The 69,556-nt window shown below is 42.4% G+C and overlaps 2 long non-coding RNA genes across 3 annotated transcripts; one reads left to right on the top strand and one right to left on the bottom strand.

The window, feature by feature from the left end:
* The first annotated feature begins 21,348 nt into the window (after nt 1-21,348).
* LOC149858837 (uncharacterized) lies at nt 21,349-60,619 on the top strand. The gene is made up of 3 exons (XR_016443988.1): nt 21,349-22,360; nt 59,806-59,969; nt 60,508-60,619. It is a non-coding gene; the product is annotated as an uncharacterized LOC149858837 (long non-coding RNA).
* LOC149858838 (uncharacterized) lies at nt 26,798-33,857 on the bottom strand. Of its 2 annotated transcripts, XR_016443803.1 has the most exons (4): nt 33,377-33,857; nt 31,047-31,358; nt 30,519-30,568; nt 26,798-27,022 (listed from the first exon to the last, which is right to left on the bottom strand). It is a non-coding gene; the product is annotated as an uncharacterized LOC149858838 (long non-coding RNA). The 2 variants fall into 2 exon arrangements; XR_016443802.1 differs by having other exon boundaries at nt 26,798-30,568.
* Nucleotides 60,620-69,556: the final 8,937 nt, after the last annotated feature.

Genomic DNA, 69,556 nt, shown 5'->3' on the forward strand with positions numbered 1-69,556 from the left:
GGGAACCCCTTCTAATCTTGTAAGATTCCCAGAGAGAACTTCAGTCAGTACAAAGAATCACATCAGTCAGTGTAACTGCCAGGACTTAGTGTTTAGGATTATGGTTTTGCCAATTTAAGAGTTTGGGAAGAAAGGAGACCTGTTACAACAGATATGTTTAGGGCTTCTGGCTTTCCCAGGTCTCTAACAATTGCCTAGTTATAAATTAGAGCTCCAGAGTTGTTTCCTGTAATGACATGGCATAATCTAGTATCATTTCCAGCCAATATTTTTCCTCTTATGAAACATGTCTAATGTCCAAGACTGCATGTGAGATAACTGCCAGGCAGACGGTGCTGGGCATGGTTCTCCTAAGCTTTGGACATAGTGAAGTAATTTATACCTATCTCAGGTAATTACAAATTCCAAGAAATCAGACCTCAATTCACTTACCACTGTAACCATTTTATGCTCCCTCTGGATTTACTTGTGCATATAGATAACTAGGCAAGGTGCATGGGCAGAGAGCAAAAAATTATTATGCCTCTGGTGCTAAGTGATCTGTTTGTAAATCACTTCAGCTGTGTAGGGTCTGAATGGCAGTACCTGAAACTGAATCCCATGACACACTAAGCTGATCAAAATGCCCAATTTCATTCACAGAGGTAGAATCACCTAAGGATGACACAACCATAAGCAAACATTATGTGTGTGCATTTATTCTTTGCTTCCCATCCATGTCTATAAAAATTAATAATTGTTTTCAATGGAGAGAAAAAAATGAAGAAAAAGTTTATTTAACTTTTTTGTTACAAATGGATGAATTATGCTTTGCCTTCTAATACCCATGCATTTTCACTTTAGACTCTTTTGGGAATTTTTATCCATGTTATTCTTTTTTTTTTTTTTTTGCCCTGGGAAAATAGATAAGTCAAAATCATGTTTATTTGAAAGGAAAGTGAATTAAAAGCCTGAAAAATTCGATGCCTTCTGACCAACGTGACTACAACCAATATCTCTGAAACATGGAAGATATCGTAATTAGCTGTTTCGAAATGAAAACGTCACAACTGAACAAGAAAGAAGCAAAATTCAACATGTAGCAGGCTCACCTTTCAGAGCTCGGGTTGAGATCTTGCTGTTTTCTTTGGTGGAGCCCATCCACCAATCAGGAGGCAGCAGGAGAAATAAAGTCACGCCCCTTTCCTGAGGGGCGGGGGAGACGAGCTCCTCCGGACCTGATTGAAGACTATAAGCTGTCAGGTCTGGAAGACTTCAGGGGCGGCGGCCTGGAGCGGATAGACGGAGCTGCGTGCCCAGCACAAGGGCAGATGCAGCGAGGGACTCAAGAAGAGCAGAGCCACGAAAAGCTGGGGAGCTCTGCCTCAGCGGGCAATAGGCCAAGGCTCCCGAAGCTGCCACTGGAGGAGCAGCCTTGAGAGTGGTGCGAGACCACTTGGGCTGTTGATGGTCCACAGAGACCCGGCCCTGGGAGCAGTGTGAGACTGCTCGGGCCCATCGCGGTGCACAATTCAGTGCACAGAGCCTAGGCTTTGGGAGCCGCGAGTGGTTGCTTGAGCCTGCAACCCCGGCAGGGCCTTTGGAGGGGGGGTTGCAGCGAGGCGGCTCAGGCCTCACTCCCAGCAAGCAGCCAGGTCCCACGGTGCGCAGGGCAGCACATGGGCCTGAGCCTTGGGAGCCAGGGACCAGCAGAGGCTGCTTGGGTTAGCCACCCAGTGTGAGGACAGCTAGCCGGAGCCTAAAGGGCCCAGCCTGTGCTAAGAGAGGTCTCAGTGCCCAGCCAGGGCATGGGGAAATAGTAGTGCTACAGCGTGAGGCCCAGCACCCAGAAGCCAGCAGCAGTGGTGCAGCACCTGACAGGAGCTGAGCCTGCCCAGAGCGGGGCACACGGTGGGGGGGAGCCCAGCAGCATGGGAGAGGCCTGGAGAGGTGCTCCAACAGAGGAGACCCCATTGAACTGCACCCTGACCACCGCTGCCTGAGGGAGTGTGAGTCACTGGGCCCTTGGGTCCCACAGGGGAAAGACCTTTGGGGTGGGCTAACTCAGAGAAGGGGCTGGGTGAGAAGTCCCCCCGTCTAGTTGAGGCCCTAAGGGCCCTGCTGCTTCCTGGACACCCTCCAAGGGACCCCATTGGAGGGAGGACTATCTCTTGCCCTGTGTCAGGGACTGTATTAAGGGACCATATGTTGGTAGCCTGTTCCTTTAATGTGTTTCAAATTTTGGACCCCAAAACCGAGGCACTTTAAATTAAGAGCTGTGTTTTCAGACCATGGAATAAGTGACTTGAGCCCACAGCAAGTCAATGTTAGAGCCATGAATAGAACCAAGAAGCCCTTGTTCTCAGGCCCCTCCACTAAGCAGTAGATCCTAACTTCCCTAGTCTCAAGCAGTTTTAGTTAGACTAGAAATGTTAAATATTTCTTATTACTTCAAGACAATAGGAACACTTAAAATGGATTTGTTAATGGTCGCTTTCATCTCCCTCTAGTGGTTGTTCAATTGTTCTAAGCCTGGAAATGGGCTTTCTTCAGTAAAATGCCGGCATGCTTTTCTAGAAGAACTGCAGCTGGAAAGGTGATCAAGAGAATTGAACTTGCAGCAAGACTTTGCAGAGTTCCATTTGTGTCCTAAAAATAAAGTTTCTCTTTCAAATTTGGCTTTGTTTAGATTTGAGGTAAATTCACAATATTTTAAAAGAGGTGTTTGCCTAACTAAGACTTTATACTTCTGCTAGTACCATGATCTGGGGCACGTATGGTTATAATGGTAACACCTTATAATGTAATAACAGCTAGGCTCTCTTTAGTCTTTTAGAGAATTAAGAAATAACACATGCGAGTTTCCAGCCCTCGCATCACAAAGTTCAAACATTTTTTCCTAGGTAGTTGGGCATGATATAAACAAACTTAAGATGTGTTAGATAACTATTTCCATTTGGTCCAAGGTGGTTCGGGGGCAAGCAAGGGCTTATGTTCAGACTACCTCACAAAAACTGGACATGTTTTGCAGACTGGGCACAGCAGATATTCAATGTGGAACAAAAGGCGAAGCAATGAAAACAGGGATGTTGGTTGTAGCCATTCTGGTCTAAGGACATAGGCAGGCAAGCTTCTTTGGTTAGATGTGATATCTTTTATTAGACCAACTGAGTAATTGGAAAAAAGTTCTTAGCAAGCTTTTGGGCACAAGCTCCCCTTCTTCAGGCACAGGGAGTCTCTGCTGTTCTGAGATCTTCGAGGAATGAAAGAAGCTAGAAGTGTGACTGGATGTCAGTGAAAATATAAATAGGTGGAAATTAGGAAACAATGGGAAGGGGGGGAAACAAGAGGGAAATATGTCAAAGGTAAGTAAAGGGAGACTCTACTGAAAATGCATGTTGGTACATTTGATCCCGTTTTTAAAAGACCGAAGCCCTGCTGCTCTAAATGTCATTAGAAAGTTCATTTTTTAGGTGGGAGTCACTTCAGAAACAGAGCTGTCAGAAATGTCATCAGACTTCTGCTGGGGTTCGACAGACTTTGGTACATGCCATGAGAACAGAGCAAATTCAAACACCATGTATTTTCCATTTATTTTGTTAACAGTCACACCTGTTACAACTCATTGGCTTTTGTTCTACTATTCAGAAAAATAAAAGCTTTGGGTGGAGGGGGGTAGGGGGGAAAAATGAAATCCACCCAAAAGTTTAAGAAGAAAAAAACCCCCACAGAGTGGGAAAATTGTGTAAGTGATATGTGCAAAAGCAGTTTTCAGAAACAAGTGGAGTCTAGTTACCTTGTATACAACAGCAACAAACAAATCCATATCCTTTAATTATAAGAGAGCAGAGAGAAGACATAATCCCATCATTTAGAATAGGATCAGATGCCATTCCAGATTTGTGCTAAGGCTGAGAGTGCTCAGATTGAAAGCCCTGGTTCATGTTATAGAAAAAAATCCTATATGCCAAAAGTTGGATCCTAAACTAAACTCCACCAATGTGGGGTTGATTTGGGCCTTGAGTTGCAATATCCTGCTTGTTTTAAAAGTGAGCTAAAGTTGGAGTGCCCTGAGCCAGGACCCAAACCATCTCAAAGCTCAGGAGCAGGGCAGTTGCTCAGACCCAGTGGTTCCAGTTCAAACTCATCTCTATGGAACAATTATTCTTGTGTGCTTATGCTTCTGCATTATGCAAAAGGCAAACAGTGTGTAGGAGGGGAAGTTGAAAGCAGCATGTAAATAAATAAATGAACAAATAGACTGAAATTAAAAACAAAAAAATAAGAAGCAAAGCCCTGTAAAGAATGAAGGATCTGGCAAATTCCCAAGAGGCTGCTTTGAAATCCAAAGTGTTGTATTTTGAAATGGATGCAAATATTAGCGGAAAGTGGGGGAGCAGACAGTAATGGTTTAATAGACTGTGGAATGGCTATAAAAAAAAAAAAAGAAAGGAGAAAAAAGAAAAAGCAGATGGCAGCCCCTTTGCAGGAGCCATAAAATTTCATGGTGTATTTTCTATCCATGGCTTTGCTGTAATTCAAGCCTTGGGGGCCAACTTTCTCTGGCAGTGGTTATTGAGGGGCCTTGGAAGGCAGAGCTGTAGCAGAGCCTTAACAAAGGATGGACACTTTACAGGCAAACTGACCAAATGTTCCATTTTCATTTCTCTGCTTGGACCTGGAAATAAAAATCCTGTTGTGGAAATATCTAGGAGACTCCTAACTTCTCCCACTTTCCAACTATGGCAGAGTCTCTGCAAATGATATAAGGAAAAACCAAAGGCTCCTCAGACTACAAAGGGAAAATTCTGCACATTGACTCTTTGCATCCAGGAATAGGATTTCAGGGACACAGCATGACAAGCTGATAAATGAAGGCTTGACATAGAGCTACTGCCTGTAGGCGCACAGTCTGATCCTGCATGTCAGACTTCCCAAAATACCCATAGAAGTTGCTGTGAAGGAAGATCCAGGTCCCAAGAAGGGATGCACAATAATGACAGTCATGCATTTTCATCTTAGATCTACTTCAGTACCTTTGATGACAGTGACTATGATGACTAGGTTTACTATCATATGCTATTATTGTTAACTTGGTCCATACAATCATATGATGTTAAGCTAGCCTGTGTAAAAACCCAGTTAACCCTGTCAGGACTTCGGGATTTGGCCCTTGCTTCTAGCAGAGTTGGGTTTAAACCAAACCAACAGATCCGAACACAACCAAAATGTAATGTTGGCTTTAAAGCGTGAAATTTTGGGGGGTAGGTTCAATACCAGTCAGTAACAGTCCTTAAGCTTTTGGACCAGTTTTATTAGCCATTTGCAGTAGTATATATGATGTGTGCCAGCAGAGTTCATCACTGGCTCCATTATTTCTGAGTATGTATCATCATTGAACATAGAACTGTCTGTACAGTGTACACAGTATCTCCTTTCATGTGAAACAAGCATGAAGCCATGTTACTCACCTATCACTTCCCTGATGGTTTATTATGCCACTATGCTATGCTAAGTTCTACAAAGATTCATAAATTAGCAATAGAAAGGACCTATTGGATTACTTTGCTCACTCTTTTGGCCAATACAAGATGATTCGAACTGCATTTTCCAGTTCCAAACTATATCTATTTCTTAAATAAATCAAAGAAAACGCTAGTCAAAACAAAGGGAAATATGAATAATTTACCATGTGGCTTGCTCAAAACAAACAGTTGTTTTGCAAAAAAAAAAAAAAAAAAAAATTCATTTTATTTGAAGCATTTTGCAGAATTACCCAAGTCTTTGACAAAACAAATTTAAGAAAGAAAATCACAGTTACTTTGAAAGAAAAGGTGCTTTAATTATAAATGAATGGAATCAAATTCAGTTTCAGTTTTGCTTCCTCTCTTTTCTTTCCTGTGCTCTTAGCCCTAGAAAAAAAGAAAAAAATAGCGGGGGGGGGGGAGAAGGAAAAGTAAACCCCCAAAGTATTTTGCTGAAATTCCATTTATTTCCAATTAAAACATTAATTGTTTCTAACAGATTGGCAATACTTTCTTGAATTGGTTTTAAAAAAAATGCAGAAGAAATTTCTTTCTACTAATGTATACAGTTCAAAAGGTGTTTTTTTAAATAAAAAACTTGGGGGAAATACTCTGCCAAGACTATTTCTACAATCTTTTAAAGATCTTTAAGGTACATGGATTCTTCAGGCTCAGCCAGAATCATAGCCTCGTTTGGTGCTGTGTAAACAAAGACAAGAAGAAGAGTCCTTGTGTTGAAATCCCAACAATATAATGCCCTGATAATGCAAATAATTATACATACATTCAACTTAGTACATGATAGTATTCCCGTTGGTGTCATGGCATCATACATATAGGTAAAGTTAAACACATGCATAAGTATTTGCAGGAGCAGGTTTTAATTTAAGACAGGCTCTGACAGTGGGTGCAACAAGTATTAGAAAGGAACAGGAGAAGGCTGTTGAGGGTAATGGCAAGCTTGGGCACATATTTTTTGTGTTTCAAAATAATTTTATCATCGTATTCAAAAGGTCTCTGATGTGGTGCTTTATCTGAAAGTGGCATGTATGTCTGATCCTATCTTGTTGCCATGAGTGCTAGTTGCTGATGTGATTGAGAGCTGAAAGAAATTCCTGAGAGATGAACTTCTGTTTTACTATTTCATCTGGTACATTTTCTTTGGAAAATAGAAGCCAAATGATAGTTGTGATAATGCAGCTATAATGCTAGAGAGAGGCAGAGAAAGAGATGTGATAATTCCACATCTGTAAGACATTAGTAGATAAGGTGCTAAGTAAAAGAAACCAGTTCTGTTCAGAACGGACCTAACTTTCAGGATGGCTGAGGTCTTGAAGTGCCCGTTGAAATCAGGAGTAGCAGCAAGAGGCCAGCATTTCTGACTTCAGGGCCCTGGCCAGGCCCTAAATGAAATGGCCTGTTTTCTTGCAGAGGCATGAGGGGGGGTTTCTTCTGCCGCATCCCCTTTTGTCAACAAGTGAAATCCACAGTTAAACAACTGGGGAGAGGAGACATTCAGATTTAAAGCTCAGGGCATTAACTGGCTACTTTTGTAGTTTCTTTACAGAGCTCCCACAGGTAAATAGCACTGAAACTGTTGGGCTAATGGTCTTGAAGGTCTAAGGCAGCTGTTTCTAAATTACTAGGGTCCATAACCAACCTTGGGGGCTTGCATGGCCTGACACAAGGCTATCGGGGCCTCCAATGTTTACAGTGGTTTCTCTGCACGTTTAAGAGCCAGCAGCACTATTTTCACTAATGAGCATTTTCTGGAAAGGTTAAAAAAGAGTCAAGGTTTTAATTGAAGATGCAGCCACTTTAATTGGCTTATTTTGTGAGACAAAATATTTGCAGAAAGTCAAGACAGACAATGGAAATAGTAAATACCAGCAGTGTCTGTATGAAACCTTTTAACATAAGATCCACAAAAAAACACTGCCTCCAGAAATTTGATAATCCATCCTAACATATAGAACGGGGCTGTATTCTCTTTGGGGAAACTGGTCCCTGGTGTTATAAATAATTTGCCTTAGGGATGCGTAGGTTTCTACTACATTAACCCAAGCTTGTCCTGAGATCCAATCTGTGTTATGCATGAATCACAATTCATAAATGATGCCTCCTTGCCCAGGTAAGGCTAAGTCAGGCTGTGGAAGCTTGTGTTAGACAGAGGTAAGAAGCTGGTGGTAGGGTTGATTGGAAAGTTTCTACCTTAATTTCCATTTTTGTGGAAAATCGGACTTGACAATAGAAAAATATTCCCCTAGTGTATCTGCTTTTCTATCAAATTTTCATTTATATGAAAAAAATTAAAACTAAGATTTGTACATTTTCTGCAGCCTTAAAGCAAAAGTGTTTGGGTTTCAGGTTTATATTATTTGCAATAAAAAGTCCATTTCCTTTTAAAATATTGATAAAAACAGAAAACAGTTTTCTTTAAAATGTTTAGCAGAAAAAGACTAATATTTTCTTATCAGTGCTGGAGGCTGCTTCTAGTCCCTAAATCATATTTGTACTTACTGTGGCCGTTGGGCTTCGAATATGCTCTCTCGGGCAGCCCTCACCCGTGTGATGGACGCTGGGCATTCTCCAGGCATGCCCTTTTGGCCAAGCAGGTGTCTCTTCCATAACTTGCCTTCCCCGCTCTCACCTGCCATAACTTGCTGGTTATTCAGCGGTTGGGTATGACCGTCGGATATGCTCGGTGGCCTGCGGTTTGCCTGACGGTCCTTCATGGGGCTTCACCACCCCCATACCCCGGCCTCACTCCATCTCATGTGAGATGTTCTCTGTTGGCCTCGGCCCTTCTGTGGAGTTGCACCGGCCACCCATTGTGACTGCCCGACAACGTGGGATCAGCTCTCTCGGCTCTATCTCCACCCCGCAGTCCTCCTTCCCTCTCGCCCCTTCCCTCAGGGAAACAAAAAAGAAAAACCTCCGAGGCTCTCCCCTCAGCCCCAGTACTCAGGGTATCTCACAAGACCACCCCTCCTCAGCCCCTTCTCTTGGGGAAACAAAAAGAAACCAATCACCTGACATGCCCAGCCCCATGGGATCCTGAGTCTCTCCCTGATCCTGAGATACTTGTGTGCCAGCCATGTCATAAAACTGTGTGTTTAGCTCAGCTGTACTTTTTAAAGTTCCCCATGTGCTGGGACCTGTAGACACTGTGCATGCCTCCCAGCTGATGGACACACATTGTTTGTACTCATCCCCAGACACAGGGAGCCCTGGATCAGGCTGCAACAGTTCCAGACTCTGGTTCAATCCCTATCCCCAGCTGACAATCAGGGGATTGTAGGCACCCCTGCACTGGCAAGTAAGGCTCAATTAGGATCTAATGCCCAATCCCATAACCACGCACCCTGCCTTGCACATGTGGCAAGGCAGGAAGTGCAATTGTTGGGATTGCACATCAGATCCCATCACACCTTTAAGTGAATGTCTATCAGTGGCCCAAGAGAAGTACTTAAGCCTTTCCTTGAGATATAGAGCCATTGCTATGTCCCAATAAAGAACATCAAACAACAACTGAAACTGATATACATGGAAATGATTGACATCCCCTGTGGAGATTGAACCTAACAACCTTCCTGCAAATGCAGTAGACCATTTAATATTCAGTGTCACTAGTTGGAGTAAAATAAGGGCTTCAGGGCATAAAATGACCAATAATTGGGATTTGAAACAAACAATATTTCATTAGAGGTCTGAATCACAACTTTGGGCAATAAGGAAGAATCAGGCTTCAGCCAGGACTGGAAGCAGAGCAGGAGATGAGACAGATCATTGGTTGTTTTCCAGTCAGTCAGTCAGTGTGTGCATAATTGCCAAACCCTGCGATAGTGTCCTCGGTGTGCGGTTCTGTAGTCTGCCACTGAACTTAGTCAGCGGGTAGTCATCGACAATATGCAACAATATGTTTTCCAGGGAATCCATCGGTCTGCTTTTACAGAACAAAGGGTGCACAGTAGGCTTCCTTTGTTTCAGGTGAGGCATCAACAGTGAAGCTAACTAGATACAATTGGATACATGTGGACTAAATAATTTTCATCTCATTGCTACATACAAATTGATACATATTTATGACATGAGATCCTTGTTACAAACAGGCCATTTCCATTAGTGTTAATATATAGACAGGGTTAATTTTAAACAGCTTCAGATCACAGGCTTTTATTTGTTATTCCACTAGACCAAGGGCCACTGATTAGGGAACTTTTTCTATGCACCAAATCCATTGCATATTCACATATGCAGTGAACAATTAGTCTTTGTTCTGGCAGAGCTCAGATGAGCCAAAGCTTTCATGCTTAGGTGGGCACATGCATCTCCTCCCAGCCCCCCTGAACAGGTGGCATGGCCCTTTGGTTTGCAGTGTCATTAAGAAGCAGCTATTTCATGTACTTACATAAGTAACCTCAATGCTGTTACTTATGTGTAAACTATGCAGTTACACATTAGGTTGTAACGTTTCAGGACCTATTGGGAACAAGAGTGCCATTGTGAACGCACAGGTTACTGAATAACCTCATATATCCCCATAAAGAGCACCAAGCACTTTTAAACAGGTTTTTTAGGATCTGATTTATATACAAGTCAAGATCCTGATTTGCTGCCTTCCACCTGTGCCTTTTCCCTTTGTTCCTTCCTCATCAGCAATCCTCCTCCCTTTTCACAGAATAGTTTCAGTGGGAAAGCAACCTGCAGGAGCTATCGGGTTCAAGACAAGAAGTAACTGGGAGCAAGTTTATGCTGTATGTTGTGCAGAAGACCAAACTAGATGGTCTTCAATCCTCAGAAGCACTGGGTGCCAGGCTTAGGATTTTGACTAAGGATGATGCTGCTTTGGGCAGGGGCTTGGACTAGGTGACATCCTGAGGTCCCTTCCAATCCTACTTTTCTATGATTCTGTGAATTTATGATCTGAAATCTCATAAAGCCTTAAAAATCTACAAAACTATGAATCCACATATCTGATTTGGATGGCTATGGACCTGATTCCCACAAGTGTCAAGCACCTGCAGTTCTAATCATGCTTCATGGCTACGTGGGATCCCTGAAAACTTCAAGGCCCATCCGGCTTCTCTGTCTGTATGAGCTGTGTGTGTACCACGTCTACTGCACCCTATATTGAAGATCCAGTTGCAATTTGTTTACATCTATCCTGTACTAGTTCCACTATATGAAATGTGCTTGTTATCTCTCTACTCATGTGTGATTACACTGCACCCAGTCTAGTGGCGTGCACTAGCCATGCTCCTCCTGCTATTTATCAGCATCTGGGCCACATCCAGAAGTGAAGGGTTGTGCACCTGTAGCGGCATGAATAGTAGAAGCACAAAATGTGTGCTGCTACTTTGTGCCGCAGCACATGTTCCTGCATCTGCACTTTGCTGCAGGGCACTGGGCATGTTTACATGTGCCCAGAACTGTGCATTTGGGACTGCACAGTCATTTGGTACATTCTTTACCTAGTACTATGCAATGTTGGTGGCACACATTTATTTTTAGATGCTATGTCGCTGTAGCAACAAGATACGGTGATGTAGCTCGCTGCTACAGTGACATAGCGTTGGCCTCACAGTTTTTTGCCTGCCAACACTACATTATTGCTCATTGCTACAGCGACATAGCATCTCATGTAGACACACCCACTGCGTCCCACTTTGGGCAGACTGCCTTGCCCAGCTCCTCCTGGCTGGGTATGCTGGAGCAGCTGGGGGAAAAATGGAGGAGAGAAAATGCTCTGGCCAGCAGCCAGAGCATCTCCCTGGAGGACCACGCCTCTGTTTGTTCCAGAGCATGCTATTGTAGCATGCACTGCACTGCTTTTTTTTCCAAGGGTTTTTTTGTTGGGTTTTTTTTGCTATTAGGAAATCCCAGTAGCAAATTTTGCCCCCGCACTGCACATTTGCAGTGCAGGGCACATTTTAATATTCCGTGCATGCGGTTTGTGGAACTACAGAAAGGTTTGTGGAGCCACAAACCATACATGTCTGTATGTGGGGACATGGCCCTGGACTTCTTCTTATCTATGACCTTGAGGTTGGATTTAGGCCTTGCCATTGGCCTACCCTGTTGCACATATGCCTAGTGCAAATTAGGTGGATTCAATAATGCAGGTTATGCATATTCAGTACAGCTCAATCTTCTGAATACTGGTTGCTTGTTCCAATAATAAGGGAGTTGTATGAAAATAACCTTTTAACCATGATTCTCTGAGCCATATGTTATTGCTTTGTGTTGATCAATATTCCTGGAGGGGTTCATGAGACAGTTTTATTTGTCACAAGAATTTTGTCAGTCTTCTGCAAAACAATCTGACAGGGCAATATAGCTGTGTGGACCAGACCTTAAACTTAGCCCAATTAGCATTACACATCCCAATTCTGTAAGGACACTCATATTCCTCTAGTCTGCTCTCTGCCCCTCTGTGGGCCCAATCAGTATCCTAACAGTGGGTGGCTAGCAGTGGTGGGAAGGCTACTGTAGCCAAACCTCTGGTAGCCTCAAGTATTATAGCCACCATATTCTGTAGACCTGCCCTAAGCAGAGCTAGATACTACTCTTGTCATGGCAGTCTGGATCTTTACTAACCCAGCTGCTGCTCTTAGAGAAGAGACAATAGTGGAAAATTTTCAGTATGAATTCTAGCGTAGATGCGGCCCCTGCATCTCACATGGAGCTGAGAGGGAGCATGGTAGCATTTGCCGTGGTTTCTAGGAATGTGGATCAGCATTTTGTGTTATCTGTGTTAGAATTACATCAGCCTTGAGGAACTTTATATTCATCCAGACATCAGATATTGCTCTCTGGTCTTGAGCTCAGCCAATTGCCGTATCTCACTCTCCCACTCATGGACACCCCTTTGATGTTGGAAAGCCCCATCTCTCATTTGCAACACTTTCTTTCTATCTAAAAGCTCACCCTATCTGGCTCAGGGAGCCCCAAAGCAACCACCTTTTGCTGGGAAAACAAAAAGAAAAACTTTTACTGAGTCATTTCCTGTTCCAAGCTGAGCGAAGTGCCCATTCTGGTAAACAGTAAGTTAGGTGATGAGATTTATTTCAGCTGTAAACAAATTTGCTGAGTGATTCTTGTATGAGATTTTTATTTAATAAATTGTTGGCCCAGGTCTTGCTTTTGAATGAATATTCATGGTTCCACATGACTTCAGCTGTCATGTGTGTTGACTCTGATAGACTTCACCATTTTCCCCAACTGATTTGGGACTAGGTACTGTACACTCACATGTATATACACACACATGCACAGTAGGCACATATCTGCCCCACAAACCTAACATAGTAGGCAATGTTGGTCTTAAATATGTCACATTACTCCATGCAGACTGCCTGCTGAACAGGAAGCAGTATAACTATATTTGCATGATACCACAGGTAGGCTAACCAGCCTGCCCCAGTGCTGCACAACCACAGCTCCATTACTTCTGGTTCAGGAGGTAACTCCTACAGACCAGTGCAGAGTATTTGTGGGTATTGCTACTTGGCACAGGAATTTTGTGGTATAGACATAGCCTAAGAGACAGTCCTGGCCCTAAATTGCTTATAGACAAAACAGACTCTGGTTTGGCAGGAGGGAAATGAATAGGAATAGGGAAGTGAAGTGACTTGCCTACAGTCACATAACGTAACAGTGGCAGAGTCAGGACTAAAATGCAGGTGCCATGACACCCCAGTTTAACCACTGGATAATGCAGTTAGAGGCCCATCTATAAATATGCTTGGGCTTTCATGGGAGTATCTTTGCAATTTATTCAAGGAGGCTACGAGTACATTCTTTACTTTGCATGTGTCCTTCTAAATCATCTAGATTCTATAGAGTAATATGGGTTTGGCATTATAGATTATATTGTGACTTGGAGTTACGTTGCACTTTATAAGAAAAACAAAAGTTTGGCGTATGGAGATAACACTCCAGATCAGGTCCCTAGCATAAATTAGTGAAACATTTCACTCCATAGCTCTGCAATTTCACACCTCTAAATATCAACAAAAACTCCAAGGATTTGATGGAAAAAATGGTGTTAAGTCTCATGGTGTTTGAGGAATTTCCCAATATGCACTAAATTAACTTTCTGGCTGCACTAAACAGGGTGGTAGAAAACTGCCCCCATCTGAGACAGATGCAAGGTGAATGTTCCAAGCAGCTGTTTTGCACATGAAACCAGGCGGAGATTAACACCTTACCTTTGCAGTTCTTGCTCCAGGACTGAGATAAGATTTTCTTTACTCAGGAGTCACAAGCCAAGTTTAGGAAAAAGCTCTGTTAAAAGTCTCTTGATTTTCCTCTGGTGAAATATGATGAAACAGGAATTCAAGAGTTGATGGCAATATATTGCTCATAGAGGGTGTTTAAAAAGGGATACAATTTATCAGCCAAAAAACCCTTCTTCGTCATCCTCATCTGCTCACATTAGCTTTGCATTTTGCTTTTTGGGCCAAACCCTAAAAGCCTGGCTCAAAGGAAGCTGTCATTGAATTCAGTTAGGAAAAAAAAATCCCATTCCTATGTTCTGATATTTACATGCCTGAGAAATACTGCAGGAAGGGGCAGAGAGATCCAAATAGGCCTTAGCCTCAGTCAGGGCTGAACGAAAACTCAGCTGGAAATACAGGATCTAGCCCTTGTTTTCTTTTCCAGTTAACACAAGTCTAAACATTGAAATAGATGACCAGTGAATTCCATTACACTCATGAAGCACCCCAGCAGGAATCAGCTCATTAAAGCCATTGGGCAGATAACATGAGTTTGTTTTCAAATAGGCAAAGCCATCTGTCCATAAGGATTTCTCATGCTTCACATGCCAGCCCTGGCCAGGGACATACAACATTAACTACACCAAAAGAAATTGTTGAATAAATAAATTATAAAGGCCTCTAGGGTATCTCTCTGGGATATTATTTTATGCACTAGAGCAGACTAGGTTAAAGGAGCATGTTCTTCCATTATTCAACTCCATGTTTTGCCTGGAAAGACCTGGCATCTCTATGAAAGTGAGACCATGCACATAAACCGTCATCCAAAGAGGCAGGACAAGACCCAATTTTGTTAAAGTCACCTCATTTCATTTTTAACGAGAACTCTTTTAAAAAAGTAAGTAAATTCCATGCTTACAGATCTGAGACATTTATAGAACAAGACAAAATACTGCCAAGTTACTAGTTAAGCTTCCTCTGTGCTACTCATTCAGTACTGACTTCACTCTGGACCCACAGTATCCCCTGCTATTGCAGACCTGTACCCCAGTCTCGCCCCATCACTGCACATTAATCCTCTCCTGCTATTCCAATTCAAGACCTCACACAGTTTTGCTAATGCACCTCAATCCTCCGCTGCGGCATTCCTTTATTGTTCCAATTCCAGCCCTCCCTGTGGCTCTGCCAGTATACCTCAGTACTAACATATTACATGCCAGCTATCCCAATCTTGAGATGCGGTTCTCTGCCAATACGTAGCGGCTGTTGTACTGTATGCCATTTTACATTCAAGGATTCCAAAGAGCTTTGCAAATATTAAACAATTAATCCTTACAACCCCCCTGTGAGTTAGCGAAATATTATCGTCCTGGTTTTTCAAGTGTAGGAAAGGAGGCACAGAGTCATTTAGCTTCTTGTCCAAGATCACACAGAAAGCCCATAACAGAACTAGGAATACAGTCAAATTGCAGGATTATCGACCTCTCTCATAAGATTTGTTTCTGATCCAAACATCTCAGTCTAATCCACTTTGGGGCTTATTTAAACAGAGATGTCCAGTCATGCTAAACTGTACTCTTTTGACAATGCTAAAACAACGGAGGTACCATATTAACTATCAAGCGTAGGTGAGATTTGGAGGTTTGTGCTCAAAGCAGTTGTGGCTGGACTCTCAGTTAAAAAGTTTGTAAATCTCATCTAGAAAAGTCTCACCCTGAAAGGAAGTTTGAAGTCCTGGCTGCATAAATGTCTATGGGAATTTTGCCATTGACTTCAGATTTTTCTCAGGATGCTCAGTGGGTGAATGGTGTTGCCTTTGGCATTACAAGCTATCCTAGGTAGCAGTAAATTTCCAAAATGATATTAATACTAGCTTTTCATTTAAACAAATAAGAGCCCATGCAGGGCCAAACTGCCCTCTGAATGCATGCCTGTTCAGCATAGGAGAGGAAAGGAGCACAGAAATAGGAAACTGAATAAAAGAGCTCCATCCCAGACCTTAAAGCAAATCCCTCCCCCAGGTATGTTTGCACCACAACACCAATACATCACTCCCTGATAAAACCTCGCAGGCCCTCCTGTTTTTTATGGAACACACCAAGAAATGCAGTGAAGCCACGTGCCTCCATGGGAGCATCTCCCTGTGCTGATCACTCTTGACACCTGTGCCTCTGCAGCTGCAGGGAAGGGAATCAGTGTGTCTTCACTGTCACATTTCTGGGTTTCGTGTGCACAAGCTGGAGCCAGGGAGCAGAGTGTGCACTGGCGCTCACTTCCCTAGATATGCTGGCAACATGGCGTAGACATAGCCTTAGTTTAAACAGATGCAGCTCCAGTGGCTTTAATAGAATTGCACCTGGTTGCACTAGATTCAAAGGCGGCCCTTACTGTGTAACACAGGGCATGTCACTTGCTTTCATAAGCAAATAATACCTCTCTTGCCTCCCTGACTTGCAACTTATACAACTGCATTTGAGTCTGCCAAAAATTTCAGACTTTTTTTTTTTGCCACAAAAGCAATGTTTCAAGTTGACTGAAAATAATTGTGAATTGGGGCATTTCACATTTTTAAACATTCAGAGAAGTCAGATTAATTCAGACATTTTCTAAAGAAAATGTTTCAAAGTTGTTTTGAAACAATGCCTTCCTTTTGGCATCTGCCTATATTTTCGTGGTTTCTAAGACCCGCCTAGTCAATGCCTTGGCTTGGGGATGATCCTACTTTGAGCAGGAGGTTGGACTAGATGACCTCCTGCAGTCCCTCCCAACTCTAACTTTCTATAATTTTATGATTTTAAAAAACCTAAAGGGATTAAAATGTTACAAGTGCAGCAAAGTGTGTCATTTCCATTGATTTTTCATTTCATCAGGGAAACGAAACACGTTTCTTTTGGGTCAACCCAAAAATGAAACTTTTAGAACATTTCACTGTGACCAGGCATCAGCATGGCCCAGTCTGCACAGCTCTCTGGGTTCTCAAACTCACTGGGGGAAGCGCTGTGTGTCAAAAGGCGTGTGATTTGCACACTTGAATGCATTTGAACATCCATTCAAAATGAATAGTGATTGGGAATCCAGTTTTTTTTCCCATTTTGTTCATATGCACAGGGCTCTAGTCGCATTCAGGCCTTCTATATATTACCATAAAACACATTAGTAATTATAAATGCTTATAAATGGTCTAGAGATCCTCAGCTTCTGTCTGAACACAACCTGTTACTAACTGTGCGAGGGCAGAATTTGTCAAGAAGCACTCTTTTCTGAGAAGTCATTTGCTAAGAAAACAGTATGTGGCATAACAAAAAGTCCACCCAAGTGGTTGCTATAGCTTGCTCTATACAGCTGTTAGACCAGGGGTGTTAAACTCACTTTGTGCCCCAGGCTGGATTTGGACAGTGGGGCTCCTTGCAGACTGGTTTGGCCATGGGGTAGTGGCAGCCACTATAGCAGCAGCAGAGCCCCCATGGTGCATTGAGACCAGTTCACAAGTCACTGCCATGACAGAGTAAAACCATTTCACAAAACATAACAGTGCTGCCAAACCCATGTTCTTCACCAAAATGTTTTCAACAGAAAAATTCCTGTCAGCTGTAATCCCTGCCGTTCCTTAGCTCGTGCCATAGATAGGGCAGGCAGAGCCAATGCGCAAACTATTCCAGACTCATCTTATCCATCCCCTGCGCAGCCACGGGTCCAAACCACTTCTGTCCTGGAGTTCTCAGTAAAGACACAAGCACTTTACTTGGGGGTAATTTTCTGCTTCTTAATCCTATTCTGTTATATGGAACACAGAAGAACTGTACATGCCACGCTATTGTCACTGATGCTTTTCTCAAGAGCCCATCTGGAGCACTAGCCCTCTGATCTTGTGCCCTTAGCCTTCCCCACCCCCCTGCCGCACAAGCTCTGTGACTTAGGTTTAGCTGGGGGAAAAAATGCCTTTCTCTGTGCACCTGTGTCAGATGTGAAAGCACCCTCTCCATTTGTAGCCCATAGAATGAGGTGCATGAAGAACCTGCAGACATGTTAGCATCTCAGCCTTTTTGAGGAACATCATATACACTGCAGGCAGGGTGAACAACTCCATATTTCACAATCATTAATGTTAGCTTTACCAGTAAAATCTATTGTATTGTGAGCAGAGCCATTCCCACTGCCCTTAGGGATGCTGTTGTTCAGGGACACTGAAGTAAGTGGGGGTTGTAACAAGGGCCAGTTGTTTGTTTGGAAAGGTTTTTGCAAAATGAAAGCATCTTGACTCAGGGCTCCTTACAGCTGTGGCACTTGAAAATGATTGTACTGCCCTGGTATCTGACGGATGGATTTTTAAAGACAAAAATATCCCAAATGCCAAGGAGGCAAATTGTTTATGAGTTGACCCTTAATGCATCATTTTTTGTCTCGCATCGGTTTAATTTTGTTACTTGCTTGCTTAGGCAGAAATGTACTCTGCCTAACAAGTAGCAGCAGAGGGAAGGTAGTAATCCTCAAAAAGGATTACCAGTAACAAGTAATGCAAGGCCTTTCAAAAGGAGTGTTTTGGAGTATTTGCATTTCAATAGAGCAGAAAGCATCATTTCTCCATTGTGTTTCTCCAGACTCTCTGGAACGCTCTATTCTTGCTGTTTGATTAATTACTTCATGCTTAAACTCTTTTAAAATACTACTACTTCACTACTACTACAAAGATAGATGTGCAGTTCTTCAGATAGGCTGAGTCTTAAGAGTCTGTTTTGTTTTACTCTTCCTTTAGCCATTCTAGCTAATAAGCCACAAATATGTGACACTGGAGTTTTCTGGCTGTAAAATAAGGTATTGGATTCTAAAGAATAAAGCAGTGCCACAGGTTTTCCTACCTCTCACCCCTTCTCTCCAAGCAGGACCGCAATTGCAAAATTAGAAAAGCCGATGCAATAAAAAGTGAATTTTTCCAAATGGGCAACATGATTAGAAATCAGCAAATTAAAAGTCTGATCCAATATAAAACTGAATGCTTCCAAATGTAAAAACCACTTGACAGTCACCATTATTACATCTGTCTTTTCCTTTCCAGAAGGATTTTCAGTTTTCCATGTGGAAAAATGCCTTTTTTGCCCTCTATGTGTTGTAATATATAAGACCTGAATTGAATTGAGCCAGAATTTTCTCCTTTCGGAAACCTTTGTCCCAAACTCAAACATGAAACATAAGCTGGTTTTGTTTCTCTGAACTCCAACCCCTCCCAAAGGCTATTTATATGAATAGTTTTTTGCTTAGGTAGCCAGTGGAGAACCAGGCATGAAAACAGAACTGGACTTGAGTCTCGTTAAATCTGGGAACTTCCGATTCTACCTAGAAAGGAGAGTGAAAAGGTCCATGAATATGAATAATGATCAGTTTTTGAAACAATGAACTAAATTTTTTGAACCTCAAGAGAAGTTCAAGTTTGGTTCCAGTTCCATGTGAAATGAGTTCCCCATCCCTGAGGCCAGGATACATATGCTAACTGTGAAACTGATGTATGTTTTCCTGTTTGAGTGATGAATAAATACTGAGGGATGAAATACCATTAGAATCATACTTATGCACATAGAAACCACTAGTTATAGCTAGGGACATACTTAAATTGTGGTTTCACAATTTTTGCAGAAACTGGAAAAAATGGCAGTTTCCATGATCACTGTGAAAAATGGTGTGTCCCGCAATTTTGTGCAGAATCGCCTCCAATATAAAAGGTTACTGGAATACAAAGACCATACCTGTAGCCATAGAGCATATGATTTGGGAGGGAGCTATTCAGAGGCTAAGCTAGTGGTGTAGACTCAGCAGGTGCCTATACGTGTGCAGTGAGGCTGCTCCAACGCACTGTAATTACAGCACATAGGAGCAGAATTGATTCATTGAGTGTACTGGAGCGAGGTAATTACTGTGCTCCAGCAGACTCCAGTGTCATGTGTATCAGCACTCCTGTGCTGAAAATGGCATTCGATAAGCTTTAGTTAAAGCACCCATGCCACCATTTTTCAGTGTGGGGACCTCGATACACAGGATGCTCCAGGAGCTTTAGTTAGAGCAGCTCCCGGACCCATGTTAAGTAAAGCCTCCCCCTTCCCTCCCCGCTCCTAGAGCACGTGTATACATGCCTGGTAAAGGTGCCAGTCAGGAAAGTGAAAGGATTGCAGCACCCTTTTTTAAGAAGCCAGATGCAATGCTGCAGCAATACTGCAGTCTGCAGCTGAGTGATTGGCTTCTTGACCTGTCAGCAGTGAGAGGGGGCTCGCTGTGAAAAGACTACAAAATTGGTTCCACAAGCAGCCCACAAAGATCCCTTTGTCTCACTAAAATTTAGTTAAGTCCCTAGTTATAGCAAACTGTAAATGGGTCAAATGAGAAATCCAAAGCTTAGCCGAACGTCTTTGATCCATAACTCATGTTGAAGTCAAGAATAAAAAAATCAGTTTGAGAGAGGAATATAAATGGCCTGAACTACAAACCAAACTGACTTTATTGGGATGCAAGCAGGTGGGATGGTGGATACTCCATTTTTTCACATACAAAACACGTTTTTCCCCAGAATCAGGCCCCTGAAACTAGGGTGCACGTTTTAGCACGGAAGCTGTTTTCTTGCTGGAAATATAGCAAGCCTGTAGACACAATGCATGCCAGGCAGCTTGTGTCTGCTCAGCAAACTGAAAAGACAGAGTCCTGTGTTAACCATCCCACAGCCATAGCTATTGGCTGTGCACTGTAGCTTGTTCCCAAAGCAGCAAGGGAGCTGTTGGTAGTATCTTGATGAGGCTTCTGGTATGGATACAACACTTAATTTGCAGGAACTTACATAAAGAACTATTTACAATACAGAATTGTTAGTCTTGTTACTACCCTTTGCAAGGGTCTAGAAACCATCTTTGTGGGACATAAAGTAAGTCCTTTTGGGAACATAGAGAGTCCAGGAATTGTGACACTGAAGGAGACTGTCCTGATGCCACACTACATGGACTCTCTGTGTTTCCAGAAGGACTTACTCCATGTCACACAGTTGGGCATGACTATGGAGATAAATTTATTTCTACATTTGACCTTCCAAAAACAAAATATGTATTTTATTTGGGGGTGTGCTGTATGTGAGAAAATACTATCAATCCAAATTGCTCCACATTTTCTTGAGCCTTTGCACTTCCATCTCATTGTTAATAGCAGGAATGCCAAAAGAAAATCCTGACACCAGTATTAGCTGAATTTTGCATACTAAAAATTATATACATGCATACATACATACGTACACCCCCCCCCCACACACACATATATATATACTCCCACACACATATATATACATATATACACATAATAATTTTTTTTTTTTCTGGGAGCTGTTGTAACTTCGGGCCGTTGCATATCACTTGCAGAAATCACTTAAGATCTTGGAAATCTCAAGGGGTTTGGCTATCACTATGAGACTGTCTTTTCAAAGAAAGTCATTTATGTTTTGGAGGAGGGACATGTGATGTCACTGGGGGAAATAGCTGCCTAAAGGAGCCATCCAGGACAAAGCTAGCATAATCCAAAGACCTTGCCTCTCCCTAACCCCTTTAGGTTCCAAAACACCTTCTCCCCCTAGATATTAGATGGGAGCTACATATAAAGACTGTTATGAGAAGCTGTTTTCTCCAAAGAAACTTAAAAGAAGAACTATGAAGAGCAAGCAGGGCCAGGGGACTCAACGATGGAGTTGAAATTGAAGTAAGCAAGGCTGAAAAGCAGAAGGCCAAAACAGTTCTTGTTTCTGCAGATGACTTTAGTGAGTTTATAGCAAGTCACTCAGATTCATCATAAAACTAAATGTTGATAAAATTGGAGTGGAGGAAGAGGCTGGGGGAAAAAAAACAAATTGTTTGTTAAAGCTGTTTCTTGTTCTTGTGGAAGTGGGGGAGAACTCCAGGAAGTTTAAAACCAGAAAAAGGGTAACACAATTTTTTGAATACCAAAAAATTCCTCAGGAAAAAAAAAGAGATTTAATCTTCCAGATAAAATTTAAACCAAAATACAGAGACAGCTTTTTTCCTATGGGCAAGACCAAAATTTAATTCCCACACCTTATACAGACTGTGTAACTAATGAAGCTGCTTTCATTACAGCAAGTCTGATTATTCTCTCAAATCTGCCCAAGAGAAACCTTTCTTGGCCACCGCAGCTGCCTGAAGATGGAAAGCAAACCACAGGACCAGAAGAATCTGATAATCCTTGTCATAAATTGACCCTAACTTGTGTTCAGAAGAAGTGATTTTGGTAGCCATTCATCCTAGTTCCTTTGTCTTAGCACACCCCAAAATCATCACATTTACAAGTCATCTTGAATGAGTACCTGTGTTCCAGAGAAGACCAGTGGTGGACTATCAGGTAGCTGCAGGGGAGACTGCCACTGTATCTCAGGAGTTTGCACAGTGTATGAATTTGTTAATCAAACTGACTCTTCTTCCTTCACTTCCAGGAGCCCATCAGATTCAACTGTGAAAGAAAACCTATTTAATCTTCACAACAAAGTTCAACCCAAGGCAGCTCCTCCATCTGCCATTGCAATTGCTTTGATCCCGGCTGAGAACAGAACATTTAGCTCCTACCAGACCAGAGGACCAGCACACAAAGCCCAAATCAAAGGTAAGTCGTGTCTCTTATATACATGTATTGGTCATCAGACGCCTGTGTGAGAGCCAGTGTAGGATTCCCTGTATGAGTACTGGCTTTGGATTGCAAGTTAGGTGGCTGGAGCTGAAAATCTGAATAAAGCAAAACTCACTTTCTGGAGCAATGCACCTTTTTAAGAGCCATAAAACAGCTATAATCTACCCACAAAATATGTCTAATCACTACTGCATTGAACCATGGTATTATTTTCATAATAACCCTGTTTTATAGCATTTTACATCCAGGTAAACTGTAATGAGCTATTTCCCACAGTGGAGCTATGTCCCACGCTTAGGAAAATCTCTTCTGGTTAACATCCATGCTACAGGTTAATAAATGCCACAGTGTCATTTCCTCGATTTGCTGGTTTTAGTGAATGCCAAAGGGCAAAATACTTAGCAGGGGCTGAACAAAGAGAAGGAAAACAAAAGATTTCAACACTCATTGTACCGGGCTTTGCTACCTTCCATCAAAATTCTTTTAGGGTCCCTTTGTACTTGGGTTAAGTTTTGAAGAGGCCCTCCTCTCTACTCCAACTTCCTGTTGGACAGGCCCAGCAAGTTGTTTTTGTGAGAGTTCAATTTCTGGGAGACAATCTAAAAAATTAAGCATGGTAGCCTTTTAAATGGTAAGGTCCAGCTCAAATAGAAGTTATGAGTTTGACGCAAAGTTTACTAGGTAAAGTTTCTTGGCTTTCATTATTCAGGAAGCTAGAGCACAGGAACAATCAGATCACTTCCTATCTTTAAAAATCTATCAATATTTTCAAGTGCATTCCTGTAAAAAATGATGGCTTAAGGAACCATGATGCCATTTTTGCTTTTCAAATGTCCTGTTTTGTTTGTTTTTTCATTTCTGTTAAGTGGTTGTTGTTAATGGCTATGCTGTGGCTGTTTAAAATGAAAGAGCCAGCCTTAACATGAGTGGTGTGTGACCAGTGTAGCTGCCCATCACTCAAGATCACGCGAGGTACAAACCAGAAAGTCGGTAAACCTCTTGGGGTATCTTTAGAAACTTACACCTGAATTAGTGCAGCACTGCACATGAAACAGTGAGTCCTGCTAAGAGGTGGGAGGTGTCTTTTGTGGATCTCACATAGGACATGAAAATTTACAGCTCTGCCAAAGACAATTTGCACTGTTTACCAGGAATGAATGATTCAGTGGAGCAAGTGTCCAGTGTGATTAATGTTCGGAGTGAAAAGCTTAATGAGAGTAGATGCTATCAAAGTTGTACTCTTTCTCAAAGTATTTCATTATAAACTTCCTGGATGCTAACTTACTGGAAAAGGTCTTCATGCTGGGATATGTGCCTCTGGGGCCACTGAGCCAAATGTTACTAAGAATGATACTGTGCCTCAGTAAAAGAGAGAAGCAGCTTTTGTCTTTCCTTTTTTTGCATTTCTGCATATGTTGACTCCAAAATGCTACTTTTAAATTTTGAAGAGGAAATTCTAATAGGTAGGATTAGACTAACTCAACTGGCCTTGAGTAACGGTAGAAGTCATTGCCATATATCAAAACTTATTTGCCACCTCGCATCCATTGAACTGGAGTTTCTACAAGGATATCTATGGGTGTTGGCTGAACAGCAGCAATCAATCTCAGCATGCAATGGAAACGGATAATGCTCCACAATGATGAATTGGCCCTGCAGCACTAGGAGAAATAGGGCCTTCCATATTAGATTACAATCTATCTAGGCAGTTTCTTGACTGGCCACCCCACCAATCAGAAAGGAAGCCGGGACAAGTGGGTGTGATGGAATCTCTGGTGAAGAATGGTTTTTGTCAAGCCAGCTCAACCTTCCATTGTGTCACCATTGTCCCAGGCTGTGGACGGGCCACTGTTGAGAGAAGTGGCCTGTGATGGATGTTACCCTGACCTAACAGCAGTAAGGCCTCCAGGCCTTGACCCATGCAGGTTCCAATTAGCCAAAATTAGTCAGCTGTGTCCAGGGTTTGTCTTCCTTTAAACACCTAACTGTGAAAGCAACAGCCCTTTTCTCTGAATCCCCCACTCAACCCTTTGTGGCCTTATCCCCCTCCCCCAGGGAGCCTTCTTCAGTTTTGTTTCTTCCCTTTATGAACTATGCCAATCATTAAAGAAACTTAGCAGCCTGGGCAATTCTTAACTCATTAGCCCTTAAAGTTGTTGGACTGAAGAAAAAACCTAAATGAAGCGAAAGCTTAAGCACGATAAAAGGATGTTAATGTTTTACCTCGGTGACAATGACCAAATCTGTGGGACAATTATTATGTATTTCAATGGGTTTAGTGTTACTTTTCCCTGATGTGAGGTCTTCTATGCAGGAACTAATTAAAAATAGAGGAGTTTAATCTGGAGCCAACTTCAGAGGTTGGTTTGAACCCTCCCACTGTGAGCTTTCAAACATGGAAGCATGACTGTTTATATTGATGGGATCCAATATCCTGCTCTAGCAATGGCATGTTTTACATTTTTGGCAGGCTTCGTGCCTGCAATTATGCTGAACTGTGACATTAATAATTCACTATCTGATCTGCTCTTTCAACATAAAACTCAAGTAAAGACGACATTAAGAGCTGCTTGGATTCCCCTCCTCTATCATCCTCCCATTGTGTCTCTTAACATACTGTCAAATTAAAACTAAATTCCCTTGGAATTAAGCAAAATTGCATTCAGAAGGTCAAAAATACATCCACTTCTTTAAAGGGACCCAGAAAATGGCCTTTTTTTAAAATCAGTCATTTGGTTCTTAGTTTAAAAAACAATGAGCTATTTTTTGTTCTGGTGATTGAAATTTTATTGCTTGCTATGTCAGAAGGGGAATAAGATTTGTCTACAGTAGGAAAGGTGACAGAGGCTAAATTCAGAAACCTGCCCTAACTTTGAACTGTTTCCTAGAATAGATGAGTAGTAACATTTTTTACCTTGATTTAGCTAGCTTTACAACTAGGCTATCTACACTAGAAAGAGTACAAATTTACAAGGGCCCAAGTAATTTAGGAGTAGAGCTAGCAAGACTCATGCAATGGTACCTTTTGAAGTTTCCAAATTCTTGGTCTACGTTGAAACAAAAAGCCAAACCATTCAGCAAAACAGAATTATATTAACATGTAGCTCTCATTATAATGGACCCCCATAGGACCACGAGAAAAGTTCATTAAATAGTGTGTTGGCTATAATAAGCATAGTCAATTTTCTGCATCTTAATAATGAAAAAAATTAGTTCCTGCTGCTGGGATTTTTAAAAGCAGGGGTCTGTTATAAACAGGGTTGCTATAATGAGGTTTGACTATACCTGCTGTTGCATCAAACCCGAGCTGTTCGGCTGGTACTGCCATTTTTAAGATGCAGCTTCAAGTCCCTGTTCTAGCTGCATCAGAGTACAGGTTTTCATTTCAGTCCAGTCCTGATCAGGTACTCGCACTGGCATCTCCTTTACCCCATTCCAGTGCCTTAATTGCTGGGCAAGGGAGATAGTCTTTCTCTGCTCTGAGACTGGCAAAACTCTTGTGTCTTCAAAATGTTGCAGCTTGGATGAAAGTGTAGCTATCGCCCAAGTACCCATTTGTTGAAAGTGTTCTGACCAGCTCTATTTAGGAAAAAACATTTTTTGTTTTACAGTTTTCCCTCATAACCCACTGCTTATCTCTGCTCACTCCCTTCCCCTTCCAACTGACAGAAAAAACAGGGGTGGAGGGGGGGGATAATGTAACTATTTATATATTTTTTCAACTGGAATAAAAACCTAACAAAACAAGATTTAAATTCTGGATTGAAAGCTGGTTTTTTCATACTAATGAAGAAAACCCAACCAATTAAGCTGAAAATTCTGTACAAAATTCATTTTCATTCATTATTAAATTAATTTACAGAATATGCCGGTTTCTCCATCTTACCTGCTTTCATTTTGCATTACAGCAATTGCATCCTTAAGCTCATAACATTTTCTGCTCTGTACTCAGGAAGAGAGATTGGTTTTCTATCTCATACTCATTCACTTCTCTCTATTATTTATATTACAGGATCATTTGGAAGCCCCAAATGAAATGGAAGCTAGGCTTTGTACAGGTACATAGTGAGAAACAGTCCTGGCCCCGAAGACCTCAAAGTAGATAAGAAAGACAAAGGATGGGGGGGAAAGGAACATTTCTGTCTTTGTCACAGATAGGAAATGGAGAGATAAAACAGTTTGCTGAAGGTCAGAGACACCAAGCTGGGAAATGAACCCAGATCTCTTGTATCACAATCAAGTATCTTAACCATAAAATCCCCTTTCCCAACAAAACTGGAGGCTTGTTTGGCAGTGCCATTCAAACCCATCACTACATAGCAGCAGACCTCCAGAGAGCATGTATAAGAGGAAACTTATAAACATTAAAATATACTTTATTTTCTCTTGGCTGTTTCTTGAAAGAGTGGAACATTTTGAATAGGGCTCAGTGGTTTAGGTGGATGTGGTCAGTGTTGAATCCCAAACTTCTTGAGTCCTGGTTTGACAGACAAAAAAGCTCTCAAAGCTAATTTCAGGGTAGCCAGCAGGCAACCCAAGTTCCTGGAGTTTTTCTTCAGACTCCAGGTGGGAAGGCAAGACCTGATTCATTTAGAAGCAGTAGGTCTAATAAAACCTCCAAGTGCCAGTATGTTGACCCTGGACAATGGATGAGAGAGGAACATCATAAGAGATAGGCTACATAAGGCACTGGCAGACAACAGGACAGAAAGAACCTGTCTTAATTGCTCCATCCACAAAAGCATGGTCCTGCTACTGGACAAGAGGAAGGGGATGGCCTGGGTGAAACAGTACTTCCTTTTTATAGGACCCAGACAGAGATTAATGGACAAAGCAGAGTGATTGGGCCTGAACTCAAAAGTCAGCATTGGAGAGAGGTAATGGCATAGGACTGTTGATCTACCACTATCCTGAGAGCCACCAGTACCAGCTGCTTTGGAAGGTCCTGAGAAGCCTAAAGTGCAACACTAGGGCATAGTCTGTTTCCACAAGAAAACTCTTCCTGACTCCTGTACTGCGGCCAAATCTCCAAATCTGAATCAAATCAGGAGGCTGATATAAAGGTCCAAATCAATTTGGAAAAGATTCAGAGAGCTTTAGAGATTTGGGCAGTCCCTGGTCACCGCCACAGGGAGCTGGACCCAGACTCCATGCTGATAAGTAGGGGGCAGAGGAATAGGGGCTGGAGGAGGTGGGAGAGGACCATGGGGGGGCCCCCACTAGGCCCCATCCCCCCTCATGGCTGCCCAGCTTTTGGCCCTTTAAAAAAAAGCCTCCACTCACTGGGTTCTGCCTGTTAGGGGACGTGATCCTCACTGCCCCCCACTGCCCCACACTGCATGGAGGACTCTGCCACGACCCCCCATCCCTCGCCCACTCTCTTAGCCCCCCCATGGCCGCCCCATCTGCCCCAGCTCCTGGCCCTTTAAAAAAAAAACAACAAAAACCCACATTCACTGGCTGCTGCAGCAGCCTCAAGGCTTCTGGGGGATCATGGCAAAGCCCCCCACACAGCGTGGGGCAGCGGGGATTGCCCCCCTGCCTGGCAGCAGCTGGTGAATGGGGCCTTGTTTGTGTTTTTTAAAGAGTGGGGAGCTGGGATGGGTGGGGCAGCCATGGGGTGGAGGGACAGGGAGAGTGGGCAGGGTCGGGGAGCTTGTGGCAGAGCCCCCCACACAGCATGGGGCAGTGGAGAGCAATGGGAATCGCCCCCCTGCCTGGCAGCAGCTGGTGAGTCTGGGGCTTTTTTTTCAAAGTGCCAGGAGCTGAGGCAGGCGGGCAGCCATTGCTGGGGCTGGGAGACTGGGCAGGGGATGGGGCCTTTGTGATTCGGAGATTCAGCTGATTCAGCAGCAACCGAATCTCCAAATCAGATTTGGCTGTGTTAATTCAGGGCAGTGATGCGCATCACCAAATCAAATCATTGTCCCCCAAATTGGCTGAATCCAAATATGAAGCTAATACTAGCTGCTTCACAGAGGCCTACTGCTCTGTGCTCTTGTCCATAGCTAGGGCATCCTGCAAATAACACTAAAGTTAGTTTAAAACTGAGTTTACGAATGACTCTACCAAGTTAACTGAAGTTCTGCTGTTTGTCTCCGCCTGCTCTTGGGTTTCTCCATCTGTACATGGTTACAGCAACTTTATAGGAGGTTTTTCTAATTTTTCTAAAATTGTCTCTACAGTAGTGGTGATAATATTTGAGATGTACTAGCAAAGATTCCTCTGCTGTAGTATGAAAAGAACAGCGATACAGAAAGTAACAAGTGTAAAGCCGCAATTAGATCACTAAAAGATTTCCCAGAACAACATTTGTTCCACTTACAATCAGTATCATTGGATAATGGTATCAGTGCTGACCCAGCTAATCCACAGCTCTGAGAGAAATGGAGTTTTAAAAATCAAAGAAGGCTGCTTTGTATCTTGTTCCCGGGGATAACACTGACTTCAGAATCAGAATCACTGACTTCAGAACAGCTCAACCCTGTTCAAGAGACGATCTGGCTTCCAGTCCAAAGTATCAGATTATCTAAATGACCCAGTCCTCTGCAATCCAAAAACCTCTTACTAGCCCAGCCCAACTGTCTTAGGCTTGCTCACTAAATCTTGTTCTTTGGAAGCAATGCCTCTGCTCGTTCAATGAGTTAATGCAGCGCTGCTAAAACCTGATCCTCTCCCTGTTAATGGACAGGCGCGAACTCTGTTGTGTTAGTGGCCATGGCTGTTCAGAGCGATTAATGCTGTTTAAGGAAAGCTTGAATTACTGACTAATGGGACATTCACACACACAGTTGTCTTTGCTGTTGCTGGCTGCATAGCTGCAGTTTGGCCAGTTTACACAGTCTTGGTGGTTTTCTGCTTTGCCCATTTAGGAACATTCCAAAGCTGCAGGGATTCCCGTCTCCCTTCCAGAGGAGGCAAATCTAACATAGGCAGGCCAGGAGCAAGCCTCCTAAGTGTGGGAAACAGGAGACTCCAACTACAGACAAGCAAGCATGTAGCCAAATCAGGAATGTAGCCTGCCACAGAGGACCAAAAAAAAATACTGGCCATTTTATCAAGCTTCTCACTTGATCCCTGCAGCTCCCTGTTACCCTTTTTCCTCCCTTCCCCATGCCCGTATCCCCTCCTCCATGCTTGGCACAAATGCACAAAGAATATCTTCACTGATTCCTGCTTTGGGTTCCTCCCCTGACATATTCTTTGCAACGTTCACGGCCTGTCAACCCGGGCTGGTAACAAAAGCCGCACTAATTGGAATGTTCATGGAGATAGTTCGTCTCTCGCAAGAATAACACACGCCGGCAGGAGTAGCAGGGGCTGCCGTCGGAGCGCCTTTCTTCCTAGTGCCCCACACCTGTCCTTTTTCACAGCTGGATTGCTCAGACCTGGAATCTAATCTCAAGAGAGGGGGGGTTTTTTTTTGTTTTTTTAAATTTTATCTTCAGAGAAAAACAAACAGGAGGGGCACTCATCGATCTTCAGAGAGAAACATTAGCCAAGCCAAACACATGCCGGGGTCTGAAGCAACAGGATGTCCATGAGGTAATGCTTGGATTCACCTTGCCATCTCCATTTACACCAAGGACACGCTGAAGAGAAGATGAAGAGTGGCTCTGGCACAGAACAAAGGGAAACCTGAAAAGTGCATTGGCCAAGACTAGTACAGATTGGTTTTAGGATTTCAGATTGACAATGGAAAATGGGTGCTGCACTCCTGTTGATAATCAGTGCGTGCCAATATGGTATTATCCTGGAACCCTCTTAGAAGAACTTCCCTTAATCTATTCATTCATGTGGGTACTTTCAGCGGGCTCACCACTCATATTAAATAGTTTCTGCAATTATTTAAATTACAGTAGTGACCTGACCAAGCCCAGGAACCCATTCTGATAGGGACCACACAATAACTGCAGTCAGCAATGACCAAGGGGCTGCTCTCTGAATAGAAAGGTCAGGCAAAATATGAGGAAGTTGAGGGGCTGAATGGTGCCACCCTCACTGTACTGTTGGGGAATTGGGACATGGAGAGGTTAAGTGATTTGCCCAAGGTCACAGAGTGGCCCTGTGGTAGAGCTAGGAATGAGGTTCAGATTGCTCAGTACCTTATCTGCAAATACAGTCTTCCTCTTACCTAAACCTAGGAGGTTGGATTTTAAATGATTCAGGTCAATGTCTCTTCACCTGTAGGGAAAGAACACACAGCACAATTCAGGAGGTAGAGTACAAAGATGGTTTTTACCTGGGGAAAGCCTTGTGCTCTCCACATATAGTATACAGAATAATTGTTCCACTGGTTTTTATTTCTCTATTGATTTTGCACAGTTGGTTAAACTGAATTCTAGTTGTTCTCAACGAGCAGGAACCCCATGAACCAGTAAACCAGAAGGACCATTTCTGTGTTACAAAGCCCACCAACAAACTGGTAGTGGATGAAGAGTTTCTTTGCAGTTCTGATACAGGCAGTCCTTGGACTTATGACACAATTGGTTCCTGAAAACCGCATCTTAACTGGAAATGCCATAACTCCGAACCGATTTTCCCGTAGAAACAATGTTATAAATGGGAGATTGGTTCCTGAACCAAGGCCCAATACTTTATTTTCACCAAAAATAACCCAGAATTTTGTACTCAATCAATTATAGATGAATGAAATACCTACGTTAATGTATTTATATTGTAAATAGCAATCATATTGATTTGGAAGGACTGCTTTGAGGTGACTTTGCTGGACTTTTTGAAAGGCTCTTGGTTGGCCTTTTTGAAGGGTTCTTGGCTGGAGTCTCTTAGGAGTCTTGTCTGCAGGTTTTTCTGGAGTCTTGTCTGTTTTCTTAAAGAAAGTGTCCAAGAACATTTGGACAGATGTTCTCCAGGGAGATGGGAGACGCAGAGAACTTGTTCACTGCCGTGGTGTAGCGTCAGGTCAAGCGCCATAAAGTCAAAACTGATGTCAGAAAGTCAAAGCAGGGTGTCCCTGTAGTTAGATTTCAAGGTTACACTTCATTCATGACAATGATTTTTGCACCTTAAAAGCTGCCCTGCCCCCACCCCGTAACCTCCAACCCCAACTGTTTGCACGGACAAAATTGAACGAAAGGTACTTAAATAAAAACCCTTATAAAATCAGGCTGGCACCCTTTCAAGGATGCTTTATTGTAGAAGATTTTCAGTTTTTCCCACTTCCAGTTGAGCTATAGATGGTACAAAAACAGTATTGCGACCCTCCTACCTATGTCAGAGAACCAGGAAGAATAGATGCATGAACATTTTGAAGTCCACAAAAGTGTACAGGTTTTGTTTGAACTGCGGGTTCAGTCTAATTTTTGTTTGATCCAAACCATTTTAACCAGTTTAATTCAGAGTATAAACTGCTAGCACAAACCTCAAGAGTTCATTCACTTGTCATATCTTCCATGCTTATTTTGCCTCAGTTTGCAGTAGGACTGTTTAATTAATAGGCATTCATTAAGGCTGGATCTTATGTTAATTCATAAAGAGAAAGCAAACAAACCTAATATGACTGTCCGTGCATTGATTAAAACAAATGCCCAAGAGAATACTGTAATGAGGATTCAACACTTACACAGTCTTTACATTAGAGACCTGTCATTTTCTAATGATGTGCCTCATTAACCTCAGGCACTGTGGGCCTGCAATCTCTGCTCAGATACTTTATGATGCTTGAAACCATACTGCAGGTAGGACACACCACGTCACCTATGGCAGTACCCTTCCCCAGTACACAATCCATTTTAATTTTTAAGAGTTCTTAGCTATTATTTTAATTCCAAACCCAGTGTTTTCCAGATGAAGGAAGATGTGCCAGTTTCCAAAAGGGAAATGATTAGTTTTATATCTAGTTAAAAGTTTCCACTGAAAAATGTTTTTCAAACGAATTTTTTTCCCCCAAAAAGAAATAGCGAATGTTTGCTTCCTTTGAAATACTTTGACTTTTCAGTGAAATAAATCTTTGCTCCGTTTTGTTTCAAATTTTTAAGTCATTACATTTGTTTTTAGTTCCTAGACTAAAAACCTAAACTAAAAGTTTTCTTGAATTGAGTTTTTGTTCAAAAAAAGAAAAATTATGAAGTATCTTAATGAGAAAAGTTTAGTTTTGCTCATAGTTCCCTTTTCCCCTCCCCATAGCGTCTTTGTTTGCCCTAACAAATTTCACGTTAGGAATATCCCCCATGACGTAACTTATATCTTCTAGCTACATGCTGATAAAATATATACATGCAGTGAGGATCAAGAGGAAAATTAGTTACCCCCACCATTTAAGATCTTAACAGACCCTATTTTCACATTATTTTAAAGACATATTTGTGAGAGTAAGGTTTAGGGCTGCATACATGTGACGGACAACATTTTTTTAAAGAAAAATTGGCTCTAACAATTGTCATCAAACTTTTGCTAAAAGTGAAACAAAAAAGTTCATTCACCAAAACCCTTTTTCTGATCGGTGCTTAATAACTGTTTAGCTTATACTTCTGACGCATTTCTTTCAATTTAAAATGGCAAAAAACATTAGAAACACTAGTCCATGTCTGGAGCCTGCAAAAAATAGTTCTGTTTTCCTTTTGTGTGAGGGGATGTATGTGCTCACGCTGTAAAAATCAGGGAAACATTCAGGTCTAGTCTCCAAAAAAATCAGATTTCTGATAAAAGTCCCAGCCCACATCTGTACACTAGAGCCTTTAACAAATGACATTGGTCTGAAGGAGTCCGCCACCAGAGTTTGGCTTAGGTTCGCACAGACGGGGAAACAAAAAGCTGTATTTTAATTTAATTTGATTCATTGTAGGCTGCAAGAAAACAGTGGAACTGAAACCAAACCCGCGGCTCTTTCCTGCAGACAGCAGCCTCACGTTCTAGTCACAGGACACGGTGAAGACAGCCCAAATGTAGCAGAAGAAAGAAAAAGCCAGGAGTCACCGCCTGTGTTTATTTTCTCTCGATCTGTAAAGTAAGCTGCCAGACAGAATCACTTACCTCATGGGCCCACGGCCGCACTGCAGCGAGATGTCTGCAAGGGGAAAGGGAAGACTAGCAAGCTCCACGGTCTGCTTGAGCATACAAGGGGCAGGCTGTTTTTTCTGAAGGTTGAAAGAGCCCGTTTAAGTTGTCCTCCAACTTTGCCTCCTAAAAATGAACTTTTGACCTCTTTTTTTACTTCATTGTTCCACGCAGCGGCAGAAGTACATCATGTAAGAAAGGCAGTTCTGCTTTGATACCTCTGTGAAGTCCAAAACCGGGAAGCATCCCATTAGCAGTCCCGTTCTCACAATTTTGAAGACAAAGGTTTTAATCCAAATAAAAGGGAACATTGGGGCATCTAATCGAAATCGCCGGTGGTTCAGCACTCACTTCTTTCCCCCCTTGACAGCTCAGCATAGGATTACAATGTACGTGGAGCAGTGGAAATTCTCCACGTTTCCCTTTATTAACCTCTAGTTGCCTCTGGTCAAGACACTATGTCATAGAGTAATGAGTCCGTGCAATTCAGATTAAAAAAACATAATTGCTGTAACTAGAAGCTAATTTCTTCAGTGCTGTCACCCAGATTATTCATGGTGAACCAAGATCATTTGCCCACCAAAATGGTGGTGTGGGATCAGGGGAAGGGCAAGGAAAAAAGAAGGAAGCCACAGAGAATGTAATCATTCTTTAAAAAAAGGACAGATCAGTATTTATTTTATCCTCCTCATCAGCGCATCCTGTTAAGCCCCCATTTCCTGTATGTTCCCACCCCTCTCAAGAAAATCCAGAATCTGGCAAGGCCCAGCTCTCAACCAACTCAGCAGCTTTTTCCCTAGTGTGATTACTTCATCTCTTGTCCAGCTCTGAAGCTATTTTTCCTCCTTGGCACTAGGGCTGTGTGAAGCGTTGGTCACTGATTCAATTCGACGGAGATTCGGCCCAACTTGGCAGCCGAATCTCCGAATCCGAATCACATCAGGAGACCCAGTCATCTCTCTGAACTGAATCAGAAGCCTCCCATTTGATTCAGAGAAATTTGATGATTCAGCTGTAGACACAACTTGATAGTTTTTGCTACGTGTGAGGTATGTAGAAAACACATATCAAGCTGTGGCTATGGCCGAATCGCTGACTCTCTGAATCAGCACCGAATCTTCAGATTGAGATTTGGGACAGTGTTCCCAATCAGCGAATCGAATCACTGTCCCCCAAATCAGGCTGAATCCGAATTGAATACTTCCCACTTTGCACACCCCTACTTGGCACTCCTTCGCTGTCCAACCTTGCTCTAGGGCTACCTCTCCTCACTCAGAAATGAGGTGGGACTGTCTTATATAGGCCCAAGATCACTCCCATTGCCAGTGGCCTCTGAAAGAATCAGTTAACTGGGGCCACCTGCTTTGATTCCTGCCCCCACCCTATCAGAGACATAACAGGCAGCAGCTGCAGGGGCCAAGCCAGCAGCAGCGGTGGCCACAGTTCTTGTGTCACCCCAGAATAGGCCGCTGCCCCAGTCGCCCATCCCTTGTTATACTGCTGCAATCCGTATAACAGTTCATTCTGCAATGAGTTCCTAAAAGCCCAGGCTTCTAAATCTTTTACTAAAGGAGAGCTGCTATAGTAGCGTTCAGGTTTGATGCATGAGCCAGTGCTATTTTTTTGCTTAACCAGCACTTTGAAGATATTGGTACATCTGAACAGGAGGGAGCAGGGACTATGTGCAAGATGACAACCCTGGCTCCTTGTTAACTGATGTCCTGGCCTGGTAAAACAGCGCCTTTGTATACCTTCCTGTGAATCTGACCTATCAGAGGGTACAGTCGGGAAGTGGTCCTACCTGGCAAGTATAAGTCCAGCACGTAGGACCGTCTTTCCCAGAAAAATGCAGAGGTTTAGGCTGGAACTTGAAGTGAGACTTAGGTACCTAACTTTCTTGGGCCTCCCTAGAAATCTGAACTGTAATGCCTTATTTCTCTAGGCATCCTGATAATAGCAGCCCAAATAGTTTCCTGTATAGATTGATATGGCCTGGTTCCCCTTATTCCTAGGGGTCTCCTTGCCTATAGCTAGGGGACTTCCGGTATTCTCTGGATCATGCTGAGGACTACAAACCTGGAACTTTTTTGGCGTTCTAGGTTGCTGCCAGAAACAATATACGGCAGACTGATGTGGGATGCATTATGTTGCTTCAGGACTGCTAGAGAGACTGTGTCTTGGTGCAGAAAGAACATCTTTGTTCAGTCAGCAACCCCATGACAGGTGTAAGCTTGAATAGAGACATCACACTGTCTTCCCCCTACATGCCATGTGCTATTAAATGGGAGTAGCAATTACAAAATCTCCATGTGGTATTCCTTTCTGTCTTGTGAATAGATCTGGTGACATTTTTACTTCAAAACATTTTTGAAAGTGAAGTGACCTGTCTTCAAAAGAAAAAAGGCCTGAAAATTTTCAGTTCTTCATTAAAAAAAACCACAACAGCATTTTTTTCAAGTTTAGCATTTTCATCCTCTCACTTCTTTCTCCCTTTCCCCTCCTGCCCTGCCTTCACTCACACGCTCCTTTGTTTTCAGTTTTTTCTTTCTTCTCATGAGTCCTTTTCCCCATTTTATGACTGGAAAAGGGGGTTGGAAGAGAGAACCACAGTGGAGCATTGAAAGCAAATATGAAAACACTCCAAACTCGAGGGCAGTTCAAATATTGTACATTTTGCTGGAAAACTGAACATTTCTTTATTTTTATTTGCACAAGAAACCACTTTGTAATCTGCTGTACCTGTTCCCATTTTAAGGATGTACGTGTTGGCATCGTGTACTATGGATGTCCAAGTGGTGGCTGCTGAGGAAAAGAGGAAATTATAAATCAGAGAAAAAAAGATGGTTGCAAACCATGCAGGCCAGGCGAGGGAGGCATGCTGGCTGGGCACCCCCGGGTGGCACAGGTCCATGCAGTGCAGTTGTCGCTAGACACAACCAGACCTACAAGGAAGACCAAGATTAATCAGATCCATTATTGCCTCCCCCTGTCAGTGGCCTGTGAAAAGACGACTAAGGTGAATGGTGAGGCCAAACTAGGGCTGGGCAAAAACTGACAAAGAAACTTGAAAACATATTGGTGATAAAATACAGTTTTGTTATTTAAAAAATGAAATCTGGGCAGATGTGGCTTACGGTCATTCCGCTTTTCTGCTGGGGTCGTCCCCACTTTCCCGTCAGATCTTAGTGATCTGCTGATTTTATTCATCAAGACTTTTTTGTGCAGTTTTTTTTCCCTAACTTTTTTTCGGGGGCTCGCAGAGCCTGCGGTGACACAGGTTGGCACCCGACCCAACGCGGGGGTCTGCACTCTTACAAAATGGCCAAAGCCATTAACAGGCACTCTGGCTTCAGAAAGAGTGAATGCTGGCCTCCCCACTCTTCCCTGGATGCAGATTTCATCCTGTGCAGCTCTACTTCTAGCTGTAAGCTGCCAGGGAAATGTTAAATTAGGAGCATCTCCGGAAGGAAGAGTGGCATATCTGAAGTGCCTCGCTAACAAGTAAAGGCCTTTGGTTAGTTGCTCTTCTATGACCAGGATAAATTTTGTAAGGGCAGCAGCAGGTTTCATAGTGGGATGTTTCCAAGACAGCCCGCTGTGTAACATTTGAGGACACGCAAAATTCAGACATAAAGAGCTCCCAAGCTGCTCTGAGCAGCAGTGAGGGCTTCACATAGCTCCAGCTCCTGAGTGCTGTGAGTACTCTAATCTAGAGCACTCGGGTATTTGAAATCTCAATTATTTATGTGTTCATGCTGTGGGTTAATGCTGACTGACACTAAAACACTGCCTAGATTTAGCTTCATAAAATTTTTATCCCCACTATGAACTACAAGTCTTTCTCCAATTTCATTTAAAGGAAACGGAGTATCAAAAAGCCTACTGAGGAATTCATGAGCAACCAGTTATGGCCCCACTCTTCCTCCTAGCCAAATCCTGGGACTTGATTACCATGGCAACATATCATAATTTTAATGCCCTTCCTGGTTGCAGTTGCACAGAGACAAATACATTTGCTTGCTTCCATATTAACCACCCATCTACTTCAGGTTGGGTGTAAGGTTCATGGCTGTTGCTTCCTACCTCATGGCCTACTAGGGTGTATATATGTGTCAGTTCATTCTGTTTGCAAAGTGTTTGGAAAATGTAGTGGAAAATCAGCAAACTTAAGCAAACACATAGTCTCATGTGCACTAATCTCCAGGCACTGCACTGTATACCTGTGAGAAAGGCATCTGTGTGCAGTCAGACAATTTATAGTGGCACAGTACAGTGAGGTCTTTTGTAAGAAACTACATGTTCCTTATCTGGTTTGTGCCTTAAAAAAAAAAATTCAGTAAATGAAGGCAACATTTACTGCAGCTGGATTAAAATTGGACTTCAGTCAGAACCACAACATAAATTATGAGCTTTTATGAAGACATGAAATTATATATCATCATCGCCTAATTCAATGAATTGTCTTATTTTAGAAAAGAAATCCGCAAAAGTGCAATACACCCTTATGGGGTTATAATCTACATTTCTCCATCATATTATAAACAAAATAGATGCTTTCCTGATTTTATCTACTGTATGGCATGTGTATGTGCATGAACTATAGTATTAGTCTTTGTTATAGCGCAGGTAACTGTAATTGGGATGCAACTACTATAAATGTCCTTTCTCAGAGAGTTGTCTGATAAGCAGATTTGAACCTACAGAATCTGGTAACCAAACAATATATAATCCCAGCTCATCAAGCATCCCTCTGACACAATGACCCATCAATGAACTAAAAATGCTTTATATATTTCTCCTTCTATGCACTTACCTACCAGCAAGTGCTGCAAATGACAAGTACAGGCAGCAGTGCTTACTTCCTACTCTATTCACAGTGCTGCTCATACTTCTTCATTAGAGAAGGCAAGCATGATTTATTCCATGGTAGTTTATTTGACTACGTATAAGCACACATGCTGCTGTGTCCAATAGAGCTGTGCAGAGACTGGGATTTCCATCTAATGGGAAATTCCACAGTTATGAAATTTGTTTTCCTTGGAGGGTTTTTTAAACAAAAAAATGGTTTGGGGTAAATCAAGGTCTGCCATTTACCGAGAACAAAACTGTCTCGTTCCAATGTTCTCACTTTTTTCATTTACAAAATTATGAAAGACATTCCATTTGTAATTGAAAATACATTGTCAAATGAAACGGGGAAACTCTCCATTCCTATATTTCAAAAGGAACTGTTTTAACTGTATCCAAATGCTTTGTTTTACTTTTCCCCAATACAAAATGTCATTGCAATTGGCAATAGCATAATGAGCAGTGGAAGACTGGGACACATCCCCAGGCGCCCACTTAGAGGGGTATGGCAGCTGCCATCACCACCCACCCAGATGCTGCAGCCAGCCTAGTCTGTGCTTTCACTGCCACCCAGGATGCAGCCCCTGGCTGTTAAGCCTCTGGAAATCAGCAAGCCCCCCCTGAGAAGTTTTGTTAAAATGATATCTTCGAATAGAGAAAAACATTCTCTTATTTCCTTCATGAATCCCTCTCCCCCAAGATGCTGGTTACTTCTGGGACTGATAAGAGAATATGCTTAGAAGCAAAGCCTGCTCCAGCCTCTCACTTGGTTGGTGAAAGAATCTCTTGGAGACTCATAGTAACTCTTTGCTAAACTTCAGTCTTAAGTTGGAGGGAGAGTTGAGTTGGTTTCCCTGCTTCTGAAGGGGTCATCCCCTTCCTGGTCAGTGCCAAATGCTCCCTGCCATGAAGTTCATCAGCAACTCTTCTTGAGCCTTCAGGATGTACTGGATTGCATCAGCAGCAGGTATTTTGGATGGTGTTCACATGAAGAACGATTCCGCAATCTGTCCTTTTTACCTATGTCCTGCTGCAACCTGCATGCTGTGCTGTCCCATCCACGAGCTTCAAGAAGGATGAATATTTACAACAAAGTTTAACTCTTGGTATGCTTCTTGCATCAGTTATGCTATTTTATTTTGGACATAAAAGCATTGCCCAGGCCTGTACCCAGCCTGTCTGACAGAAATGAAGTCAGGGAACTAAAGTGGACCCTATTTACAGGGATTTTCTGTTAAAATACCACACTGATCTACAGTTTCTAGAGGCAGGAATTCTTGTGAGCGATAGCTTTTATTGAACCAACTGCATGGTTGGGCAGACACAGGCAAAACTTCGGGTATCAGTAGCCTTCCCCAGTGGACTAAATAGCAAAGCTGGTGAGAAAATATTTTTCCAGTTGTTTCTAGACTTTGACCATCTTCCCACTCCCACCCCACCCTCCCAGGGAAAATACTGTATTCCTAAAAACATTTCTGCAATGTATTTTCAGGTTTTCACTTAACCTCCCCCACCCCCTGAAAAATTAAAGTTTTGTTTTGTGCCAAAGAATTTGTTTTGGGGCAGGTAGAGGGCTGGGGGGTTATTTGTGTGTTGATCTCCCCCCCCCCTTTTTTTTAACAAAACCTGATTTTGTTCTGCAACATTTTCCATTTAATATATAAGATATTTTCTACTGAGGGAAAAATACATTTTGGAGAACAGTTTTCAATCAGGTCTACCAAATAGCAAGTTTTCCTCTTCCCTAAGGCTCAGATGCCACAAACACTTTGAGTTGTGCTTAATTTTAAGCACAGGAGTAGAGATTGAAGCCTGTAACTGCATGTCTGTATTTTAATCTTTATCTTTAACTGTAAGTATTCTCCCTCACACAGCAACTTTTGTGAGGGAATGAAAGGTTTGGGAAACTGGTTGGTTTTTTTTTTCCTTATCTTAAAATAAAAGTTTTTCCAGATAACCATAATCATAAAGCTAATACTTCGATGTTATTGGTTTAATGGTTTTGTGAACTATATACTCCCTTTTTCTGGAAAACGTGGTCTCTGCTCTTCTAAAAATCAGCCCAAATACTACAGTGACAGGCACCTTGCATAAACTTGTATAACCCAAATCTGAAAGGAACTTAATTATGCATTTTAACTCCTATTCAGCAAAGCACTTTTAGGAATGTGCATCAAGTATATACTTAAAGTTAAGCAAATGAATAAATATTTTCCTGAATAAGGATGTTTTCCTAGGGTGATAAGAGTCAATAAATAACTAAACCTAGTACAAGTTGCTAGCTTAGCAGTACCAGATGCAGAGAACTAGATCTTTAGCCGGTGTGAATCATACTCTCTTCAGTAAAATGTTGATTTTTGCCAGTTAAGGAGCTGGTCTTTATTGAGTAGTGTAAAGCCACATACAAATCAGCCCCTTTCCCACCACTGTAACTGACCTCTTTTTTCCCTTTTTCTGAAAATGCCCCAAAGAAAAGCTTTTGGTGCACCTGACTTGTTACAGGCAAACTGTCACTACAATGAAAACAGTGAAGCTTTTTTAAAAGTTTAAACTGTGTCTATAATGCTCCCAACCAGGTCAAATCCTTTTTAAAATCTCCATCCCTCTATTTATTATTCAGTGATTAAGGGCTTGAGCAGGGAGTGGGGAAAGGAGTTCTGCCTTAGTACAGGATAGAAAAAAATTAGCTCCTGACTGAGACATCAAGTTAATGTTTCAATTTAATTTGAACTTTTATTTCTAAATGAATATAAAAATCAGAAATACAGAAACCCAGACAAGTCTATATCTCTGGCAAGGCTAGCTGTCACCACATAAGTGAAGGGTGTACTATAAACAGACTTTATGCATGACGAAACTGCTAAGGGCTGTGCATTATACACTCCCGTTTTCAAAGCTCTGCCACCTACGAGACCTGGCCAGCAGTGTGGACCAGTGCCAGGTCTAGTGACTGCTCTGAAGTTGCAAGTGAAGTACAATACATATTCAGAATCCACTTCCAAAAACTATGTATCTTATACATAAAAAAATTGGCTTTAGCAGTCCTTCAGGAACATGGATCAAATCTAGCTCTTCAAAATACACTTCTTACTGGTGCTTACTACTTATGTGTTTCCTGTCACTCTGGTTGGAGTGAACAACCAGGGTATTTAATGATGGGGATTTGATTAGAAGTTATTTCTCTGACTGATATTTTCAAAGGCAAGAAAGAATCACTATTTTAAATACCATCCAATTCTATTTAGACTATATAATAGTTTGTGGGACAGCTAGATAGAGCCAGTTACAAATTGGCTGTCCTGCCTTGTTTTTCAAAGCCTCACAAAAGCATGGGATTCATCCTCTCCTTCTACGGTACTGATCTTTTTACTCTGATCATATCTGGTTCAGGGAAGTTCCCTGTTTCAAGGCTGTCAAAAGCTCCAAATGTGAACTGCTACAAATGTGAATGCAACAACATACACTTGTGCTTGTACTAAACCTGACAAAATTCATGACAGAATTTCCCTTTGTATATCTAAAAGCACAAGGGCATCAAACGTTGTGTGATGCATATCACCACCTTTACAATGCATACCTGTGTATGTGCACACACTTGTGCATAACTATATGCTCTAGAGCAATTTGTGTTTATGAAGCTTTGCAGGTTTATTTTGCAGCACTTCTATATAGATACTTTACCAAAGCTACGCAGAACAATCGCCCACCATTTTTTTTTTGTTCACAGAAGCTTTCATTTGACTTTGGAATAAAAAATATGGATCAGAAGGAAAAACCTCCTATTCAAACCACCTCAAGCTAGAAGGAAGTTTAGGTGTGGATCTGGATGACCCAAGACTGGACATAAGGAAAAACTTCTTTACAAGCTGAGTGCCAAGGGGTTGGAACAGCCAAGGGTTTGAAACAGGCTCCCCCCAGAGGTGGTATACTCATCCACCCTGGTGATCTTCAGAAAGCGTCTTGACACCCACCTTGTTGGGGACAGCTGACCCTAGCAGTATTTTCTGCCCAAGTGCAGGGGGGCTGGACCCAATGATCTTGGTAGGGGCTGGAAGGGACCTTACAACTATGAAACTATGAATCTGTGAATTGTACCCTGTGCCTACTATGGGGCAAGTGAAAACCCTTGAACTGACTCTTTCCAGATTTAGGTCTGGGTTTCTTTTTGATTCGTGCCCATAGTAACATTCAGTCACGAACAGAGACTATTTTTCTATTTATGATCTAGTTTCCTATGAAGTAGGAAAGTGCCATTGTGCCCATGGAGAGCTAAAGCACAGACAGACTCTGTGTAGCTCTATCTACACTGATGCACAGAGCTGACCTTAGGGTCATTCTCAGGAATATAGCTACCAGTTATCTATACTTTAGGCTCTTAACACCAGGGTTCAAATTGCACTTTAACTCTTGGGGGAGTCAAAGGCGGCGGTGGGAGCCAGAAGGCAGCTCTGGTACAGGCTCCAGGCAGCTATAGCAAAAAACACCCGGCAGCAATGCGGGGGAGAAGCCACTTTTCCCCCATGCTAAACAGCAGTTTCTGCCCGGCTGCCGGGGGGGTGGTCATCTTTTATGGGGAGCCCCACCCCCCAATTCAAACCCTGCTTAGCACTCAATGTGCAACACCTATTTAGCAGCCAGCCCTGGCTTCATTTGTCTCCTGACCTGTCCTTTTCTGCAATGTATCTAGAATTTAGTGATGTACTGGCCTCAACCACAGGAAGTGCACTAACAACAACCTAACAGTACTGTGTTCCTGATTTCCAGTTTTTACCCCTTCCTTTCTCTACATTTGAGGACCAGAGACAAGCACTGAAGACGAGGCAAGAGACTGCAGACTGTCAGTAGACGGGCTCTGCTTTGCAAATAAGAAAATGCAATGAGAACCATTTGGTGCAGGTTACAAGTCATGCTACAGACGAGAGAAAAAAACCCCTTATATAGCTCAGCCTTAAATATGTGTAGACATACACTAGATGATATGCCCACCATTACACAAGGGGCACCGATAACTGTGCTCCAGGAGTGGGGCACGGGGAGAGGGAGGTGTTTTAATTAGGGTGTTTCTTGGGAGCCAGTCTAATAAAAATGCCCTCAGTGTCTCATGTTTTCAGTGTCCCCATGTTGCAAAATGGCGGCGAGGGCACTTTAACTAAAGCTTTATCCACGAGCTTTAGTTAAAACACCCCTGCTGCCATTTTGGAACACGGGGACACTGAAAACATGAGCTGCTGCAGCACACTGGAGTGGCTTGCTCCAGTGCAGTCTAACCAGAATGCATTGGGGCACATGGAAAAGTGCCCCAAGAAGTCTGTGGTGGATCAGGGAAGTGAAAATAGCTTTTCAAAAGTCCAAGGTAGCACTCAGTTTGCTAAACCATCCTTTCTGTGAAAAGTACAGGATACTTACTGTTCCCACCTGTTTGAGCAAGAGCTATAAGGGGGCAGTGCATTTGAAAATCAACCCCAATGTATAAAACTAATTTGCAAAATTCCCAGAAAACATTGCATTGGGTTTGAGATATTCTTAAAGTAAGAAACAACAGTATGAGCCAAGTTACTGTAAACTACCTGTATTTTGGTAAATGTGGTACTCACACCTTACAAACAAGCCAGAGACTTTCATAAAATCTTGCCAGACAAACGTATCAGACTACTGCCCTCTATAACAACATGAGTTTTTGTTAAGTATTTTTTTTACATGCTGATTTTTTGGCAACATGACAACAAAGTTAATCAGACCTTTCATTTCTCTAGCTGGCTTTAAAGGATTTGTAATATTATACTCATATATTGGAAGGCAGAAGGAAGTTGTTTGTCCGATTCAAAATCTGTTATTTATTGTGCATTAACAGCACAATCTCCTTATGCAGTCAACAGCAGGATATTTTATCAGGGTTGGGAAGCGAGTGAAACCCCGTATCCAATTCTACCAAGTGACACAACCTACTCTGATCCTTAGAAGCCACCTCACGAATACTAAAGAGCCAGTACATAATGGCCTTTAAAGAATATAGTTTCCAATTAGGTCATTGGTTTCAAACACAGGGTATACTAAATTAGTAACATTTGGTGGTAAATTTCTTTGAAGTTCTCATTAATCTTTCTCTTGGATTTGAACTTTTCTTGGCCATGTTCCTCATAGAATCTGGATCCTAGTTATGTCAAAACACTGATTAGCCCCACAGTTTGAAGGCAGGGGGGATTAGGTAGGGCGGGTGTTAGATTTCATGAAAGGCCTATTTACCTAGTCATTTAGCATGACCAAATGGGAGGGCAGCCAACAAGGGCAACGCCTTGGAAAAATTCCAGGGTTGCTACCTCATTAGGGATCTCCACAGCAAATGGTAGGGTTGCAGTTGTGATAATAACCAGCGTTAGAATTCAGCTTCTACTAGGAATAGGACAAGGTGACTTTTGTCTTGTCTTGTTTGGCACCATGACACAGACTAGGGATCTACCTTTAACTACAGGAGGTACATTTATCATGTAGCAGCCCACCTTGACTCTACCACGGTTAGTGGGAACAGAATTTGGTCCCTTATATGAGAATCTTCTGATAGCATTTTACATAATGCCCAGTTCAAAATCCCACAAAGTCCATTGCAGTCTTTGCATTGATTTCAGTGTACTTTGGATCAGGCCCTTATCCTGATGCTCTATCACAAGAGGAATGAAGAAAATCATTGAGGTTCTTTAACCTGGCCCCTCATCTAGAGAAGTGCAGAGACCCAATGCACTATCTCAACCAAGGATCAAAGGGGTTCTTGGTTCAAACGGAAATAACATTTCTCCCATTTTCCAAGTAATATTGCTTTGCTCATGGGTAGAATCCAGTTGTTCTACAGGAGCCTAATTCTTAAATCCATCTGGAAACACTATCGGTGCAGAATTGGCAGTGTGCATTTTGAACAGTATTTCCTGTGGCGATAATTCTTGACTTTAAAATATCTCAAGGCACCCCACGGGTGCCCAGGCACCAAAGTGCGCCTCAGGGTGCCGCCCAATGTTAGCGCTATTACTTACATGATTTACAAGATAAGCCCAGAGATTTCAAATAGAAATTCATAGTGTTAAAAACCTTGTGACCTGTTGTGTTCTGAGTTTTTTGAAAGAGAATAATTTCTCTATTGGTTTCCTGTAGTCAAAAATGAGTAAAAATTAAGAGATGACACGTTCTGAGGGGTGCCCCACATCTACGAAGGGGTGCCTTGAGTCTTCCTAGGGTACCTTGAGTCTGAAAAGTCTGAGAACCACTGTCCTATGTTGACCATATTAAAAAAGTTGCTCGTAAAAAGATGCTGTGTGCTAGCTGTGTTAAGGTTAAGAATTTGATGTAAAAGTCACTAAAAGCCATGGGACTTATCTAAGAAACCACCTCTCATCATGTGAGCTATTGCCACCGTTGTGATGTGTGAGCTGGAGATCTATTAGTATAAGAAGGGGTGGACTGCTGATCTAGTAGGGACCTTCATCTTTGCAACTTAGTTCTTCCCTTGCTCTGTAAGAATTAAACTTTGTTATCTTTTAAGACATATTTGAAAGGTTACCTTTCAAGACATGTTTCAAGGCATCTTTTCACCCTTGCCTGCAAGATGACGGATTTGTTTGAAATCCTTCCAGATGCTGAAAGCAGCATAGGGGCATTCTGAAGGAGAGTTTGAACTGAATTTTCTTATATCTATATTATCACTTGAATATTTGATCTTGGGATAATTGAAGGCTCTGTAAATTTAGTAAGGTCTTGTTTAAATGTTTGTCAAGAGCACCCATGTCTTTGGAGTGGTTCAGAGAGAAGAGTGTACTACTAATGGCAATAAACAAATTATAGTTTAGGGGGAGAAGTGAAAATAATAATGATTAAAAATAAGTTAAATTCAATTTTGGAGAAAAGAAAAGTTTGGGTTTTGTGCGTGTATGAAGGGGAAGGTTCAGCTTGGTTCTTATTTCATGCAAAATCCCTTCCTTCACCTCTTGGAAGAATGTAGCTGTCAAAAAATCAAAATTGAACCAAAAGCTTCCTCCTTTTTTGCTAAAGTTCCTAAAAATTAGAGAATTTAGAACGTGGTTCAGAAAACACTAATGCATATGTTTAAATATAAGCATATGAATAGTTTCAATGACATCAACACGAACAGTTGATATAAATCAAGTTTAAACATGTTCCTAGATGTAGGTTGGATCGTGACCTCACAATTAAACCAGAGTAAACATTAATGATCATAATTAAGGTCATTAGGCTATGGTGGAAAAAGCAAGAGCAGCATATTACTGCCTGGAAAAAAAACACAGGTCTGATTGACTGACCATGTTCCTTCTCTAAGGCTGGCGACCACAGGATTGGTCTTCTGAAACCCATCCTATAAAAATGGAATTAGGGGAGAACCAAGCTGGCCACAGTTAAGTGAACCTGAGGCAAACTTTCCATAGAAAATATATTTGTCTTTAATAAAATTTGGCTCAAATCACTATTTCCATATTCTGAGGTTATGTAATGTCCCTTATATAGTGATGTCACATTATGGAAAAATAAAAAAGGGGAAGAGAAATAGCACAGAACAGCCCTTTTAGAGGGATTATGGAAGTCTATCATTTCATGATTTTTTTCTTATGATTCTATACAAAGGCAATATAAAGCCTCTCATATTGTGCATTGTGCTTCCATCTTTTGAAATGTTAGCTAATCATCAAAAACAACACTAGGCTTCAGTAAAAGCACTGTTAATTTACACTGTACGGTCTGCCTTCAAGACAGATGGTCTAAAGCCACAAAGCATAGCATCACAACACCAAACTTTTAGATACCTTGCCACCTAGTGAAGACCTCAGTTCAGCTCCTGACCACTAGGCCCAAGTTTGGGATGCCTAACCTCGGTGTTAGGTGACTCCAGGAACTCTAGGTGCCCGGGCAATGATAAGGTCAAAAAGGGAGACACCCAGTGAATTTAGGCACCTGCAGGGTTTGGCAGCAGTTAACATGTCCTCTGTGCCCAAGTCCCTCACTACCTCTAGTCTTGTACCTAATGTCTCTCACTGGGTGTCTGCACATGTGCTCCAGGGTGTGTGGGGAGGGGGTGAGAGGGGGACTGTTAATTAGAGCTATTCAAATTAAAATGCCCGCAGCACCTCATGTTCAGCGTCCCACGTTTCAAAATGGCAGCAGGGAAGCTGTAACTATGGCAGCACCGGAGCATCCTGATTAGAACACTCCAGCAGACTCAATTAATTAATTAATTGGTTGCATGGTGTCTGACGCAACGGGGCAACAATTTCTGTTCAGGTCTCTGGAGCTCCTGGATTGATAGCTCCAGTAGCACTCAAGAAGTGATAATGAAACTTTTAAGGTTGACCGATGCTTTTTAAATGTCTAGGAGGATGAGGGAGGAGAGAATGAGAGATAGCATCACCTTGCTCTTCCCTGCATATGCCACCTACCCACCCACCCTGAACAGATTGCGCTAATGCTTTAGCCCGTAGCCTGGTGTTAAAAGAGCGGGACATGAAGTGTAGTAGCAAGAAAAAGAAAGTTACTGTTTTCCAGGGTAAAGCATTTCCTCTGGTTCAAACCCAATTAAAAATCATTAGGTGGCCTACAACATTGTCTCATCAGGCATGTCATAAAACCACTGTTTCAGCACAATTTACAGTCTTTTGGGGAAGACAGAACTTGGTTATTTAGTAACTTCTCGGCTCACCCTTCGGAAGGTCAGATCTTTTTGTTCCTTGCCAGAAGAGTGCAAGCTGTAAACTACAGGAAGGAGAGCGTATTGGGATGGAGTTTATACTGCTTTGCACCTGGGAAGCACAGCAAGCAGGAATATAATGCAGGGGAGTACAGTATTTAAAGGCAGAGTATTATGGGATTGATGTATTGGGGTGTAGCACACTGCAGCACTACTGTAAAACTACGGGCAGAATTGTATAGTACAGATTACATTTTAAGATGACCATGCTACACGAAAGTTAACATTTGATAGAGGGAATGATTCCCCTAGTCTCCCTCATCAGACTTTCTCCTGTCAGAAAGTGGAAAGTTGCAAATCACCTTGAGATTTCCCAGCTAGAGCTGCTGTCGTCTCCGCAGAAGGATGTTTTGGGTGACTCCATGCTGCAGCTTGGTTCACATCCTCTAGAGTTACTGCACCTTGCACAATGGGGCAGTGGTAGCAGTGGGTTGTAATAAGGTACATACATTCTGTGGCCAAACTCTACAAGAAGGTAGTGGGTAATTAAAATGATTGAGTAAAACAGGTCAAAACATTCAGAACAGCTATAAAAAAAAAAATTGGAAACACGTTTCTATTTATATTTTTGAAAAAAAAAATCAGCTACTCAGACCAGGAATCAGCACAAAAAACATGGAAATTTTGGAATTTTGGAAATGCGACAGATTTTGACCAGCTCTGCGAGATGTGTTCAGCAGGCTGAGGTACTGGGGGACTTCTGCTAGATGTCTTGAAGCATGAGTGACTGGTGCCTCCCTAATCTGGGGGGGGCACTTGCAGAAGCCGCTGACCCTGTCAGGCGAAGCACTAGCCCTACTGACAGCATCAGTGTTAGCCATCGGGTGGCGCCGGCCCCACTGGGGGGGGCACGTGTACCCCCATGCACCCCCTGCCAGTTGCCTATGCCTTGAAGAAACACTGGGTTGAACAACCAGCCCTATGCTGTATCTCGTTCTGAACCAACTCTGTGCACAGCTTCAGATCTGGAGTTTGAGGATTGAGGCAGACTTAAAAAAAAAAAACCCTCCAAGGTCAGAAGGGTCATCTAGTGATACAAAGAAACAGCTTCTACTCTTGATTGACCAAATATTCTAGCATTTTATCTCATATAAAAATCAATACCAGCTAATCTATTACTGTCATAAACACAAAGGGACAATAACCCATGGTATCAAACTTACCAGAAATCTTTATTGCCATGCTCAGAATGTAAAATGAATAGCTTTCACTTACTTACTTCCCTCTCCTCTCACCTCAAGCTTGTTTCTTCTGAACAATACTGTAACTTTACTGGCTGAACCTAAATTTATTTCCAGGAAGCTTGTCGAGTCCAGGACAGATTGCAGATGAAACAAGAATTATCAAAAGAAAGAAGAAAAACATTTTGCATAATCTAAGCAAAGATGGCATGGCAGTCAAATGAAATTCTCCAATAACTTCCTTGCTTCACTGTAGCTTGATTAGCCTGACAATCAACATCTTATTATGCAGCCCCACATTCTTCTGCAATTTAAACAGGACATCAGCAATGGTGTGTGATCTTCAAGGTCATTTTATGGAGAGTTGTCTTTAGGTTGGTGGTCGCTAGTTATTTAAAAATAAAAATGACAATTTCACTAAAGTAAATTACATCTTGGAAATATAATAAAATATAGCAAGTGCATTGGAAATGATCAGACAGTGGATCTAAACTTGGAATACATTAGCTTTCTTGTGGTTGTTGCTTAAAACAGCCTTCTGAGATATGCAAGCATTCCAGGCTAGTCCTTAAAAGATTTTTTTTATCTTTATCTCCAGGTACATGGGTTTCTAATTATAGTCAGCTAAAAAAGCAATCTTTTGCTATTGTATGTGGATGTACAAGTGTATTTAGAATATGTTTCCTTGAATATTCTTTAACTTGCAAAGGGAATTCATCTCACCTCAAAGAGCCACTGCCACACAGAAGCAAATATTAGATTCTATACCTTAAAAACTCCCTTAGCCTGGCATGCAATTTTTTTCATTTCATTTTTCCATATTCTTATCTAAAGAGAATTTTCCCCTTTACATTGTAATTGGCTCCTTCTTTCTCTATTCATTCAGTAATTGCACACGGCTTCCCAATCACTTCCATGGTGATTAACTGTGATGTCACAAATAAAAGTTTGTGACATCAGTGAATGAATCAGATTATTTATGAACAAGGATGTATCTATTATTTTTATTTATTATTTTATTTATGGTGAAAAACAATACAAGGTAAGCATTCAATAGACCTTCAAGAAGGACACTTTGCTCACAATCTAAGCAAAGAAAATTAAACCGAGCTTAGGGGAAAGAGAACAACAATAGGCAATTTATATAGTAGTTAGCTCAGTTCCATATAAGCTGCACTGCAGAAGGTGTCTCAGAAAGATAGGGGTCTTGCCAATACATTCATAGAGGTCATACCACTCAAAGGAGGCCTGAGTGGCTTAGATGCTAAAGTGGTTGTTTGAAGAGCTGACAAAAATTTGGACAGGCTGGGATAGTAGTTAGAGCACATTTAAAGATTTTTATATTGGTAATTAGATCAAATCTTGATGCCCTTAGCAACATTTAGCTGATACTGCCGAGTGATTTGTGGAATAGTTTGATTCTTATTAGCCACTGGTGTCCATGCTCTTCCCAGTTCAGGTTTCTAAAGAAACCCTTCTGCTGAATATAAAGGACCAGACCCTCATCCTAGTTTTACATGGATCTAGGCTAATTTCCATCACCTGAGATTTTCACCCAGTGCACGGATTCAGAACAATCCGCTTTGAGCTTTAAAGCACCCCTAGAACAGAAAACAACAGCTTCCAGATTACAGTCCACCTGGGAAAGGTCATCTGACACAGTTATTGTTAATACCACAGCATCCTTTTGGGCTGGAAAATGTTGAGACTTCTCAAGATTTAGCTACATTTCAGTTACTGCAGCTCAGCTAGCTATACCTGAGCTAGCTCTAAATAGTTACCTGGAGTACAGCTACCATTGTAGTTTCAGAAGCACTGAGCTCAGTGGGGGCTACAAAAACTGCCCAAGCTGGGTAAATACTCAAGGTGGTTGAGCCATACTGGGTGCTGTGCTGCTACTTAGCCAGACAGTTGAAGTGTATGTAGCTAGCTAGACCTCAGTTGAACAAGCTGCAGTAACTGCTGTGTAGACTTACACACATAGCCATTCCCCCTTAAATATAAACCATTACATTTCTGAAAGGTACCGTTGCTCAGATTCTTGGTGCTTGCATTTGTTAATGCACCAATTTATTGTTTAAGGGAAGGGAAAAAACTTACAATTGTATAGGAGTTTTTCCTTGCAAGAATGACAGCTTTATATGCTAATATTCCTTCTAGCTACAGTGCACATGCAAAGAATTTTTGAGCAACCTAACACCATGTAAGTGTGTGGTTTGCAAGCTTGAAAAAAAGAAAGCGCTTGGTGTTTTTCACTGCACAGACTTTACACATGGCTGAACTTTAAGCACATTGAAGTTAATGGAACTACTCGCCTGCTTAAAATTAAGCACAGGTGTCACTCTTGGAAGGACCACGGCACTCAGTTTCGAAGTGCTGAATTAGATTTAGCTTTGCATTTATGAAAATGGTGCTCAAGGCAAAGATGTTATGTTGAACTTGTGCAGTGCTGTTCTGCAGGTACTTCCAAAACGGCATCACCATTACCCTATAGCACAAGCAGGAAACCTTTCAGCTCTTGATGACAGTAAAGCTAAGATCAGTTTCCAGCTACAGTATGTTAGTTCAGAAGGTAGCTTTGCATCACCTTCTGCTTCCTGCCCAGATGTGACTTCATGTAGAACTAGGTTTCCCATTTCCCTATCATCTTCACATTCTGTAGCCTCACAAAATTCATTCCAGCCACAATGCATTTCTGTACCAGAAGAGGAAAAGAAATCTGAAACTTTCATAACCTTCAAAGGAAAGTGGCCATTTCATGCACAAGCTCAGCTTTGGGACATAAAATGAAGCAGAAGTACAAACTTAGACTCACTAGTTTTACACAGACCCCAAAGTAATGCCTGGAGGATGGTGGCAGAGAAGTCCTGGTATAACAAGTGGATATATTTCTTGTTGAGCCCACTTGATCCCAGCTGACTTCTTGCTTATGGTGGGGGGCTGAACCTGATGATCTCTCGAGGTCCCTTCCAGCCTCTAATGTCTAGGAAATCTATGCAACTCCAGCAGGCATAAACTTGAAACCTCATTTCAGATTCAAGCTGAAGCTCAATCCAGTCAGCCCAGCTGCAAAGGGCACCTACGTGTAGAGGCAGCAGTAGGATGGGTGTAATACTGATCATCCCTCCCATTTCTGTTGTCAGCTAAGGAAACTACTGTGCTTAACCATGTTTGCCCAGTGGGCTGCTAGGCTCAGATAAACCTTATGACCTTTGTATAAAACATGTGTGACTGACCTGTGGCATGTGTGCCACTAGTGGCATGAGCAGCTTCTGCATGCGGTACATGGCAAATCAGAGCGGGGATAAGCAGCATAGCAGCAGATATGACAGAGAGCAGAAAGAGCAGCAGATCAGGTAGGGGAAGGGGATCAGCGGCACTCAGGGAAACAGTGCTAATTTTTGGCAAGCCTGCTGAAAAGGTTGGCCCTCACTGGCCTAAAATGTCCCAAGAAAAGACTAAGAAAGGTGTTTGTGCCCAAAAGCTTGCTAAGAAGAATTTTTCCAACTATTTGAGTTGGTCTAATAAAAGATATTGGATTTACCCAAAGAAACTTGTCTGCCTATGTCCTTAGACCAACACAGCTACAACCTACACCCAAGAGAAGACTAATGCACTCTGTTGCTGGAGGAAGAATATATGCCTTAAAGACTGAGGCTGGGTCTATCCCAGGTATTTGCTCTGGTTACAACTGCCATTGACTGGCTGCCAATGACTCTGACTCTGTGAAAATTTGTCATGTAGCTGCCATAATTTGGGCTTCTGTAGTTTACATGAATACCCCACACTTGCAGCTTTATGTCTCCCTCTAGTAGCGGGAATGTCATAGAGCTGTAAAAGTCGGCTACTGCATCTGAGCTTACAGATATGTTAATGTAGCTCAAGCAGTAGGATCAGTATATTTTAAGATCCACAGCTTCAGGATTCAGACCCCAGAGGAACTCATCAAGAGACGTGATTACAATGGCAAATTACACCCTTGCTATGCTAGAAGGACAGCTACAGCACTGACTGAAATCCTCCATGCAGACAAGACCCCAGCAAAACCATGTACTTAATTAAGCGAGGAGGTGATTAATGTGGATAATACATGCCACATGCCATGCAAGATGCACTCAGTGGAAAATCCACTCACCCTGATGAAACTCCAGGCATTGGAAAATAATGACTGAGGCCATGTGTTTATAATGAGAAGATAAACTTGATACCCTTGCTTGCTTGTCACAGCAGCCACAAAATCAAATGAAATCTATGAGTCTGCCAATATCTTTTGATCAACAGTGCTGTAAACAGTGCATCCCTTTTGTTAAGCAGAGTTTTGGCTTCTCCGTTTTTTAAATTAAGTTGGAAATTAAGTAACTGTATATACCCAATCTCAGTCCATCTCAAATGGAGCCCAGCGAGACGGCTGGTGTCCCTGCCTGCAGCCTGTAACATTAAACAGGAGAAACATTCTATAAAACGAATTCATTGGGCAGATCCACTGCCCAGTGGCAATACCTGGCAGATGAATTTCCCCATAGGGCTTTAATAGAGATAAGCCTGTGATGAGGTGTGCTGCAATCTAATAAACCACAGATTTCCACCCAGCAGAGGGAAAGCTCTGCCCTAAAAACAAGTATTCCTGGATATAGAGCAGTCTAAGCAGAGGTGTCACATTCCATAATGCAGAGCTCAGCAGGAGCAGATGGGAAATGATCTCTATATAGTGCCTTATAACCAGCTGCCAGAACGCAGACTTTGTTTGCAAAGGAAATCGCAGTAGGTTAGGTTGTGGCTCCATGGCATTGGGTTTCACCTAAACAAGTTTGCTATATTGAAACAGTAGCATAGCTGAGGAGGGGGCAGCAGTCCTGGGTGCTGCCTTTGGGGGAGCAGGAGGCACTATCAGCAGCAGCACTGCAGCAGCTGGCGCTGCCCTGTGTGCTGCAGCTGCCCAGGACACAGAGCTGCCCTGTTACACTTCTGCACTGAAATCAGTGATAACAGTGCCCCACCTAGGGCCTTGTCTGCTCAAAAGAAAAGCCACAAATGTTAGGAGTGTCCCCAGCAACTAGTACAGTAGGCCCCAAACTTTCACTAAGGGCATGGGCAGAAATGACGGTTTGTTTCGGGCCCCTAAAGCACTTTAAAAATGCCCAATCACATAAGGGTTCAGATGAAGGTACTTCAAAGCAAAAGCAGACAGGGTTCTTTGGGTGGATCTGATACCTTTTAAAAGATATCAGATTCACCCAAAGAACCTTGTCTGCCTATGTCCTTAGACCAGCATGGCTACAACCTACACCCTTGCAAAGCAAAACACCTTCATTAGTGTCTATCAGTGTGCACCAGGAGCAGGGTTGGCCTAAACCAGCCCAGCCTCGCCCCCGGTGCTGCATTCAGAATGGGGTCGGGGGGAGGGAGGGGACAGGGGAGGGATCTCTGTCTGGGGTTTGCCCAGCCTGCGCTGGGGTAGGGGTGGATTGGAGCCCTCCATTGGGGGTGGGGGGGCGCCAATACAGGCCTTCAGTGCAGGCTGGGCAAACCCCACATGGAGAGCCCTCCCTCCCATTCTAAAGGCAGCACCAGAGCTGGGAAGGGAGAGGGACAGGGCTAGGAGAGAGCTGCTGCAGACAAGCAGCCACTCCAAACCACCGCTCCATCCCCCAACCCCCCCAGACCCAACAGCGAACATCTGTTGCATATGGGGGGATGTTGTAACTCATGGTGCTTCCTGGAAAGAGCCATGAGTTACAGCAGGGAGCCTGCATGTCTGTCAGTGCCCTCAGTTTTCTCATCACTACTACAACACAAATATCAAGATGCTTTTGCCACCATTGCTAGCATCAGCCTAATGCTACCAGTGATAGTGATGTGGAGAGCCCTAATGTAGACAGGCCTTTGGCTGCCATTGGTTATTTAAGTATCATATTCATTTACACCAGCTTTGGGAAGAGTTAGATGACTTAAATGCTTCAAAGCCAACAGCAGATATTGGCCCATCAGCACATGGGCTGACAGTTAACCCTATCATAGACATGCAACCTGTGCTAGAAATGGGGGGTGATTTGCAAAAAGCCTCTGTTTAATCCCCTGTTTGGTCTTTAACCCACTGTTTTCCTTGTGGACTTTCAGAGGGTTAATGCAAATGTTGGGTTTATCCCAGGTCTGGTTGTTCCAGGCTTTGACTCACATCAAAGGAGACACTGGACCGTCATTTATACCCACAACATGAATGACAATTAACTCAGATTAGGCCATTTTTTTTGCAACCTGGGCTAAAAAGCTCACAAATGCAGGATTTTTATGTGCCTTCTATTGTTTCTGGCTTCCCGTCTCACTTGCACAAGGAAGTGCAGAGAAGCAAAGAAGTGAGAACAAAATTTAATGTCTTTGAAAAAGTTCCTGGAACTTTCTATCTGGACTGCGTTCGAGGCAAAAACCCAAGGCAACCAGGTTCAGTCATCCTTAGTAATTTGAGTAGATCAAAAAAGTGTAATGTGTTGTTCCAGTAACCTAACCACAATGGACCTTCATCAAATTTAACCAAATGAAGAACTGGGTTGGCTGAAATCTGCCACTCAAGCAAGCTTTATTGCATTTATATATAGAATCATTAAAAATAAATTAAGAATGGGGATGACCATTTGTCTACCCAGAGGCACAGAAAAGATGTTAGCCTGTGATAGTTTGAAAATTAGCATTTAATAAAACTGAGAGATGCTGCCTGAGACACTAAAATACTTTAGAATTCTGTAAATAATGTAAGTAAATTAACAAGAGATAGTGGCATCAATGAATAAACCATGAGGCAAGTACCTTTCTGTTTCCTCTAAAGCCTTGAGTCAAAAGTGACTAGATTCAGCTCTTTTGGAAAAAAAAAAATGCAAGTGTTTCAGTAGTGATGGGAGAAACAGATAATTCAGAGAAATATCTGAGGCCTAATCCAAAGCACATTGAAATAATTTGCAGCTGGGGGAAATAAAATGATTAATCCAGGACATAGAAAAAAAAGGTGCTCTGTCATAAACTTCTCATGCAACTTTGGACAAGACCATTCGTTTCATGGGGTGTCAGTTCCCCATCTATAAAACAGGGTCAGTAGTGCTTCCCTACCTCAAAAAGGTGTGTGAGGACGAACACACCAAAGATGGTGCAGTACTTGGATGCTGTGGAGTAGGGATCATGCAAGTGCCAAAATTAAACAAGCTTTGGATCAGGTCTCTTAACATTATACAAATGTTTTTGGTTTGCTAAGCCAGACTGGAAGTCTTGCAAATACAGACTCTCTTAGAGGTGTTAGCTTTGTCAGCCAGGCTTGAGAAAAAATGAAAGCAGCAGCATCAACCAGGAGACTTGGGCTTCTGATCCTGGAGAAACATGTGAAAGGGAAGAAGAGGACTGTAATGGATTAAACAGGCTGGCCAAGCATTTCCAGGTCTCTAACATGTTTAGTCTGAGTTTTGGACAAGGGTTCGGATTGGTTCTTTATTTGATTAAACCAGATAGACCATCACTAATCCAAAGCTCATGTTCATATCACAGTCACCTAACTATGGTCCTTGACAGGCAGAAATTGCCATTTTTCACCCTGCCTGACTGCTGCTGCCGGTCTGTCACCATCCTAACATCCCTTCTAAATTGGCCCCTTAATTGGTCCTAATTGCCTCAGCTCACCACCCCTAGTTGTACTCCTGCTCCCTAAGGAAAATAACCTTATGGTCAATTCACATCTGACAAGGGTAAGGAAGGATCAGGATTATTTTACAGATAAAATTTAGCAAAATATTATATATGTTTTGCCTGTTTTTCTTAATCTCACCAGCCCAGATTTTCACCAGGTCCAAACTGTAAGTGTTGCCACACTATCTTTTGATACACGCCCAATTGATATATACAATCGAGCTTGGCACAGTGCTGTGATCAATACAAGAAACAGTTATGAAAGAATCTGCCACGGAGAATTTACAGGTAAAAAGACCCTGGAGTTACACAGCAACAAAATTTGCCCCATTGTGTCTGCCCAGTCTAGGTAGGATTTCTGTTAATTAGTGTTGTCGTATTTCCATATTGACCACAGTAGAGCTCAGTTTGGCACACGTTCCAATCTTAGTGAGTTTTATGATCACACACATGCACACACAGCTGGCACAAGCAGATCACGTACACACTATGATGTAGTCTTTCATCAGAGTTTTAATGCATGTGATCAATTCCTCGCCCCCCTTCCCCCCCCCAGTTTTTCCCAGGCAAGATACTGCCCCAATGATAAACTGACTTAGATACAAATTTACCCAATCAAAACACTTAATGACCTACGGCTCTTTTTAATATCATGTTTATCTTGTGGACGTATCTGGAAACACACAGAGCCTGGTGTTTTTGCTTTGCTAATTTGCCTGTGTGTTTCCAGTGCGGTGTGAAATGGCTTTGATGTGCAATATCAGACCTGGCTGAAACTAATTGGTTGCACTGGGGTAAGTGAAAAATCAAAGTGACAGAGAGGTAAAGTGATGCCATCAAAGCCACAAAAACAGGTCAGTGGCAAAAGGGATTAGTGCCTCGCTCTGAGCACACAGCTCAGTCCAGCAGATCTCTCTGAAAGTGCTCAGACTTGGGCTGGGGAAATCATACAATAGAACCCTATATAAAGTGACTTTATACAGGGCTTTCTCCAGAGATTGATTGATCTTAAGACCCAGGAAGTTTCAGGGTGATTGCACTTGTTGCAGGTGGTGACGTAATAGCTACGAAACCGTCATAAGCAAAGGCTGCTCTTTTTCTTGCACTTACCCAGTCTGTGGAGAACTCACAGCAAACCTAATTCCTCATCGATTGTCTCCATGTGGTTAGTGCTGAGAGCTTTGGAACAAACTCAGTGCAGTCATTAAACTGCTAACATCAATTACTGCATCGAGAAAATGGAAGGATATTACTGAACTACTATTACTGTCAATCTGCCTGCCTGTACTTTCTGTGGTGCAGCCTTCAAGCAGTCACATAAATCATTGCATGAAATGGAATCGAGGGAGGGCATGTGGGCCTCTCGCTAGAAAGCAAGCTTTTGTATGGCTGACAGGGACCAGACCCGTTCCCTGACCTCACCCCGTCCCAGGCAAAATATTAGTGTCTCAGCAATCCTATTTCATACCGACACAGCCAGGACCAGTAGCCAGGGCACTGGACTCAGGGTGAGAAGCATGGGGTTTCTAGCCCTGATTTGGCCGCTAAGTGAGATTGTGAGCAAGTGGCTTCAATTCTTTCTGCCTTAAGTTTTCCCATTTTTAAAATGGGGGTGATGCTAACCCTCTTTTTGAATGTTTTGAATTCTGTAAATAAAATCTACTAAAAGTAATGGCAACGTATTAATAATGTTACTGGCAAGAGCCTCGTATTATGTATATTTCACAATGAATGACAGTCCTTGTATTTCCATGGTGTTCACGTCAGGCTTTGCACCATCGCTGTACCCAAAGCCACTGTTTCGTTTTCTTTCTTTGGGAGGTTATGAGCATCCAGTGGTTGGGATGCCTATTGAGCAGAGTTGGTCAGAACATTTTGACTGACACGGTTTTCCATTTTTCATTGGTTTTTGTTTTTTAATTATCAGTTTTAAATTCCGCTTTTTAAAAAAAAATTAGAAGGAAAATATAACTATTTCAAAATACCTCATTTCAGCATTTGTTAATGAAAGGTTCAATCTTTTTATTTCCAAACAGTGGGTTCAGGAGTTCACGTGATACTTGTAGTTTTAGAAAATTAACAATAAAAAGGGGACAAAATCAAAATGAAACAGTCCAAAGGATCTGAAAGCATCATTAAAAAAAAATCATCATGTGGGGATTTCTTCCCAATTTGAGATAAAAAAAGATTTCTGTAATCTCACAATTGGGGGGGAGCGGGGAGGGAGGGGAAGGGGAAAGGGAAGTGGGGGAGGAATTAATTTTTCAATAATATCTGTTACAGAGGGAAGCAACGCACATCTTATGCCCCTGCTGTTAAAGAGAATAGTGAGTTCAGCAGTGTGTGTCTGGCCTCATTTAACTGGCTCTACACACATAGCAGTACACATACATTACATACAGGGGCATCATTCCTGCCTGGGCACTGGGCTACTGCCATGCAGCACACAAAACTCACTGAGCTGGGAAATGCGTACCTGCTCCTACACCAAGATATACATACATAGCCAGAGACACAACAAGCAGTTTCTCTACCCAGCAGCGGCCGAGCCAGCAGCAACAGCACCAGCCATTTTTCCTCTAAGTCCGCATCCAGGATCAGTGCCCTGGTCACCCACCTCTAATCCCACTCCTGCACTCAGCGGCAGCTTTTCCTTCACACATCAAGTTTCAGGAGTGGATCAGTGCTTGGAGGAAGCCCTCCACCCCAATTAAGAGCCTTTCCAAGAAGGAATGGTTCTCCTTGGAATTTCAGCCCCTTTAACTTCTAGGTTAGGGACATAAATTACACATAAACTGGTATAAGTGATTGGAAACCAGTTCAAATCTGTAGCACAACAGAAGTTCAGTGCATATAAACCTTTTTTCAAAATGGCAAAACCAGTTTAAGATAAACCTGGATGGATGTAGTATCAGACTTAATGAATTTAAGTTAAATTGGTTTATTGAAATTCTGTCCCCGATCCCTTTCAGATTCAAGTTAACTCAAAGTCCTCCAGCTTCCCAGGATGCATTGCACCTCCTCTGCAAATCCCCCCTCACAGGGTAGGAGGCAAGCCTTGGCCCAAGCTGTCTGCTCCAGCAAAGCAAGGAGGTGTGCTCTAGTGTCCCCCAGCTTCTGGCCTGGGCCACTGCAGGTATGTGGCTGCATTTCCAGAATCACATGTTGAATGTCTGTTCACTTGCTTATCGGTTCAATCTACACAGCTTAGACTAACCTGCGAAGATTGAATCAATTCAGCCTTGGGCTTTTTGACTGTCTGTACTTAGCCTTACGGAGGTATTTCTGGGCAAGCGGCATATATGAAGCTTCAATTAATGTATTTTATAAGTCAAAAATCAATTCAGGCTGTCCTGGCTCAAGCAGAATTTTGACATGAACTAGGACTGGGTATGTTGTTAGCCAATTGCTCATGAGTTTGTGCTCTAAGAGAGCCACAATTAAGGGAAGTATAGTTATAGAGACAAGTATTCATTAGTTACTGTTCTTGGGCTATTACTGACCCGGTTTGGACTGTAAGCTTCACATGGAAGGGACTCTGACCCTATATATGCCTGCGAAGTACTATGCATAGTGATAGCATTATAGAAGTGATATAGTCTCGTTCATGCAATCAGATTCATGTGCAAAATTGTGGCTTAGACAACAATTCTTTTGTTTTAATCATTTCCTAGTGACTTATTCCTAGTGAAGAAAGTGGTTTTATCCGTACAGTGAAAAATTTGAGAACCTCTGGCCTAACAGCTTCCTTCTGGGTAGAATTAAAATAGCAGCCTGAAGAAAATACTGGACTTTTTATATGTAAGTATTGATACTCTGCAGTAGTTGCAGGCTTCTTATAGTGAATTCATTAAATAGAAAATTTACTAAATTTGCCATCATAATCAGACCTTCCACTTCCTGCAACAAAAGAGACTAAAGCAGTAGAGAACCTGCTCCTTTAGTAAGAACTCTCTTGGAGGACGACAGAGGCTGCATCCATACCCCTTACTTGTGTACACCTAGTATATTCTGCTCAGTTTGGGGACTGTTTGTGTGTGCCTGTGTATACAAAGCACTCCACTTCTACGTGACTACCCCAAGCCCCTACAAGTGACTACGGGCTTTCTTCCTAGATCTCAGGACATTGGCAGAAGTAGTGGGCCACCTTTCCTCCACCCTTCCAAGAGCAGAAACCTGAAACACATAGTGTTCTTTTCTGAACTTTGGCTTTTCCTTGGGCTTTGACGTGGAAAGTCATGACTTGTCTAAATAATGGCTTGGACCCATTTAATCACATTTCTAAAGCACCTAACAAGTTAATACAAAAGATCGCTTAAGAGAATCTGCATCAGGGCAGGCACTGTTGCACATTGAACAAATTAAACTTTTACAATCATATGCACCTCTGTTAGCATCGTTCTCAAGGCTCAACAAAAATAAAGGCACAAGCTTTCTATTTTCTTTTTTATTATCCATCTAAAAAAAAAAAAATGAAAGAACCCGAACAGCCATGGGATTAAGGTCTTTTTATGAGGCCATCCTGATTTGCTATTGCTCCGTAAGGACTTTATTAATGCCATTTACTGCTCAAATAATAACTAAGGTACACAGTTCTCAATCGGCTGGAGCTTTAGAAGAGTCATTATTGTGTTGATCATAGCAAAGCCTAATTCTGAGTGGTTGCATGCTGGTGAGGCCAACACAGCAATCGCCCTGTGTCCTGGCAGTAAAATCAAATTAAATTAAAGATCCCATTTCACCAAAGGCCTAATACTAATTTGTGTAATGTTTCCATTAAACAATGCTGTCTACAGAAAATGTACACTAAAGCTCTCTGCTGGCAATTTAACAGGAAGAAAATTCCAATAGGAAACATTATTAGATTTCCCTATTAATGCTGCTCAGTATGCACACTCTCTTAACAGTCGTTAATTATATTAGCAGGACTGCAAATTCAGTCCTGTTGGAATCGTGCAAGTCACTCATGCAAAAATCAATTCCGAGCTGGAATTTCTGGAGTGAGAAAAGGCAAAGTGTAGATAGGCAATTAGAAGTCAAGCACTATTCTGCTCCCACATTTTCAGTAATGACACTAGAATCTCCTCACATACCAATGGGCATTTTGCTTTCACATTTCCAGAGGAACATTTTTACCAGTTTCTTGGTCTAGCAAAATATTTGCATTAATGGTCATGACAATAGCTAACTCTTCTTTCCTGGGAAAGAAAACCTTTAACATAAAAACCAGCAAGGCAGCAGAGTTCTATTTTTTAAATAACATGCTTTATTTTTAGGAAGACACCAAATGTATTCCAGTTTTTTCAAGGAAAGCAATTAAAACACATATTTATATCCTACTGAAGTCAATGGGAACTTAAGTACGTGCTTCAGCTGAAGTACTAGGTAGCTAAATGCTCTGTTAAATCAGGACTCATTTGCAGAAAACATTTGGCACATAATTTCAAGCAACCAATAAGTGCATGACAAATGGCCATTTGCATGTATCAAATTAATTATTCTCTGCAAAATATTTGTTTTTTCCCCATTGTTTTGTAAATACAATTTTTGTTCAATTGCACTGTTCACTCAGGCAAGAGAAAAGGCTCTCACACAGGCTCTGGTCTTTTTTCTTTAGGTAAAAGCTGTATAAAGAGCTTCTATAGATCCTGCATTTGGTTAGAGGATGATTCCCACAGCACAGGCATTGCACCTAGTGTAGTCATGTGCACAAGTGCAAAGTGGGTAAGCTTCTACCTGATCAGAATAATAGCATTTTACACTATCATCTGAAAGCTATCAATTGCCAGATACCTCTGAAGGTATGGGCCTTGGTCACCTAACCTCAGCAGCCTTCACATTCCCTGTGAAAATGAGCCATGTAAATGGAATATAAGTAACTGCACTAGATGCAAAGTAAGGAAGGATCAGACTTATAGGGATTTTGTACTTAAACATATGAGCATACTGTTTTAGGCAAGGTAGACCACATCATTCACACACACACACACACACACACACACACATATGCACATGCATGCACACATACACGCACATTCTGTAAAGGATTAATTATTAGTACCTTATATTGAAGTAAATAGTGAGCTGACAACTCTGGGCCTCTATAGCACACTCCTACTTTAATCCTTTTAGTGTTCTGCACACTAAATACAGTAGGTACTTTAAAAATATCCTGAATCTTATTTTAATCCTTCCTTTTAATCTAAACCAAGATTATGTCTACCAGATGTGTTGCATCGATAGTTAAGATATATTTAAGAAGAAATTATGCTTTACTACTCCTGGAAAGAGTGGGAGATTTTTAGCACTGTGGCATACAACAGAAAACACTGATCTGACCTCTCACTGTTCTTGCCTTTGCTAAATAATGAGATTTCTGTTTACCAACACTTTAAAACATAGTTATGCCTTTGGTGTACTTGGTGTCTGAGCACTCATGTTAAAACTTCAGGTCCAGATCATTTAGGGTCTTATAGGTCAAAACTGGGACTGTGACTAGAATCCAGGAAGCTATTGGCAACCAGCGCAGACTCCGGAGTTATGTCGGAAGGTGACACACCAGAAGGTGACCCGTCAGGTTCTGCACCAGCTGCAACATCTGGGTGGTCTTCAAGGACAGCTCCATGTAGAACGCACTGCAGTAGTCTAGCCTTGAGGTTACAAAGACATGGATGATAGGAGCCAGACCAGTCTAAAAGAAGGATTGCAGCCTCCTCACCAGATGGAGTTGGTGAAAGGGGCTCCTAGCCACCACCTCCAACTGAAGATCCAGGTGCAGCAGAGGATCCAGGAATACTCCAAGGCTGCAGACCTGAGTGACAAGGGGAGGCTGACCCCATCAGTGAGAGGTGTTCCAGTTCTCCCCAAGTTGCATGGTCTACCCACCATCACCTCTGTCTTTTTCAGATTCAGGTTTCAATTGGTTCACTTATATCCAGTCACCAACTGTAGCCAGACACTGGGAAAGAACTGAGACGGTGGGACCAGGGCAGGAGGGAAGGACAGGTAGGCCTGGAAGTCAGCATACTGATGGCACTTCACTCCAGATCTGCACAGCCGTGTCCAGGGGCCTCATGCACACATTAGAGAGGAGAGGCGCAAAGATGGAGCTCTAGGGAACTCCGCAGGAAAGGTCCCCGACAGGATGACAAGGACTTTTAGAGAAGGAGGAGGGGTTTTACAAAACTGGCAGGGCCTGGATTCGAGCCCGGAAGAGAGAATTTCTGAGTGCACCCCTTGAAAGAAATCTGACCGTTCTCCCTCCTTTGATTTCTTGATGCTGGGTTTGAACCAGTGCTGACCTAGAGGTGAAAGGCCCTGTCCTACATTACCAGTCCCCTCCAGGCAGGCACATTCTTGCATTTGAGAGAGCTCACCAAATAGGAACGGCTATTTCCCCTTAAGACACTGCTGGGAAAAAAGCAAGAAGCAGCTTGTCTGAAAATAAGATTTCTGTCAGTTTTTAAGCCAACAGACATGAAGTGAAAGCCCCCATTAGTGGCCTGTCTCCTCAGCAATTGCTCACGGTCTGTCATTTTGCCTAAAGTGTCATTTAGACTAATTGGCCTTTTTCAAAGACTGGACTCCTTCTTATGAGTCCCCTTCTCTAACTATATTCAGCCCTTGACCCTCTCTGGCTGCCATGCCTCTTGGGTTCAGTGCATCCAAGTATATATATAATGCCAACAAACCAATGCCTGCTCAACTCCAGGAGCTGTTAACATGCAGTATTGCACACCCTTGTGATTATATCCTGAGTCTCATGGTATCTGGTGCTTCTCTTTAATCCCCAGTGTCTGGATTCATATGATCAGGTGTTCCCAACATTTATGTGCCCAAGGGCACATTCAAATTTAAAAGAAAAAGCAGCGGGCGCTACTATGACAGCATTTTTTGTTGGAATAATGATTTTTACGGATTGTGAAAATGCACACGAGCACCTGAATAAACCTCGGCGGGCACCACGGCACCTGCGGGCAATGCATTGGGAACTCCTGCATGTGATCATGTAAATGTTCCAACTTTCATTGCCTTAGCTTGTTAGTTAGTTGTTAACTATTACATAAAAAAAGCTGGAAATCATAACCCCAAGCGTATCCAAGAGCTCAAAAATGAAAAGGCAGATAAAAAGAACCCTAATGTTTTTATTTATATCTGATTTGTTTATATGATTTTGGAGGTCTTACTCATAGGTTTTGAACATCTGAGGTTAGTTGGTAATACTGAGCATGCAATGTTTATGCTATTTCCAGGGACACGGAAAGACTTCATGTCTCTTCAGAGTACACAACATAGAGAGTTAGGATTCACCAGATCCTGGAAAGGGAGATTGGGGGTCCCCACAGTTCCCTGGGGTATGAGCAGATATAATTCAACGGCAGGCTGGAGATGTCCCAAGATAAACATAAGACCTCCTACTGAAATGGGTCAGTAAGCCCATTAACGCATTCAGAAATCAGGAGCATACAGCCATTTGTTGGGGTGACTTTATCTGGGGCTACAGGCATGGAGCTGGGTGACATGAGATAGTGCAGAGCCACTGGAGAAGAGGGAGCAAAGATGGGGTCATGCTGGAGGGCAGTTCATTCCCAGAACATGCGAGAGGCTCAGGGTCGGCTCAGCACAGCCCACGCACTTTTTCATCCTGTTCTGTGATCTAGATAGCCGTCAGGGCCGCAGAGGGAGGAGGAAGGATTCCTGGCCTCTAGTTCATTCTGTGCCACAGGCTTTCTGCGTGTGCTTGGACAAGTCATGTTTTCTTTATCTGTAAAAAGGAGAAAGAAAATTCGTATCCGCTATGCCTCAGATTACTCAGCATCTGAACAGAGGAATCACGGCACAATGAGCACATTTAACAGAAACGAGGGAGAAAAAATAGTAATCTAGACTGTGAGGCAAACTCATGCACATCCCTGCAGCCAGAGAGAGAAATCAGCTTTTGTACAGGGCTAGTTATTTCTAATGATGCCATCTCCATTGTATTTGGGTACCATATCCTGGCCATCACCTGGCCACCCACACACAGCCTTATATTGAAATTCTGTTAGCTTTCTGCAGAAGAAAAAAACAGTAGTGAAGCCCTCGGGCTTCCAGAGACAGCTCTGCCAACATGCTTCCATTTATAACATCAAAGCAAGATCCAAAGCCAATTAAAAAGACATTATGCAGCATGGTATCTGCAGGTGTCAAAAACACACAGTGAGCAGGGCTCCAGCCACAGCTAACTCTACTGAAAGAAATACTGAAACCCCAAATGCACAAAGGGGTCTTGTTCTATCCTTAATGCCCCCCTGACAGTCAGAGATACCAAGCAATGGCTTGGTTGGATGAGACTAGCGCTATTCTCCTGGTAGCCAGGTGATGACCCCAAAAGAGGTTTGATATGCGTAGCAATGTCAGGCATTTATAAACAGCCCTCAGAAATAAGTAATATGCAGAAAGCACACATAGCAGGCAAATAGCCATTATGGCGAGTCAAAAGACTGAGAAGAGTAATAAGAAGTTTGGCGGGGAAATTCTGATTTTGTGCAAAGCGATTAGTTTTTCCCGAGAAGCTTTCAATTCAGGGGGTAAGAAAGCTTTTCCTTTGATTGCATCGGGATAGGGGAGAGTATGCACAGACTGTGATAGGAAGGAAGACATTGTAAGCAGCAGCTAAGAAACATACATAGTCCTGAACCAAAGCCCAAGACGCAACCAACAATTATGTCCTCTAGGAATGTTTCCTTCGGGTTTCTCACACGGTCTCCTGGGCTCCGTTCCACTAGCAAGCTCAACTCAGAACTCTTCGCAGCATCCAGGACTTTCGATCAGCATTCTCCTTATGATCAATGTTGTGGACTGAAGCGGGAAGTTGAACCAAGAATACAAGAAACAAATTTCTAATATAGGAATAAAGTCACCATGGCTTGGTGTACAAAAAAAATCCTCTTTATTTTGGCTGAAAATCCTTCCACACCCTGCTGCATCTTTGCTTTTTCTTTGGGATAGCACAGATCCACATTTGATCCACATTTGTTTGGGTGTTTGGGCTGCTGTTCTGCCAAGAAAATAACTGTGGCGCCTTCGTGCAATTCCTCACCCCATAAAAGTATTGGAGTATGTGATCCAAACTTCCAGGAACATTATCTAGACAGAAGCTGTTACTAATCCATGTGCAGAACACACGGTGATCTTTATCAACAGGTTCTAGGATTTCAGGCAGATTAACCTTTGTGAGGTTCATGCCCTGCTTATCATTCCCCTCATTTGAACAGGGAAAGTGCCTTATGAACAACAGACACACGTTCTCTGTGCCAATGTACAGCTCCTATTAGCATTATTATCCATGCATCTGTAGCCATCCAAGAGCTGACCTGGCCCGACCTTACTTAGCTTATGAGATCACAACCCATAGAGGTATGGCTGCAGGCCAGTAAGAAAACAGATGTCAGATATAGACACCACTCATTGATACTTTATTCTCATTTATTATTTATCTACTATGTACTCTAGGTCAATTGGGGTTATGCTGTTGTGAACCCTTCAACTAACATTTTTATAAGAAAAGCCTGCCTAAGAATAACCATGAAAGAAATTGAAAGGCATGTTAGACAATGAAGGAGATAATTCTCACTGGTAGATTGCATTTAAAAGACTATATATTTCTATGCTTTTTAGTAAAGAGCATAAGACGGACTTCGCTTCAGAAGTGACAGCAAAGGAGTAAAAGCAAAGGGATGTGTCTCCTAGACATGGCCCAAAAATAGGCCACTGAATCCACGCCCCAAAAAGGAAATCCTTGAATAAGTTGCCCTTCTTAAGCCACTAGTGTGTGCACAGCTGTGTGGCTTCCAGCAGCTCTCCATGGCTACATCAGCTGTATCGGCTAGATGCAAACTGTGATGTGGTTTAAACACCAGCTGTTTAAGGGGCTACAGATGGTCTGGCCATGTCTGCATATGCCTTCTGCTGGCTGCTGACCATTGGCAGAAACCTTCTTTTAGTTTGAGAGGAAGGATTATTATGACAGCAGAAAGAAGGGGTTCTGCTGCTCTAAAGCAGCTTTCACTATGGATGCACTCCCAGTTTTGCTGGCAGAACATGAGCTGGTCCAACTAAACTTCATAGCATAGATGTGAGTAATTAACCTTCCTTGAACATCTGGTTATTCCTAGGGGAATCAAACAGTGATTAAAGACTGCACTGTTTCACAGCACAATTTCATAGCTGGCTCGCCTAATCTGGTTTGACTGCTATTTAGAGAAGGACTTGAGGTGTTGTCTTATATCATCTCGTTTTTTCCACATTTCCTCTTCATTTCCTAAGGTCACAATAGCACAAAGTCGGACAACCCAGAGACTGACCACCTCAACATGGGATCTGAGAAACCGATTCCCTCTTCCTGTAGCCCAGATGAACCCTGGTGCAGGGTGTGCATTGGGATGACCTCTTGGCACTTCTTTGTCCTAACCATAAAACGTCACCTTGAGAACTCACCCTTAGCACAAACATCCTGCATGGTTAAGATCCAAACTCAGATCCTGCTGTCTAATCCAGAGAAGTTCCTTGACATTGCTTAGAGCTGAGGTGACGCTTACTCCCAGGCAAAGGAGACGGCACAAGGCCAGTATACCATGTAAGACCCACTTAATGTGGATTAAATAAACATGCAGCTCTTCTGCTGTCCCTTTGCACAGAGTGGTTCATTCTTACCCATAGGATTAATTTACTCAGTCTTGCACTAATTAGGTAGTTAACCATGTTAGTGTGAAGTCAAGCAGAAGGCAGGACAGGGTGACACCTTAGAGAATAACTGGCTCAGAAAGGTATGAGCATTTATATGCAATGGCCTATTTCCTCACTTAGAGAAAGAATGGTTTCCTGGGGTGATCTTGGGACAGCAGCGGCACTGAGCCAGCCGTTCAGAGACTGGCCAGCAGTCAGAGCACAGCTCTGGTGAGGCAGGGGCCAGTTTCTGGCAGTGCACACTACCGCCACGTGCACTGTGCCACTTTTTAGCAGTGGGTTTTTTGGACAGTGGGATCTCCTGGTATCAACAAAAAAAAAATCATCGTGCTGTGGCACGTGTGGTTTACAGCCCCTCAAATAGCTTTGAAGTGCCACAAACTGCACGTGCATGCTCATGGCAACGTGCCCTAAGGTGCCAACCATGCACTTACAGGTTATAATGCAGGTCAGAAGAAGATATAGGGAGGCAACGATGGGCTTGCCTAGTTCCCAGTGAGAGTAGCTTCAAGCCTGCTCTGACACTGCTTCCCACAATGATCTGTGGGCCAGAATAAGCAGGGGAAGCTAGTCACTCGCCTGAAGCATTTACTACCATGAGTTATTGGGAGCAGGGCCAGCAAAGAGCCCTTCCACCAGTGCTGTAGCAGCTGGGCGAGTGTTCTCAAGGGGACATTTCCAGTCCAACAGCCACTGATAATCAGGACATTAGGGCACTGAGTAAAGGTGTCCAACAGCCACTGATAATCAGGACATTAGGGTATAGATTTGAATCCATACATGTGATATTTTTCAGCCAGAACCCTTTTTTTTTGTTGCCATAAATGCAAATTCAAAGACACTTCAACATTTCAGGAATGTGTGTGTTGGGCTTACCAAACTGTACACAGAAAAAAAAGCCTAAAAGTTTCTGATCAAGTGAAAATATTTTGTTTTGGTATTTTCAAAATCAAAAGAGATTATATTTTTCAATTTGAACCATGATTTCTTTTGAAA

Source organism: Crocodylus siamensis, chromosome 8 (genome assembly GCF_052110815.1).
Source record: "Crocodylus siamensis isolate JL-2025a chromosome 8, ASM5211081v1, whole genome shotgun sequence".
Lineage (NCBI taxonomy): Eukaryota > Metazoa > Chordata > Crocodylia > Crocodylidae > Crocodylus > Crocodylus siamensis.